Genomic DNA, 70,968 nt, shown 5'->3' on the forward strand with positions numbered 1-70,968 from the left:
AGGGAAACACGTCTTAATAGCTTCCCCTTTTACTTACATTTACCCACACTTGCAGTGTTTTTGGATTTCATTACTTCTAACTAGGTGTAATAGGTGTGAAATAGGTTAACTATGTTTATGTTTTTTTAGCTTATTTTCCTCTTATTGCTCTTTTGATTGATTAAAATCAAGCAATAATAATTTGGTTACACTTCAGGCATTCCCCATACAACTTAACTTTTACACATTCATCTATCAATAAGAAAACAACAACATTGCAAAACATAATACAAATCAACATAATGAACAATTATGAAATATGAAATGTGAAAAATGTTGGAACAGTAAAAAACATTTCAAAACATCACATCACAACAGACTACAAACACAGTTGTAATCATTAAAGAAAGAGTCCATTAAGAAATCATTTGGAAAAGTCCATGTTTTAAAATAGTTCGTTGGAAAAGTTCAAAGTAATGCTCCAGAGGACATTAACTGTTTTAGTAATCCTTCTTTCCAAACAAAGTCACAAAGTCCATTTCATTTTTTTCCTGTGTGCAGGTAGTGGTTCATTCTAAATGGATAGTTCCCACGCTTCATGATTACTTCCTCAAACATAAGCACTTGGTTTACCTAAAAAAGAATAAGCTCTATACAAATTAACAAGGTATCAAAGACAGAAAACATTTCACTTTTTTTTTTTTTTTGTATGGCTTTGCAGGCTTCAGTTTAAACTCTGAAACAAAAAGGAACTCATTTTTTTTTTTTCTTTGAACGATCTTGGCCAACTACCCAGAAACTTTTGGCTTATTTCCTAGAACTTCAGCACAGAACTCAGAACATAAAAAACTTCGTTTTACATACAAGCCTCTGTTATTGTGAGCATACAAATGAACTTATAAGAAATAAAACAGACAGATTAAAACAAACTCACCTAAACTTATTCTTTTTGTACTTTGTGAATGTATAGTGCTGCTTGTTTGAACTTGGAACGTTGAGGTTCTTTTTTTTTTCTCATTATTTTAAGGATTATTCACTCAAATCACCTTGCTCCTGCATTTGCAAATTTTCTTCAACCTTCTTTTACATATACTTGATAAGCATGTTATTATACATGGTAGATAATAAAAGAAAATACTAACAAAAACACACATATGCCAAATGGCAAAACACAGCACAATTAATTACTTCATTTAATACTTAATCAACTTTATACTGCCAGCAGAAGCGTCCTTCTGATGGCAGCATCATAAACAATATAACAGCACAGTGGCACACTAATAGAATAGGCCACCCAGGTACCAGAAGAGAACTGGAAGGGGTTACCATTTGAACTTTAACTAAGATGACAATAAAGTAGCATAGTAAGGAAATTTTTTTCTTCAAGAGATTATCACCTTTCCAATTATTATTTCAATTCTTTTACTAAGAATGAATAAGTTGATCACGCTCACTCATTCTTAATTTATATCACAATTTGAATGTGCTCCTAAAAAAAATTTCCTGTAGTTAGCTTACACAGACACTGTTAACACATATTTATACTGTTGTACACTTTTAACACAAAGGTAACTTTTGATAGAAATTGCAAAAGGGATTTAAAACCTTAGGAATAGACCTCAACACATGGGAAACCCTGGCCTCCAAGTGGCCCGCTTGGAGACAGGCTACACAGCATGGCCTCTCTCAGTTTGAAGAGACACTTTGCCAACAGACTGAGGCAAAAAGGCAAAGAAGGAAGACCCATAACTAGGGAGACAGACCAGGGACAGACTACACCCTTCAGAGTGCGATACCATAGTTTTTTAAGACTGAAGGTAGCTATAATAGTAGCTAAACATACAAACTATTTGAGCCTTGCATTTTCGCAACATTAGCTTTCTACATTCAAATGCACACAAATTAATTCACCCTTTCCCAAAATCAGCACCTGAGCAACTGGCAAAGACTAGATGTGGGGCTGATTTAACAAGGATGCACACAACAGAGACACAGCCTAGAAATCAAGAGATAACAATTTCAAGGGATAAGAAAGGAAATAGGACTGGCTTTGGGGACTGGGGTATGAGGGGACAGTTCTGGGACTCAGGCACAGAAATAATAGGGCAGAGGTTGGGACTGAGAAACATCAGCTGAGCTAGCCAAGCCAACGAACTTTAGGGGACTAGCGTTTTTTTTTCTTCTTTCTATTAAAATGTGGATACTTCATTGCAGAGAGGTGTGCAATTGCACATCAGACTCTCTCAGAATACAGACTCACTGGCATGTACTGCAGCTTTAAATCCTATCAGTAACTAGGTCAGGTACAAAGATGCATCTAGGAAGAAAGAAAACCAGTGCCATCACCCACCTAGCAACATAGCTCACCCACACTGACACTTCCCACCCAAGATCACGGTTGTAGGTAAGCTAGAAGAGATGCAGCCACTTGCAAGGCAGGCAGGGCTACAACAGTCTGTGTTACAGGGTAAAGACAAAGCAGATTTTACTGCAGCACTGCAAACAACTATGAGATTCATTTAGGTTCAGTCAGCAGAGGAGAGTGTCATGAATATGTATGGTTTAGACTTAGTAGCATTGCAAAGCCTGAACCAAAGTAACCTAGCAACCCAGAGAGGCTTGCATTCCTAGCTGCAAGGAACCTACAACCCACAGAAGGTGACAAGGTGGCACTTCCGTAGACTGCCAGGAACCTACCAGAGTGGAATGCAACTGTAGACCTCCAATGGGAAGGGGAAACCAAGGGGATAGCTTTGCAAATTGCTTTTAGCCCTACTGAGGGAAGACTCTGCCCTTAAGGGTTTCTGACACCCCCCTCTTCTGCTGCCCTTGCAACTTCTTGCAACCTAGGTACTCAACAAGTAAAAATCTCTTTACCATGTTGGTTCATTGTCTATTGGGAACAAAAGTTTAGAATCTTGCCTTGCTGTTCAGCAAGCTACTAAAATCCTCTTTGTGGACTAGTAACTTGAGGTGCAGCCTTTAAAAAATCATTTTAAGCATTATTTTACTTGCAAGTAAAATCCTTTCAATTTTTTTTTCAGTACAAAGTTATGGCTGGACAGCATTACTTATGACACACACACTGGCACATATTTAAGATTAAACACTGACTGCGCAGAAAGGAAAAATTCTTACTCGAACCAAGCAGATTCATAGTTAAAAATAGCTGCAACAGGGAGCTTACGCAACCAGTCTGGGAAATTGCCAAACAACTGGTGAACACCCAGACAGACAATTTCAGCTTAACTTTTGCTAAAAGCACAAGCAGGAATTTCTTTCTTTTAGCATTTAAACTGAAAAAACTCAGGGCTTTCTAAAGTCCAAAAAAATAAACATACATTTATAAACTAGGGAAATTAACTCAGATTTCCCTCACCTGGCCAGGCTGAAAACTGGAGTGACTTCACTCACTGTTAAAAAAATCACTGCCGTTCACTTAGCTGACTTTACTTAGAAGTCAACTAGAAGCACTAATTGCAACCAGAGGAATTAGAGAAGTTTACATACCCTATTTAGACAATAGGAGATAAGGCACATGTGATAGACAACATGAAACAAAGAAACATGAAATAAACAGGCAGCATAAAATCAAAATCATAATGAGTTCATTACTTAAGTTCACAGTCACTTTGGAAGTGACGCTTATTAACGTTTGCATACCAATTAGCAATTCCTGTGAGAGAAGAACTTTGACAAGAGCACTTCATAATACTACAGCATATATTATATTTACTTATCACTCTCATTCTCACACCTCACACATGTCCATGGACTTCAAACACTCCAAACACACCACTCACTTTATACACATCTGTACCTATAAATAGCATATTTCACATTACACATGCTTATAATTTACAGCTCTAATGTACATGCATAAGAATTAAACATGTCATACTTACTTCAGACTTTCCTCCATTCCAAGGTTTCCAACACTGAAAGCACACTCACAATACAATCTTACCTCTCTTCTCTTCAGATGCCACGACAGCCTTACTACTTCAGGTACTAACTTCTGTTAGATCTCATTGTTGAATCAACAATGGGCACATTGTCTTTTTAAACTTAACTTTCTGCGTATTCGCTCCTCCTAAATTCTTACTTTGCCCCATTTTCTTTTTAAACCAGCACACAAAAGCACACAGCTCTGTTATAACTATTAACTCACTTTAGCTTAAAACAACACAGCCTTAGACAGGAAGCAGATTCACTGACTATTTTTAGGAGAACTGCCAAGTTGCTCAGCTGCTAAGGCGAACTTTTAACTACAGAAACTGTTTGAGTACTAAAACATCACTCTAATATTTACAAATTTAAACTCTTTCTCTGTCTCTAAAAAGACAGTGAGCGCTAATTAAAGATTGCTTACTAACTTTCCCACAGGTATGTCTACCACACACAAGGGTCCAGACAATTTTTTTTACCTGTTTCACCATAGTTCTGGCCACCCAGAACTGGAACCTGTCTTACCCAGACAGTAAAATCACTGGGGATACACACAATATTCCCCGAGGGCCCTTATTTACCCAACAAGGTTTACTTAAGGTACCAGACTAGCAGGTTTCCCAATCTCCTGCTCCTACTGTACCCAGTACTTACCTTGTGCTAGGGTACCTTGTACATTACTGTACTTCTGTACCCTGTACTTACTTTGAGGTCCACACCCTCATGCAGCAACTCCACTGCAGCAGCTCCACTGCAACAACCCCACTGCAGCTCCACTGCAGCAACCTCTGGTCGACCAGACAGACAGACACTTAGACAACACTTACCTGCTTGCACCACTCACACCATTAGACATCATGTGCAATCAGGGGAGAAATCATCATGTACAGGGAGAACCTGTATCCCATGTCTTTTCCAATTTAACTTGCTTGGTTTTTTTCCCCTAACTGCTTAGCAGAGAACAACCAGAGTCCCATCTGGGTCAGCCAACTGATAGAGAGATTTCTGGGACTTGGTCTCTGGGTCAAAATGCTAAGCAGACATAGACTTCTTTAAAAGCATATAGAAAAATTTATTTACATACTATTTACAGATTAAGAATAGATTAGGATGGATACAGGTTCTAAGTTACCCCATGGTGGATCTTTGATTTTCTCCGAACCACACCCAAAACTCCTGTACTTGTACTCTATGAAAAACAAGTGACCTATGTGATATACACGTCATTTTCCTCTCCTTATTTGGCATGCTGGTGCATGGTTCTAGCCCTAATTGGGAAGTCCGTTATCCATGTTTGGAGAAGTTCTGGCTTGCACTTTGATTTCACAATTCCCTGGAATGTTCCTTTTGGGAAAGCTATGACACACATGTTTTTCTCTCTCTGCAGGTCATCTTGACATTTTCTACTTTGTTTTTAACAGAAAAATACTAGTCATGCTTTTCTTAATGTACCTCTTCTGAGAGAAGTTAGGTTAACCCCTAAAATCTCTATCAATAATAAATAAATAAATAAATAAATAAATAAATAAATAAATAAATAAATAAATAAAGGCAGTGTGTGTGAAGTGTTTCTCTAAAGACTTTGAGGACTATCCTATGTATGTCTACTTAAAAATAAGTTCCATTATAGTTAATGGGACTTACTCCCAGGTAAGTGTGGATAGGATTGCAGGCATAGTGTTTAATTACCCCTTCCCATGTTATAAGATCTGCTTTCTAGGCACGTTTAACATGGGATCCTTGTAGTTGCCAATGGTGCAGCTCTGTGGTTTAGTGGGGAAGAAAGGTGTGTGTGTGTGTGTGTGTGTGTGTGTGAGAGAGAGAGAGAGAGAGGTTCAACAAGGCACATTTATAGTGGAGATAGTTACCAATAAAGGGGAAGGTGGGATTTTTTTAAAAACTGCCTACCTAAACTTTTCCACTCATTCATTGTTAGTTAGACAAGGCAAAATTTTGAACTACAATGAAAGCTTCATGCAGTGGCGAACCTCCCCAGCCCAGGACAAATGTCCGAGATGGCACCCCCTCCACGGGATGCTGCTGCCCCCTGCACCCAAATCCAACCCACTAAGCCTTGCACCTAAGCCTTGCGTGACTGCAGACTGTATCAGGGAAGCTTCCTGAGGATTCCTCAAGGCTTTAAACTGTGCTTCCGTTTTTCTGGAAGCACAGTTCACAACCCCGTTGGGAGCCTCAGAGAGGCTTCTGCGGGGTCCTAATGGCTCGTGCCTGGGGCATTTGCCCCATTGTCCTTAATGGGAGGCCCACCACGGGTTTCATGGTGTATTTATGATATCTTCCTCAAGGGCAGCCAGTAAGCAGACACTGAAGGCAAAAATACATGTCAAATAGACAGCCCAATCCCATCCCTTGCCCAAACTGTAGTGTACAGGCACACTATGGAGGCATGTGCTGCATCCTGTGATTGTGGAGAGGTGATCAGGAATCTTGTGAGAGGTAAGGGGAAATATTTTTCTCCTACCTCTGCAAAGGCCCTCTGATGGCCTATGGCAGTGGTTCCCAAACTTACTGGTGCCACAGCACCACCTCACCCTTTTCTTCCAAGCTCAGGTGGGCAGTACCATCTTGGATATTGCGAAATCTCACAATATTCAAGATGGGGAAGCCCACATCTCATAAGATTTCATTAGATTCAGCACCCGGGACAGCCAGCAGGAGAGGCGACCAGAGATGTCCTACTGCACTCCTTTGAGTGTGCCACAGCACCCTAAGGTGCCACAGCATTCCGTTTGGGAACCACTGGCCTTGGAGTTACTCTAGTTATGAGTATATATCTGGCATAAGTTCAAAAAGAGCCGGGCACAGGACAGGCCAAAAATGGGAGATAGGATCTGGCATGCGTGACTGCTGCCGGATCCATCCCTTCCTCCCACAGCACAACCCACTGGTTCTGCCCCCAGATGCTCCATTACTCCTCCTCCCCAACTACTTCCCACCCCTGCCTCCAACTTTCCTTTGTCATTGATGTCTGGGCGCTTCAGTGCACACACACATGAACACCAGACATTTGGCTCCATTGCATGTATCATTGCTGTGTCTGCAGCACCGATGGAGAGGGCCTTCTGCTGGCAGAAAGCACCTAAGGTGATGTAGTGGTTCAGGAGGTGGACCTAGACCTGGAACAAACAAGTTCTCTATGGGTCCATCACTGTCTTTCAGCCTCACCTACCTCACAAGCTTGTTGTTAGGACAAAAGGAGGGGGAGGAACTGTGTTTACTACTCTGAGCTCCTTGAAGGAAGGGTGATATAAAAGTGGAAAAAAAATAAAATTGGGATGTGAATGTACAGTATAGTCATGTATTTGATTTTTGGACTTTCAATACAGGGCTTGGGGTGGAATTTTTCAGATTGCAATGAGTGGGCAGAGGCAATAAACTTCTGACAACAATAACAGTGTTTTTGCCCATGCACATTTCAATAAATCAGTGGGACAGAGGACTAATTTATTAGTCCACTTTATTGAAAGCTAATCAAAACATAGAAAACCTGCAGTGGGCCAAGCCACACATCTCCTTCTCCTTTATGCAGACATCTAATTTAGGGGAGATTACAAATTACATTCCCCTTTTGGGCATCCCTGCCCTGACTCAAAACTGTGGGCTGTCAATAAACTGCCTAAGCACCTCCAAGTCAACCTCAGAGACTCAAGGCTGCTCGATTGCAGTGCCTCTCCCAAGTCTGATGACCTTTGAGATCAGTGTTGCAATCCACTCACAGATGTTCACCACCCAGCTTCCCTGAGTCAGACGGACTCTAAGGATTGGTAGTGGCTCACCCACTGTCTTTTGCTTACTTCAGGTACACACTGAAATCCCTGCTCCTGCCTCCTTCATACTGAATGAAACCTGTCATGGGTGCCCATGACTATGAAAGAAACCACCGAACCCAAATGAACAATTGTGGTAGGGGAAAAAAACTGCCCACTAAGGCCATTTCTGTTGACAGCAAAAAATAAAAAAAATAAATAAATCCCTACCTAGCTACAAAAGCAACCAGCTAATTTCAGGCAGGGTAACCAGGCATAATCTTTTTTCCAGGACACGTCCTCTTTTTTAGCCTCTTGTCCAGGAAAAGAACTTAAGCCATTTCTACCCAACAATATGCAACAGGGGCCAAATGTACACACTTGTGGGCTGTACAAATGTCCTCCTTTTCCCTGTTAGCAGACCCCTGCAGGAAGCACATAGCCTTCTTGTAATAAATTACATGTAATAAATTATATGTAATATATTTTTGAATATAATAATAAGTAATATAGTGTTTAAATTAGCCACATGAAATCGATATACGAGTGTTTTTAGCTTTTCTTTTGTCACGTCCCACATTTTTCTTGGATGTTCTACATTTTGGGGTACCCTGTCCTCTTCTGTGGTTAGGACATCTGGTCAGTCTGATGTCAGGCTATGCAAATGGTGGAACAACGAAACACACTGAAGCACACTGAGGCACAAGTTCTCAGAACACTAACAGTTGGCTAAGCTCCATCTCAGAAGCCAGTCCATTGCCTAGCATTTCCCACCTATCTCTTGTGCAATGGAGGGCACAAGGCAAGATCGCACCCCCATGTGTAGAAGCAGTGGCAAACTGGGATGAGGGCAACTAGCAATGCTGCGAGTCATTTGTCCGGACCATAGAACAATGGAAGAGGGTTTGCCTGGAATTAAGGGCCAATCCTATTCAACTTTTCAGTGCTGATGCAGCCACAATGCAAAAGGGATCAAACAGTCCCTTACCTTGAGGAGGCCTCCGTGACTGACCCCCCACCACAGGATGTGGCACATGCCCTATTGGCATGGCTGTGTCAGCACTGGAAAGTTGAGTAGGATTGGGCCCCCAATGTCTGTTTTGGTTTGTTTGCTTTTTTAAAAATGAAAGGGGGGGAGCTTTGTTCAATGTCACATCTAATTTGACCTAAACACATGCAGGGAGTTGTATCACTCTTTAAGCATGACATCAGCCTTCTTCAAACATGTGTAAGCAACACAGGATTTCAGGACACATAAACAAATTGAATCAATATGTTATTAGTTTAAACCAGCAATTTTCAACCTTTTCCATCTTATGTCACACTACAAGGCACTAAAACTGTCAAGGCACACAATCAGGTTTTTGACAATTGACAAAGCACACCATGCTGCCAGTGGGGGGGCTCAACCCCCCCCCAATGGCCCTACTAATAAATGAACTTCCCCCCAAATTCCTGTGGCACACCTGTGGACCACTCATGGCACACCAATGTGCCACGGCACAGTGGTTGAAAATGGTTAGTTTAAACTAATACGTTTAAACGAAACTAGTTTAAACTAAACATGTCATTGGGGAAAATAAGAATCATGAACAACTATTACTTAGGACTTTATTTGCCACTCATCTGAAAAGGACCATCATTTATTCTGATAAATATTGTATTATCAAAGATTGAACCCAAAAGTGAAATGAGATCATTTCCTTATCATTCTGTATGCATGTTTTCTATCTATCTATCTATCTATCTATGTGTCACAAGTTACACCCACCTTCCCTACTTACCCCCCCTCCCCCACTATTAGTAATAATAGCTAAGTGGAATCTCCGTTTTCAGAGAAAGGCTTGTTTCTTTTTCCCAAATTTTCCCCCTCTAAAACTTCACTCTCCACAAATTCTCTGTCAGTTGATTGTCCCCTCTGCTTCTCTCTTTCCTTTAGTCTTATTTAATCCCTGCATCTGATTTCCTGCCTCTACCTCCATACCTTCAGTTTCAACAGAAGAGAGAAAAAACAAATGAACATTTAAAAAATTACAAAAAATTTAATGCAAATTAAATAATTTAGGCCCAAATCCGAACCAATTTTCCATAACACAGCTGTGCCAATGGGGCATGTGCCTCATCCTGCAGTTGGGTGACAGTCACAGAGGCCTCTTCAAGGTAACGGCATGTTTGTTCCCTTATCTCAGAGCTGCATTGCCCTTATGTCAGTGTTGGAAATCAGTGCTGGAAAGCTGGTCAGGATTATGCCCTTACTTATTTAATTTCAATCTATGCATGACAGTGTTGAAAACAATACACATTTCACATCCATGCACAATGATTTAGGGAGGCCTTAAAATGACTGATAATATGGATGGTGTAGTGCTTTGGTTGACGAACTTAGATTTGGAAGGTCCTGGTCCAAATCCCTGCTCAGCCATGAATCTTCTGGATGACCTTGGGCCAATCACCCTCACCTACCTCAAAGGGTTGTTGTGAGGACAAAAGGACATAAGAAACTACATACATCAGCCTGAGCTCTTATGCCAGATCCCAACCCCCATTCCCAAGTAGCTTGAAGCCGTTCTGCTCTCCTTGAACTTGTGCCACCTCAGGAGGTGGCACAAGTCCAAGGAGACTCATTAGGGCTGCAGTGGTTTACCCAGGGATAAGGGGTAAGTGTTTCCACCTCCCTTCAGCTGAGCCACTATGAACCCCTATCTCGCGTTGGATCCTATTCTTCCCCCAGCCACCATGAGTAATAATAGCTAAATGGAACCTCGGTTTTCAGAGAATGGCTTGATTTCTTTTCCCCAGATACTCCCCTTCTAAAACTTCAGCTTCCACAGATTATTTATCAGTTGATTGTCCCCTCTGTTTCCTTTAGCCTTATTTAATCCCTGCAACTGATTTTCTGGCTCTACATACCTTCAGCTTCAACAGAAGAGAGAAAGAAGGAATGAACTTTTGAAAAATTACAAAAAATTAATGCAAATAAAATAATTTACTTTTTAAATTCCAGTCTATGCATGACAATGTTTAAAACAATACTCATTTCACATTTCTGCACAATGATTGCGGGGGTGACCTTAAAAGAATAAATAAATAAATATGGGAGGCTTGATGGTTGTTTTTAAGTTGACAGTTTTCAGTGTTGCAAATTCTGCGTGAAGTGTTGAACCTCATGTCATTTCAGGAACTGACCCTTCCCAAACATTTTACCCAGAGCCATTTTGATGTCTTTGTTTTTCAGGCTGTAAATGATAGGGTTTAACATTGGGGTCAAGATGCTGTACTGGATAGAAACCACTTTGTCCAGGTCCATGTGTGATGGTGAACTGGGTTTCACGTACCGGAAAAAAGCTGCTATGTAAAACAGGCCAACCACAATGAGGTGGGAGCTGCAAGTAGAGAAGGCTTTTTTCCTACCTTCGGCTGATGAAATCTTCAAGATGGTGGAAATAATGTAAATATAAGAGACCAGGGTGAGCAAGAAGGAGCCAAAGCCAAATATTAACACAGAGATAAGGAGAACAATGTGATTGATGAGAGTCGGAGTGCAAGACAAGGCCAAGACTGAGGGGAGCTCACAGCTATAGTGGTTGATGGTATTATTCTGACAAACATCCAGATTTGCCAATGGTATTACATTCACCACAGCATACAAGAAGCCCATTGCCCAGGCTCCACCCACTAACTGCCTGCAGATATTCTTTGTCATGGTTGTGGTATAATGCAATGGGTCACATATAGCAACGTATCGGTCATAAGCCGTTGCAGAGAGGATGAATACCTCGGCACAACCAGCCTGTAAAAAGAAGAATATCTGTGTGATGCATCCTTCTCGGGAAATGGTTTTGTTCACCCCTACCATGTTTTCCAACATTTTTGGGACAGTGACCGATGAGTAGCAGATGTCCACAAAGGCCAGATGACTGAGAAAGAAGAACATGGGGGTCTGAAGGGTAGCCTCGACCCTGATCACCAGCAGGATGGCACCGTTTCCTAATAATGTCACACTGTATATTATCAGAAATACCAGAAAGAGGAAAATCTGTAGGTGTGAATCACTGGAGAGGCCCAAGAGGATGAACTCCGGGAGTACCGTTTGATTTTCCATATAGAGATATTCAAGAGACCCAACATCTGTAGAAATGGAAAACAATGAGAAACAAGTATAATTCCTTTTGAGAAACAAGTATATGAGAACCAAGTATAATTCCCACACCCATGCGTACACAGAAATGCTATTTAAGAAACTATAACTTCCAGATGGGTAGCACTGCTAAGGTGTAGCAGCAAAAAACAACAAAAAGTTTTATGGCACCTTAAACTCTTCAATGAGAACGAATATAAGTAGCCAGACAGATGCATTCTCTCTCTCTTTCTCTCTCTCTCTCTCTCTCACACACACACACACACACACACACACACACACACACACACACACACACACACACACACACACACACACACACACACACACACAGAGCTTAAAAAACAGCAGTCAACTATTAACACTTATAACCAGGGCTTTTTTTCTAATGGACCGCGGGGGGGGGGGCAGAGTTCCGGCATCTTTTTGCAGGGGCCCCTCCCCTTCAGGGGCATTCCAGGAGGGGGGGGAGCAAAACAGAGGCATTTTCTGGGTGGGTGCTGGGGGGTGCAGGGTGGGCAGGCAACTGGCCCCTGCCTGACCGCACAACGACCCCCTCCTGCCCCCATCTCCAAGCTCTTGCCTGAGCCCAGCCTGACTCCCCTCCCCCTGTGCTCTGCTTTCCCACACAGCTTCCAAGCTGGGGTGCGGGGGACACGCGCTGATGCCGAGGAGGAGGAGGAGGAGGAGGAGGAGGAGGACGGACGGACAGCCAGCCAGCCAGCCAGGGAGACATGCTGCAGCACCAACGGAATGCCCAGGTACTGGCTTGGCGGAGGAGGAGGGGAAGGAGGCTGGCTGGTGCAGCCCTTGTGCTAATCTGCAGCATGAGCCTAGGCGTGTCTACTCAGAAGTAAGTCTCATTGTGCTCAATGGGGCTTGCTCCTGGGAAAGGGTGCATAGCCTTGCAGCCTGAGAGCCCAAGCCTATGCATGTCTACTCAGAAGTAAGTTCCATTGTGTTCAATGGGGCTTACTCCCTGGAAAGTGTCATAGCCTTGCAGCCTGAGTAGACAGCCATAGGCTTTGGCTCTGAGGCTGCAGTCCTCTCCACACTTTCCTGGGAGGAAGCCCCACTGCCTCTAGTGGGACTGACTTCTGAGGAGACAGGCAGAGGAGGGGCTCTGAGGCTGCAGTCCTGTCCACACTTTCCTGGGAGAAAGCCCCATTGACTCTAATGGGACTGACATCTGAGTAGATAGACACAGGATTGGGCCCTGAGGCTGCAATCCTATCCACAGTAAGCCCCATTCACTATAATGGAACTTACTTCTGAGTAGACATGCATAGGATTGGGCTCTTAGGCTGCAATCCTAGACACTTTCCTGGGAGTAAGCTCCATTGACTAGAATGAGACTTACTTCAGAGTAGACATACCTAGGATTGGGCTCTTAATCCTGGCAGAGATATATATCTGCACCCATTTTCACATGCTAAGGGCAGGTGAAAAGGGATTCTACGTGTGTACAACGCGCTGTCCAGCCTTGCCAGAGATCCTCCTCATCCTTCCCCCACAAACATGCCAGCGTTTGCAGCTCCTCTCCAGCAATGCACAGCAGCTGCTCAGGGCAGCAGAGAACATACAATTGCATGCCAAGCGCCTTCCCAAAGACACAGAGTATTCTGATACCTGAATTAAACCATATTTAATTGCTTGTTTGCAAACGTAGCTGTTTCTGTGTGCACCTAAGGACCCCTCTGGTGTAAGAATTCCTTTTTTGTTCTCACTCCCAGTTGCTTAGAGTAATTTTACTACATGGAACTCATGTAAGCCATTTTTCAGAATCCATTCACTGCTTCCTCTCCTTGAAGTAGTGTCACACTACATACTACATGCTACAAGTGCACCTGTACAGTATTTTTCCCCCTGTGTAGAAAAAGTAGCTAGAAGGAAGGGGATGTGGAGATTGACAGCCCAATCCTATGCATGTCTACTCAGAAGTAAGTTCATCTTTAGGGGGGAAGCACATAAAAAATATTTTATTTCTCCAATAAAAAATGGCTTAAAAATAAATAAATAAATAAATAAATAAATAAAAGATTAACAAGTTGTGAGTTCCTGCACCTTTTTTTTTTTTTTTTTTTTTACACAAAAAAAGCACTGATTATAACACTTATGGTACAATCTTATCCAGGGCTTATAGCAGTGGATGTTGCAAGCTGCTGCCATAAGTCCTGATTCGGTGCAACAAAAGCAGTGCTATTGCTATGTGATTCAGACCCACCAGCGCAAATGGTTGGAGGCACCATGTACACATCAGTGGCTCAGCCACACTGCACCAGAGCAGGTAAGGTAGCTGCAGGGGCAGTCTGGGGATCAGGGCAGGGAGTGGACCAAACCGGGGCAGGAGGGGGAGAATCTCAGTGGCAGTTCTGCATGTCAAGAGCTTATCCCCTGTTTCCTTGCCCGACACAACTCTTGAAGCTCCTTGAACTTACACCAATGTTATGGCAGTGCTGCAAAGCTGAATGTTTCTACAGAATTAACTCCCTAGGATTCAGCTCCTGAAAATCAATGCTCTTCCTGGCTCTACCCCCATTGAATTCTTACCTTCTGAATTAAATAAGAAAGACCGCACTCCTATACTAGGCTTACCTAGGAGGAAGTCACATTGAATGCAGTGGATCTTATTTCTGAGTAGACATGTATAGGATTGTGCTGAAAGTTAATAAATAAATCTAATACTTACGAGCTCCTTGTGCAGATGTTTAACTGACTTGTTTGCTTCCCATTTGCCTGAATGGTTTATCACCAGTTTTCTTCATCACTCGGGCTTTCTCATGTGTAGAGATCATGTCTGGAGGGAACTCTGCATTGAGGACAATCCTCTGATGTCTGCTTCTTGTGTGAATTTTTCCCCAAGATGGAGTGAGTGTTTGTACATCCTTAAGCTACTGTCAAATGCTGCATTAAGCCAAAACCAAGCTGCATTTTGAGGTTCATGCTTGGGCAAAATATGTTAAAATCATAACCAAGAGACCATCACAATTGCTAAAAGGAGTATCTCTTCAGGAGTCTCCCCTTCCATAGTCACTAACTTTGAATAGCCTACTACCTTGTTTTGAGAAAGACATACAAATGCGCAATTCCTTATTCTAAATTGTACAATCTCCTTGCATTCCAAAAACCAGAGAGTCTTGTCTCCAATAATATAGAATAAAAAGTTGATGATGTGATGTCATATCTCCTTCAGGAATCCATCCCGTGACATTTCAATTGCTTTGGTGTTTGCAATCAAAACTATCCAACACATGACTTTGGCTTGCCTACCCAAAAATAACATGTATATGTTTAGATTGGTGTGTGTTAAAGGTAAGTGTCTTATGGCCCAATCCTATCTTCCACCAGCCCATAGCATGTTGCACTGATGGAGTGCATGTTGCATGATACTGTGGGTGCTGCAAGATATTGTGGGGAGGGAGGTGACAAGATGGCTCAGGAGATGGAAGTTAAAAAAAGCAACAAAAACTTTTTGTACTTTCTCCACCATAGGTCACCTGGCCTCCAACTGGTAAACCTGGAATTACACTTGCTCTTGAGCTGGCTCGAGTCCAAAGAGACTCAGAAGGCAGATACAGGCAAGGAAAGAGGGATAAGATCTCAACACACATGACTGCTGCTGGAGGAAATTCAGTGCATGGCTTCTAGCCATGCGTGAGCTCGTCCTGCAGAATGACAGAGCAACATTTGTACCATCCAGGACTTATGATGGCATACAGGATAGGAATGGGCAGCATGGCTGAAGTTCTATTATCAGGGGTCGGCAACCTTAAACACTCAAAGAGCCAGTTGGACCCGTTTTCTGGAGGGAAAAAAAAATCAGGAGCCACAAAACCCTTTTGACATCTAAAATTAAGATAACACTGCATATATAGTTTTTTTTTTTTTACCTTTATGCTCTTATAGGTACCATTTTTGGGGAGAATCTTGAAGAGGCCGTCTCTGCTGACCAGGTCGAAAGCCTTTGTGAGATCTATGAAGGCTATAAAGAGTGGCTGTCGTTGTTCCCTGCATTTCTCCTGCAGTTGTCTAAGGGACAACATCCTCGGCATCACCTGGCAGGACAAAGTTCCAAACAACACAGTCCTGGAACGTGCTGGAATCCCTAGCATGTATTCACTGCTGAAACAGAGACGCCTGCGTTGGCTTGGTCATGTCGTGAGAATGGATGATGGCCGGATCCCAAAGGATCTCCTCTATGGAGAACTCATGCAAGGAAAGCGCCCTACAGGTAGACCACAGCTGCGATACAAGGACATCTGCAAGAGGGATCTGAAGGCCTTAGGGATGGACCTCAACAAGTGGGAAACCCTGGCCTCTGAGCGGCCCACTTGGAGGCAGGCTGTGCAGCATGGCCTTTCCCAGTTTGAAGAGACACTTTGCCAACAGTCTGAGGCAAAGAGGCAAAGAAGGAAGGCCCATAGCCAGGGAGACAGACCAGGGACAGACTGCACTTGCTCCTGGTGTGGAAGGGATTGTCACTCCCGGATTGGCCTTTTCAGCCACACTAGACGCTGTGCCAGAACCACCTTTCAGAGCGTGATACCATAGTCTTTCGAGACTGAAGGTTGCCAATACAAGGTACCATTTTTATAATGTAGCCCCCCCTTGTAGCTTTTAGTTAGTTTTGTCATACATTATTGTCCTGTGTTTTCAGACGCCTGGTCCTCTATGGTGTTTTGCCTGATTCCAAGGCCATTCTCTGCCTGGAGAACTATGGCCACTTTAAGCAAATTAGCTCCTCTTCTTTCCCCCAACAAATGACCCTGGTTCTGCCCTGCACTCCTGCTGGACCCCACCTCCAGGGTAGCTCACCTGTTCAACCTGCAGAGGTCTTCTCTCCTGCCAGCAGCCTCCCACCACTACAGCAGCCCCTTGGTCCTCAGCAGGTCTTGGGCACAGCAGCCACACACCAAACTCCAGTGTTTCCAGCAGTCCATTAGTCACAACGTCAGTCAGAGTATCCAGGCAAAATCAATAAGCCAAGTCACAGTCCAAGGTCAGATTCCAAAGTAAGTCAGTCAAATCAGTCAGAGTATCAAAGTCAATAAGGCAAGTCAATCTCCTCTCCAACCCACACACCCCTTCCTGCCTCAGGTACTCCTTATATTCCTGAGGGCCCTATTGCCTTCAAGTGGCTGCAGCTGTGCAGCACACTCTGCTGGATGCCCAGGCCTTACCCTTAAAGGGGCCACTGCTGACACCACATCTACCTCCTCACCAGATCTTCCAGGATTCCAATACATATGATGGTTATGACATCTGCATATCTTACATGGAAACTAAAGAACTCCCCCCACCTTCCAGAGGCACCCTGCTGGAAGGAAAAAAGGACACACACTCCAGAGGTGGGGAAGAGAAGAAGCCAGAGCTGGGGGGGCAGGTGGGGGGGCAGCCACAGGCCAGCTTCTGCCCTGCCTGCCCTCCCTCACTCAGGCTGCAACCCTCTCCACACTATCCTGGGAATAAGCCCCATTGACTACAATGGGACTTCTGAGTAGACAAGTTGGTTGGAGCTCTCAGGTTGCAGTCCTCTCCACACTTTCCTGGGAGGAAGTCTCACTGACTACTTGTGAGTAGACCTGCATAGGAGGGGGCTGAGGCTGCAGCCCTCCACACCTTCCTGGGAGGAAGCCCCACTGACTACAGTGGGGCTTACTTGTGAGTAGACCTGCACAGGAGGGGGCTGAGGCTGCAGCCCTCCACACCTTCCTGGGAGGAAGCCCCACTGACTACAGCTTACTTGTGAGTAGACCTGCACAGGAGGGGGCTGAGGTGACAGCCCTCCACACCTTCCTGGGAGTAGCCCAGGGACTACATTGGGGCTTGCTCTCAAACAGACCTGCGCAGGCTCCCACACACCTGTCCTTGCGCTTGGCCTTGAGCAGGCTCCAAGGCTGCCATCCCAGGCACCCTTTCCTGGGAGTAAGCTTCATCCACTGTAATGGGGCTTACTACTGAGTAGACACACAGGATGTCTCCTCTGCTGTGGAGGAAAAGTCTCTCCTTGCAATGAGTGGGGACCTGCTCAGGGAAAGGCGGGCTGCAAGGGCTCGCAACAGCTGAGGAGGAGGGCGTCCTGCTGGAGAGTTGGGGAAGGGAAAAAGAGGGAGCTTAAGCCTGCAGAGCGGGCAAAATTGAAAAGGGAAACCAATGTGGGGCAGGTGGGGGTGAAGGGAGAGGAGGGCAGTGAGCTCAAGAGGCGGAGGGAAGCAGCATGTCCTCCCAGCACAGGTGCCTCCTGTTACCCCCTTTGCCACTTTCACCGGGAGGAGCTGCAGCAGACAGCTGAAAGAGCCGCATGCGGCTCTAGAGTCGCAGGTTGCCGACCCCTGATCTAGATTGAGAACGAGGCCATAGGTTATGCAAATGGGCCTCACTTTGCTCTGCAGTACTGTTGCTGCTTATGTGTGCTAAAGGAGGTTGTTAGCTCACAGATCTAATGGCATAGTAAGACTTCAAAGATCGAGAATACACTGAAATGATGGTGGTTTTCTGAAGTTTTATCTGAAAATCCAAATATTTTTGATGCATTTTGAGCATCTTTTGTGACTAGGCAATTGGACCCACAGCAGAGAGGTGTGGGTTCCAAATACCATGTGCCCATGAAACTCCCTTGCCACATGAATTTTCCAGGTCATGTAGAAAATTGGTGATCAGTGACTGATGCCTCCAGGATCATCTGATGCTGTTGGTGAGCAAAATGTCTGTGAAATCAATAGGCAACACATTTGAGGAGTGACAGCAATTTGTGGAGAGCAATCTTCAGGGATGGGCGCTCATGACTTGTAAACCGACTTGAGTCACTCATTTTTCTCAACTCGTGGGGACACGAATTGCACGTATCAAAGACTCGGGCACTGGCTTGGGACTCGGGGGTTTTACCCTAAAAGAGTAAAGACTCAAATAGACCTGAGTCATGCAGACTCAGCATTTTTACCCAAAGAAAATGTTCTGCGTGCTTGCTTGCTTGTTTTTCATGTGAAAACTGGAAGTAACTACTGATAGGAGATAAGGACTGTCTACACAGCCACAGAGGACATCAGAGGGGGATGCGAGCCTCCAGGAGCCTGCAAGAGGCCAGCTCAGCCCTTCAAGTAAAAAAAAACAACAAGCCCATTGGTAGCGATGGGACTGCAATTGCTGCAGTTCCGTCACTGCCCCCCTCTCCTCCCTTCCCTGCCCATGCAATCACTTACCTGGTTCCTGACTCCCCTGTAGGGGTTTGGGGACCACTGCTCTAAAACAAATCTCTTCAAACATTTGAGCTTGGTGGTTGGACTTAGGCAAATATGAGTCTACTGTGAAATGTTACTGAAAACATAACTGAGATAATGTACACAAAATGATTATAAGAATGTAAGAAGAGTCCTGCTGGATCATGCCAAGGGCCTAGCTAGACTAGTTTCCTGAACCTCACGGTGGTCCACCAGAGACTCTGGGAGCACACAAGACAACAAGATACCTGTATCCTCTCCCTTGCATCTGGCATTCAGTGATAGCCTTCTAAAACCAGGAGGTTGCATATACATGGTCTGGGCCTTTATGGCATGAACACATATAAAAAATAATAATAGTGGAATCATTACAGTATAGGTGTAGTTCATGTCAGTAGTCATTGTGGCTGATGCTATTCAGGTATTTGTTCAGATAGGAAACCAAAAGCTGAAGCCTTCCAGGTAATTCCAGGTAATTATGAGGTCTTTCTTGGCTATAAATTAGAGTGACCTGTTACCATTTGTGCTTGAAGACATATGAGCTAACGTGTATATGCTGTGGCAACAATCTGTAAGTGGGACTCTGGACATGCGCTGCCTACTCTTGAACTGAAAGATGTCAATGAAGGAGTAGATATAGGTGCAAACAAAATACTATTTATTGAAGGGATAAGTCTGCAATAGGAGAAAGTATCAAGAAAGAGAGTGAAATCAAATAAATGAGTGGTGAATCGAGCCGTTACAGTCACAGTTCAGATACCTACGAAAAAATGCTAAATAAGGCATGCGCCCATTCCTGGGGGAGTGAGTGAATGGGACATGAGAAAAGGGAAGGGGTACAACACCTGCCAGGGGAACTAGTGGAGGGACACTGGACCCTCAACCCTGCACAGTTGTAAAGCCTGATTCTTTTCAGCAAACCCCCAGCTGGTGTGGACGAAACAGGCTTAAAAATGAGCAGGAGACAGACAGAAAAGCCCTTAGAATCCGAATGGAGATACCGGCAGTGTTGAGAAAGGGAAATGTGACTGTGGCTAGGGTCACAACAATAAAAGAGCAGGTTTCAAAACATGATGTAAACTTTCTAATAAACTGACCAGCAATTCACTTTTCAGCTGAGTGGACTGGGACTGCTTCCCACTTTACAGAACTCTTAACCGATATTCTAATACTTCCAAATTAGATGAATGTGCAGCGCAATCCTAACTTGCTCTAGAGCAGGCACGCCAGCGAGATTGCGCTGCATCCAGTGCAAGTTTGGGGCCAGAAGAGGTGCAACCTGAGGCAAGGGGAAAACTTACCCCTTACCTTGTGTTGTGCTGCACTGGGCCCAATGGGATCTGTACCACAAGATGGTGCCAATTCGAGCAGAATGAAGCAGCCAGGGGCCACTCCGCCTCGCCCAGGAATGAAGTTAGGATGTGACATAACCACAGGTTCCTGGCCCCATCTCCTTCTTCCCACCCTGCCTTCCACCCACCCCTAAAACACCTCATCCCCATCTCCTCCCTGCCCTCCCCACAGACCCCTGCATTGGCTGAGCTCAGCTGATGCAAGCTTACCCCACTGGGCCTGGATTCGGTATGGGGAGGCCAGCGCAACTCTTTGTGCTGGCCTCCCTGACTCCTAAGTGAGTGCAAACTTGCCTTACAGCATGTTAGTGACACTTCTGGGTCAACAAAAGTGACTTGTACTGGCCTAGCCTGGGGGTTATGATTGCACCCCACGTTATACAAACATTCAAAAGCAAGGTATCAAAAGTCAGGGTAAGATAGAACAGTTTAGGTAAGAAAAAAACAAATAGCAAACACTCCAAGGTATCTTCCCATCAAGGTAACGATCTGATCTGGCAGGACCATAGCAAAGTAAGAGAGCATAAATGCACACAAGATTATTCTTTGCTGAATCCAATACCCATGCAATACCCTATGTATACTGTATGTTTCCCCTTATTGACATAATTGAAGATCAATGTAAACAGCCAACCTAAGTGGTTCATCAAGTCTCAAGGAGGCTACCATATGTGGCTGATGGGCTGTTTGTTAACTTGGTGGTTTGCATGTTGTGAAAGTCTGCTCCATGATATGGTTTATGTGATTCAAAATCCCCTAGAGAAGGGGCTTATGCGTAAACAGAACAGGGCTTTGTGTGTGTCCAAGATCTGGAAGTTTTGAGGCAGTCGTCAAAAAATTGTGACAGTCCAAAAATGAGGATGGATGAAAGGATACATGTGGCTAATTCTTATAGTTCTCTTGTCCTTGTCCATCCAAAGAGTTTTAACTGAAACAGAATCTCAAGATTTTAGTCTCAGCATCTTTTTAAATGCTGCTTTCATTTCTTTGTTCTGTAAACTGTATATGATGGGGTTGAGCAAGGGGGTGAGGATGCTGTACTGTATGGAAAGGATTTTATCTAAAATGACTGACGTTGCTGAGCTTGGCCGGAGATAACGAAAGTAACCTGTTCCGTAGAAGAGAATCACTACAGCGAGGTGAGAGCTGCAGGTAGAGAAAGCTTTATATCGGCCCTCTGTGGAGTTAATCTTCAGAATGGTGGAGATAATGTAAATATAGGACAGCACAGTGAGGAAGAGGGAGATCAACCCGACAGCCCCTCCAGAAAGGAAAAATAACATTTGATTGGTGAATGTGTCATTGCAGGATAGAGAGATGATTGAAGGGAGCTCACAACTGAAATGTCTGATAACATTGGAGCCACAGAATTGTAGCCTTAAGAGCGGTAATGTGTTTGTAAGTGCATAAAAGAATCCAATTATCCATGCAGTGGCCACGAGCTTGCAACAGAATGAGATATTCATTAATTCCATGTAATGCAATGGTTGGCATATGGCAGAGTGTCTGTCATAAGCCATGGATGAGAGGATAAAGACTTCTGTAGTGGCTGAAAGCAAGATAAAGAATGACTGAGTGAAGCATTCACCAGCAGATATGGTCTTCTGCTTCTCAATGATGGTCTCCAGCATGCTTGGGACAGTGACTGATGAATAACACATATCCAGGAAAGAGAGGTGGCTCAAGAAGAAGTACATGGGACTCTGGAGATGAGGGCTGGTTCTTACAGCCAGCATGATCATTCCATTCCCTACCAGGGTGAACAGATAAATCAACAAGAATAAGGAAAAGAGGAAAATCTGGAAGTGTAGATAATTTGAGAGTCCATGGAGAGAAAAGTAGTACTGAGCAGAGTGGTTCTCCATTGACAATCTTCAATATCTGTGAAATGATAACAGACAGGTGGGACATCAGTATCCACTGATTTGGTATCCACTGATTTGACTTACCACTGATACTGAGGTCTACCTTTAAATGCCATGTAACAAGGAATAAAAGCACCAAAATCCAATTTGCTACCTTCACGCTGATAAATAATTATACTTTCATTCCATTAGATGTCATTATTTACTGCATTTGTGGCTGAATGCAGTATAATGTCTATACCAAAGCATTCTGGGGTGACCTGAAAGTGGGTCTTTAAAGCTATTTTTCCACTGATTTAGTATCCATTGATTTTTTTTTTTTAATCCACTAGGAGTTCCAAAATGAGGCAGTGGATAACAAGGATAAAGAGTGGATTACGAGACGCAGCCTGTAGATATAGCTGGAAAAAATCTTAGGAAGAAACAAAGATGACTCATTCATGCAGGTTGAGATTTCTGTTTGAATTTGACCAGCCAAATTTCACCAAACTGAAATTTTGTGATGGATATGGAAGTTCCTGCACTGGCAAACACCCAAGAAAAACAAAGAGAACAAGAAATATCAATAAGACTACCCACATTTCTGAGTGGGTCCTTCTGGCTTTTCATAAAGCCAGAAGGACATAAAGGACATTTATGAACTTTCTGCTCTGGTGAAACAGCAGGCATTTATGAACTTTCTGCTCTGGTGAAACAGCGGGCAGCCCAATGCTATCCAACGCTGGCACAGTGGGGCTGCTGGGCCCATTCTGTATCCAGCATTGGATTAAAAGCAGGTGGGAGGTCTCCTCGGGGTAAGGGAACATTTGTTCCCTTAACCCATGTAGCCCCCAGCCTGCTCAATAGGATTTGGATCCGTGCCAGATATTTCGCTGGTGCAGAACTGAGCAGCCCTGTGTAATACCGGCAGGCCCGAGACAGGGGTTGGGGGGTGGCAGAGGCCTGCTCCACTCCTGGGCCTGAACCGCCCCTTCCCTGCCCCCAAACTGAATTTACTGCCACTTACTTCCCAGTAAACACATATAAGAACAGGCTTCATGAATACAGGCTACAATCCTATCCAGACATTCCTGGATAGGAACTATAGTCCCATTGACTATAATGAGACTTATTTCTTAGTAGACACGCATTGGATTGGGCTCTGAAAGCACACCTTGTGAAGAACAAGGTACCAGTTTTGCTCATCAGCATCTCCAGTACTAATACTTTTGGTTGCACATCTAAGGAAGACCTCTCCCTGGAGCTGTGGAGATTACTCAAAGAGTTGACAGCACTGGGTTAGACAAACTAGTCTGACTCACTGTAAGTTAGTTTCATATATTGCCATATATTCATATGAGGAGAGCTGACTCAGCTCCTGTTCTGTATCCTGCCCCTACTCAGTTATCCAGTTGTTCTTGGTCCCTTGTTGGGAATGTTCCTTGTGATTTTGCAACTGCTGAATAAGACAGTTTTAACATACAAAGGTGACTGTTTTGCCTTTTCATAATTATATGCAAAAGTGTATGTAAATTAAGATTCCAAATTAGAATCATAACATCTGAAAAACATTGCCTTATGGCTCATATAATTTCAGGGCTCCTTCTCCTCTGCCTTTTGCTAACAGTTAGGAGTGCAACTTTATTCAATATCACTGCAGACAACTCACTTCTTTCCTACTTAAAGCATACTGGAAAAGAAAAGTACCATTTTTTAAAATATGATGGTTTTTAACAACACCAGTTAAATTCCTGGTGCAAACTAGGCCATTCTACCCAAGCTTTAGCTTTCTGAGAATGCGAGCTATATCTTTCTGTACAAGCTTGTACAATTTAAAATGATTCTCAGAGTTCTAAAAGTCATTCCGAGCTATATTTTATCATTAGAGAAAACAAGTCTGACTCACCTACTGTGAAATCACAAACTTGAAATGTAATATGTCGATCTTAGAATTCAGAATTTTGCCATATAATTTGACAAAGGAAAATATGCCATTCACCCCAGTCTTCCTTCTTGGTCTGCACAATTTCATATCAATCAGTGTCTCTTCTTTTAAATAAAGGGAAAGAACCTTAAAGACTCTAAAAATACTGCTGACTGCTAGATCTGAAGTCCTGAAGACTTGCCTCCGATCATTGTGAATGTGTTTTATTATATGTGATTAAGAGTCAGGTCTGTTTTGCAAAAGTATTTCAGCATGCTGGAAATTCTTAATTGCTCCTTTTAGGCTAACACTGAATAACGTAGTCAGAAGGGACATAAAAGCAGACATTCCAACCCTCCTGGTACCAAAGAAGAAACATTCACCCAAGGACTTCTCCCTAGCCCAGGGGTGGCCAACCATTCAACTTTAGGGCTCCTGGACCTCTAACAATTGTGTAGAGCAGGGGTGCCCAAACCCCGGCTCTGGGGCCACTTGTGGTCCTCGAGGCCTCTCAATGCGGCTCTCAGGGAGCTCCCAGTCTCCAATGAGCTTCTGGCCCTCCTGAGATTTGTTGGAGCTCACTCTGGCTTGATGCAACTGCTCTCAGGGTGAGGGTGACTGTTTGACCTCTCATGTGAGCTGTGGGATGAGGGCTCCCTCCACTGCTTGCTGTTTCATATCTGTGATGCAGCAGCGGCAGCAAAGGAAAGGCCAGCCTTGCTTTGTGCAAGGCCTTTTATAGGCCTTGAGCTATCACAAGACCTTCATTCATTCATTCATATAAGTTCATCTTTAATATATTCATTTATGTAAACCTATGTAAATTTATTCAAATTTTAAATGTAAATTTATTCTTTTTTTTCCCAGGCCCCCGACACAGTGTCAGAGAGCTGATGTGGCCCTCCTGCCAAAAACTTTGAACACCCCTGGTGTAGAGGAGGGAATTTCAGCAGCTGCAGTTTGTCACCTGCTGGAATTCCTACCTCTTCACAATTGTCAAAGGTCCAGGAGCCCACAGAAAACCCTTGGCTCTGCAAGTTTGAAATAGGCTGTGGGTGGCGTTGACTGGCTGAAACTTCAAACCCAATCCTATCCATCAGTCCCCCACTGATGTAGTGGCCAAAAGAGTGACCACTGGATCCTATGGTGGGGGGGAGGGAGTCCAGGAGGTCTCCTCTAGGTAAGGAACAATTTGTTCCCTTACCTAGAGGAGACCTCCTAGACTCCCTCCCCCCCCCACTATAGGATCCAGTGGTCACCCTTTTGGCCACTACATCAGTGGGGGAGTAGTGACCATCAGGGGTGAACCTCAGTGGCACAGATGGGTGTACTTGAATATGTACTAGCTAAATAGCTGGAGCAGGTCCGAGTGGACCCACACCATGGGATCAGATTCATGAAGGGGGATTTTATATTGGTGTTGCTGGCAGTGCTGAGCCTGCCCCCTCTACACCCCCATTCCACCCTCCTGCCACCCCTCCCTCCTCTCCTGCTGACTTACCTTCATTGGCGAGCAGTGGGAGAAGCACTGGAGTGTGTGGGGGGGAAGGCCTCATGGATGGGCCAGCCCTGTGTCCAGTGGCCATGGCCATGGATGGGCCAGCCCTGTGTCAGTCAGTCAGGCTCCATGTTTCCATACTGTGCCTCAGTTTTTTTCAGTTTGACATCAAGTTGGGAGATAAAACATTCAAGGCAGAAATTCAACAGGTGAAATGTTTCTCTATTGCACAGCTTAGAGTTGCACCTGATGAAAGTCTGCCTAATGCCTCTGTGGATGGCACTGTGCTTCTCCAAGTGCCACATACTATAAGTATATAAATGTCCAGCCATATTCCAGTGGTACCTATTAAGGCCATTCAGGCCTAAACAGGCACATCTTGCACTACAAATGTATAATGTACTTCAAATGTATAATGTACTTCAAGAAATGACATGATGACTCACACCAAGTTCCCACTTAGCATTGGCAACACATGGGTTTGAGTCCCCTGGTGCAGGAAGTCAGCACGTCACCCCCGTGATGGACCTCCTCCCATGTAGTGGGCAGAAAAATACCATGGGTAGTGGGCGTGATGATGAACCATTGCCCCATCCCTACTGGTTTTTTGGCTATAAATTCTGAAAGAATAGAGATATTTCAACATGGTTCTTTTAATTGAATTCTGCATGAAATTACGCACTGACTGATATATAACATGATGGTATTATTCAAAAATACGAAGATTTAAAAAATTTGGGTGAGTAGTGGTGTCATCCTCCTCCCATGTCCGTCATCTGGTGCAGCCCGCAACCTCTAGCGATGCCACTTCTGCTTCGATCAGCATCGTACATGTCTTCTCAAGGGAACATCTGCATCCTGTTCATGAGAAATTCAGGCCACAATCCTAACCAATTTTCCAACACTGACATAAGGGCAGTGCAACTCCGAGGTAAGGGGACAAACATTGCCCTACCTTGAGGAGGCCTCCATGATTGCCCCCAACTAGGGGATGCAGCACATGCCCCACTCGCACAGCTATGCCAGTGCTGGAAATTTGGTTAGGATTGCACCCTCACTCTTATTATTGCCTTTCACCCAGCACTTAGTCCTCCCATTGTGAGCCAGTCTTGACTGACCCTTAGCAAAGAGATCTTAGTGACAGTCAGGTATGGCAAGATGAAGAGTGTGAATAAAGAGGACAACTACTTCCTTTAGTAGCTAGTTGTTCCCACTACTGAAGGCCCAATCCTACCGAAACCCCCGCATGGTGATGCAGAGACGCTAACTCAGGCAACGTTGTATCCTGATAGGATTTTTGGCTGCTAGAGGTCAACCCAGTTAACTCAAGACTTTGTCTTGCATGCATATTGGGGGGGGGGGAGGGTAAATATCCTATGAGTTTCCTTCCATAGTGTTTATTCATGCTGTGTTTCCTCTAGGACACTGGTTCCCAACCTGGGGTAAGTGTACCCCAGGGGTACACACCATGACCTTTTGGGTGTACAAAAAAAAAATAAAATCCAATAATGACAAGAAAAGGCAGGTAGCATTCCAAAATGCCTTGCAGGGGTGGCAAGGTAGGGAGGATGGCAGTTAGCTGATTGCAAAAGCCCCACAAACTGCTAGTTTTTGTTCATCAATTTGTGTGTTATTATCAGATATGGATCAGTGTTTGAAAGCCGGCACAGTTAAAAAACAAACAAACCCTGAAACATAATGAGGAAAGTGATCAATCTTCAATAATTTCTCAGGACACATCTAACACTTTGGAGCAAAAGAGTGAAAATGCAGTCTCCAGTTCTTCAAACAGGTAAAGAGAAAATACTGCGATGAATACATGAAGTATGGATTTTTGTATACAGGAGATGAGGATTATCCTAAGCCCAAATAAATTAAAAGTTTACAATAAGTATAAGTATAAGTATAAGTATAAGTATAAGTATAAGTATATATATATATATATATATATATATATATATATATATATATATATATATATATATATATAAAATAAAGAAAAATCCTCTTAACCCTCCCGAGCAGTAGCTCATTTCTCAATTCCCCAATCATCCTAAAGGCTACAATCCTATTCATAATCACTCAGGTGTAAACCCCATAGGCTATCATTGTTAAAAGCATATGCATAGTAGCCTGCTAAAAGTACAGATATGTAACATTTCTCCAAATGCAGTCACATACTATGAGAGCATCACATCTAATATATTAAAAATAAAATACATGTTGAAATGAATGGGAACCTGCCTGAAATTAGTTTGTGACTGTGACGTCCATGGCTGGCAGAGACCCCGCCCCTTTGGGTGTGCCCAAGCACGGGGGGCTTACCCGGACGATGCGTGTTGGTCGTCGGCGAAAAGAAGAACGTGAGGCAGATATAGTGGATTTATACAGCCGGTTTACTCGTGTTAAGTTCTTCACACTCATGGGGCCTGTTACGTCACAGGCCCCTTTGTTTTACATAGACCGGTGGCGTTGGCGCATACCCGGCCCGTTCCCCACACCGGCCTGACCCCTTGGGGCTTCAGGCCTGGCTCTCCCGCTGCTGTCTGTCGGCCAGGGGTATGGGTTCCCGAGAACTGCAGTACCTTGGCTGGGGGTCTGCTCAGCTGTCCTCAGGAGGGCCCCTTGTACCTCCGGTCTTGCCCCTCGAATCCCTGGCCTCCAATGAGGTTTGTTGAGAGGGGGTCCTGGCTGTTGTAGACTCGCCTCTCTGATTTCTACCCCAGGACCCCAGGCATGACTAGGGTCTGGAGGCTCCCAGCCCCTGGCCCTTCTCTCCAGGGCTGAGGTCAGCCGGGTTCCCTGAGGAGCCTCAGTTGTCTGGATGAGGCCGGGGTGGCTACCCCCTTTCGCCTCCTCTGGGATCCCTCTCCCGACTGGAGAGGAGCGACCTCTCCCTTGGCCTCCCAGCCTCCTTATGAGGCTCCCCTTGTTCTGCTCCAGCCCCGCCCTTTCCACCCACGTGCCTGCTGACTGCTCCCAGGAGGCACCAGGGCCTGCTCCCTGGGAAGGGACTTGGCTGGGGTCCCAGTCCTGATAGTAGTCCTGTTTTACTCCAGAGGAGGCCCTTACCCCTGAGGAGGACCCTGCTCCAGGTTGATTCCAAGCCACCTGGGCTGGGCCTAGGTGACAGTGACCCACAATTTGAGAAACGCTGGGTTAACCCAATGCCCATCCATTAATTGATAATTTTTACATAGCGTGAGACATCAATGGTTTATGCCGAAGCAATTTCTTGATGACTTCCTTCACTTCTCTGGTTTTCAAGCTGTAGATAATGGGGTTCAACAAAGAGGTTGCGATGCTGTATTGGATGGAGAAGAGTTCATCCAGAATGACTGAGGAAGCGATGCTGGAGGAAAAGTACCTAAAGGCACTACTAGTGTAGTACAAAACTACAACAATGAGGTGGGAACTACAAGTGGAAAAGGTTTTTCTTTTGGCTTCTGCTGAATGCATCTTCAGGACTGTACGGATGGTGTGGATGTATGACAGTACAATAACAAGGAACGAAAAGCCTCCAACCGTATTAGCAGCCATAAAGAACATAACCCTATTCAGGAAGGTGTCTGTGCAAGATAAGGCAACTAGAGATGGGAATTCACAGCTGAAATTCCTGATAACATTTGAACGACAGAACGTAAGTTTCAAAAGAGGCAACGTATTTGCCAATGAATATATGAAGCCCTTTGCCCACGACCCTCCCACCAGCCCACTGCAGAACTCTCTGTTCATGATCTGTGCATAATACAAGGGCTTGCATATGGCAGCATATCGGTCGTAAGCCATGGCTGAAAGAAGGAAGACTTCAGTGCATCCTGTCAAAAAGATGAAAAAAGTCTGGGCAATGCAGTCGTAGTAGGAGATGGTCCGGCTTGAGCACAAACTCATTAGCACCCTAGGCACAGTCACTGAAGAAAAGCAGACATCCAGGAAAGATAGATGACTCAGGAAGAAGTACATGGGACTGTGGAGGTGAGTGTTGGTCCTTATTACCATCAAGATGACCATATTTCCCATCAAGGTGGCTGCATATATGCACAAAAACATTAGGAAGAGGAAGATTTGGACTAGTGGGTTGTCTGAGAATCCCAAGAGGACAAAATAAGTTGCTGACGTCTGATTTTCCATTTCCTTTTCCAGCAAAAATATATGCTGCCATTGTAAAAAAAGTAAAATTACAGTTAAGTGAAACAAAATTCATAAATAGATCTGTATAAGTTCTCCCTCACCCCCCTCCTGATTCTTTTGATATGAGAAAATGAAGCAAATCTGTATGTCAGGCTTCAACATTTCACCATGAAGTCGACCTCACTGCTCTTAGAATAACACCATACCAGGAAAATACTAAATATAACCCTCTCCCCAGCATGTCGGATTTTTTTTTCTTCCCCTTTGTTCAGGGATCCTTCAATCAGTGTGGAGAAGCATTGACACATTATTGCAAGACCAGTTCAAGACTTCCTGATGCCCAAGGCATTGTGACAATGCTGCTCCCATACTTCGTGATATACCAGCATTGGCTCTTCCCAGTCTCTAATTGGAAAGGGAAGAGGGGAATGGGAGAAGAATGGTGGAGTAGACCATGTCTCCCTGACATTTCCTCTCTGGTTCCATCCCCAGCATACCTTTCCAATCCAGGGAGTGGGAGGAGAAAGAGCAGCAGTGAAGGTCCTCCAATATTCCAAGTCAATATTCCAATGGCTATGTACTCTGCCCTGCATAAGTAATTACCCAAGCTAGAAGACTGTACAGTTCCTCACGCTAAATATAACCCAGTAACTTTCCAATGCCTTGCACCACAAATGGATGCTTAATTTTCTTCCTCCTGAAACAGCCTGCATTACCAGGCAATGTGCCTGAAACCATGCTCATTGCTGATTCCCAGCTTAAAATGCTCCATGCAACATATTCTGAGAAGGCAACCTACACCATGGTGAGGCAGAAGGTAACTGGACTTCGGAAATAATTCCTTCACTTTTATAATGGTCTTCTGCACTCAACCGCAAAGAGTCTGTAGAATCTCATTGAAAAAAAATAAATCTGTATTTTAGGATTGTCTCTCAAATCTCTAATGGTTTCCTCTGGGACAGATTCTCTGATGTTTAATCATCCATTCACTCAGGGGACAGGCATTGTCTGTGCAGGAACAAATCTATATTGTACTTTTTCCGTGCACTTTGTCCCATAAAATTGAAGGGGGAAAAGAGGGAATTTTAAAAATGTGCCTCCAGCTCTTGGAATAATGTGCAAAGACTCATTGACTCTGGTCACTTCACCCTTTCTCCCCACTTAAACTATCTTCTCCTCCTTTAACACTTCCATTACTCACGCTCCAATTCTTGGATTATTTTGTCTGGAAATAAACTCATCTTCCTATGAAAAGCCTTGTTCTCCTCAGTGTTTCTCAAAATGTGGGTCGGGACCCATTAGGTGTGTCACAAGCCAATTTCAGGTGGGTCATGTAGCACCTAGCTCAGCCACCACTGAGAAGACAGAGCTGAAAATGCAGGGTAAAGAGTTGCGGGACAGGGCAGGCTCTCAGTGGGAGAAAAGGATGGTGCTTTGGCCTGAATAGGATGGGACACTGGGAAGATGGGAGAAGATGGGACACTGGGAAGAGGGGAGAGGGCAAGGTGGTTGGAGAAGGATCCAAATCTGCATTCTGCTTCCACTTTTGAGCTGGAATGTTTGAATTCTGAGCTATGCCAAACAACAGCACAAGCACACTGTGTAATGTGATGTTTGGCTGATTTGGGTTTAGGTTTGATACCGAGATGATGTCACTTCCAGCCATGACATCACCTCCAGGTCAATGACATCACTTTGGTGTGTCCCAAAAGATTGTCATTCTAAAAAGCAGGGATGGGAAACTCCAGCGTGGCTTGACTCGAGTCAAGAGTCACTGCCTCCCTGTGACTCCAATAGAAAGCAATTCATAACAGGGGCACTTTCTGAGTTCCCAAGTCACCCTTTAGTGACTGTACAGGACTCGAGTTGAGTCCCCCCCTTTAAAAAGCCCACTGTGGGGAAAAAAGGGGCTGTGTTTGTATGTGTATGTGTGGGAGGTCACTTTAAAGACTCCTCTGCTGCCCATCTGTAAAGAGGGCAGGAGAAATGGGTGGTACTGCAAGAGAACAGGGACAGAAGCAGCAAGAGGGAGGAGGGAGCATCAGCTGCAAGGTGTACCAGGACGAACTGAACCTTTGCAGCCCTACTCAGAAGCAGTCCCACCGCAGCTGGTCATTCAGTGAAGCTCCTTACTTCCCACCAGCCATGTGGTGCAAATCATGATTGCTATGAACTCCTTCCCACCTTCCCTGTCTCCTCCCCCTCCCTGGGCTTCTCAAGCCAACTGTAAGGCAAGAACCCTCTTGGCTCATCCTCCTGCTGTCCCTCAGCCAATGAAAATATCAGAATGCCCATCCTGTGTCCAATGATCATCCATTCCTTCCTTCCTATCAGAGAAGCAAAAAGAAAGCCCAGTCCCAACTCCCCCATTCATTACAAGGGAAAATTATTAACCCCTTCTTGCCTCCCTGCTGGAACCTCCTTGCTGCTCACCCTGTTGGAAAGCTTGCCCCACAAGGTTTTTCATGCAGCACACCCAAACACAGCACACCCAGACACAGGCAGACTCGAGTCTGCATGCTTGAGGATGAGTGCTGAGTCAGGAAGGCCCTGACTCGAGTCTTTTTCAGAGCCTTTCATGCACGTGACTCACAAGTCGCTGAGTCACCCAAAATCACACATTTTTGCAACTCAAGTCTGAGTCACTGACTCAGGTTCCCAACCCTGTGACTCCCAAAAATGGGTCCTGGGGTCCTGGTGCTAAAACTTTTGAGAAAAACCATCCTACTGTGTTTATAAAATACTTCACTGACTATGATCCAGTTTTACTCATGCATGCTGGTGTCAGTGAGTGCATGTTTTTATCAAGCTCTTTATTCTCCAGTGTTCTTAGCTGTGGTTATAGAGCTTAAATAATTTGATTACGACAAGAGTATTCATACAGTACATAGCAGTGCATTTAGTGGTGGCTCAGATTAATAAACTGTGAATGAAGCCACTGATATCTATGAGCCCATGTGCTGGAGAGTCAGTGGTTGATACTGCCATGCAGAGATGGAGCATTGTATTAATGAAAAAAGGAATTCACCTTCATATCAGTGAGTCATGTTAACTGTGATGAACTTAAAACCAGTTATAGCCCAGTCCTATTCCCTGACCCAGTGCAAGCACACCAGAAAGGTATGTGCTGCATCTACTGGAGGGGCTGACAAGGAAGCATGGGATGGGAAAGGGGAATTATTTCCCCTTACCCTCCCCCAAACCCTTTACTTGCTAATGTGTCTCCTTGGTTCTACCAACATAAACAGCCAATAGGATTGGGCAGTAGGTCTAAATATTTGAAGTGCAGTTATAATCAAACACAAAGACACAACTTTTAAGAAAACTGAAGGTCAGTGTATTTATTTAACTTTATGCCAGTGTATTAATTGATTGGTCTAATATTTAAGTATATGACATATAATGAGAAATCAATGGTTTGTGCCCCAGCAGGTTCTTGATGGCTTCTTTCACTGTCCTGGTTTTCAGGCTGTAGATAATGGGGTTCAACAAAGGGGTTGCAATGCTGTATTGGATGGAGAGAAGTTCATCCAGGACCACTGAGGAAGCAAGGTTGGAACCAAAGTACCTAAAGCAGCCACTGCTGTAGTACAAAACCACAACAATGAAGTGGGAACTGCATGTAGAAAATGTTTTTCTTTTGGCTTCTGCTGAATGCATCTTCAGAACTGTGGAGATAATGTAGATGTAGGACACCAGAATGATGGAAAAGGAAAGAAGGCCTAATGTAGTAAAAGTAATATAGAATGTTACCCAAATTGTGAAGGTGTTTGTGCAAGATAAGGCCACTAAAGATGGGAATTCACAGCTGAAGTGTCTGATAATGTTTGAATGACAGAACACCAGTTTCAAAAGAGGCGACGTATTTATCAATGAATACGTGAAGCCCATTGCCCACGACCCTCCCACCAGCCCTCTACAAAACTCTCTGTTCATGATCTGTGCATAATACAAGGGCTTGCATATGGCAGCATATCGGTCGTAAGCCATGGCTGAAAGAAGGAAGACTTCAGTGCACCCTGTCAAAGCGATGAAAAGAATCTGGGCAATGCAGCCGTAGTAGGAGATGGTCCGGCTTGAGCACAAACTCATTAGGGCCCTAGGCACAGTGACTGAAGAAAAGCAGACATCCAGGAAAGAGAGGTGACTCAGCAAGAAGTACATGGGACTGTGGAGGTGAGCGTCTCCCCTTATGACCATCAAGATGACCACATTTCCCATCAAGGTTGCTGCATATATGCACAAAAATATAAGGAAGAGGAAGATTCGGATCACTGGGTTTTCTGAGAATCCCAAGAGAACAAAATAAGTTGCTGATGTCTGATTTTCCATTTCCTCTTCCAGCACTAGCGTATACTGCCACAAAAAAGCAGAATTCAAGTTAAGTGAAACAAAATTCATAAATAGATCTGTATATGTCTTCCCACTCCTGCCCCTAATTAACATGTACCCTGATGCTATTATGCTGACCGTTCCTTCCACTGGTGTAGCTGGGGGGGGCGGTGCACTAAGTTTTGCAGGGAGCGTCCCTGCAGCATTCAAGTGGCTCCTCTCCTCCCCTTTAGAGCCATGTGGGCGGGGTGGGGGAAACTGAGCCGAATGGCTGGCAAGGGGAGGGGGAGGAACCACTTGCATGCTCCAGGGAGGCTTCCTGCAAAACTTAGTGCACTGCCCCCCCAGCTACATCAGTGGTTCCTTCACCCCCACCAGTGGCAATCAGTGAGCAAAGAATATACAGTAATGACTCCAGCAATCCATGCAAAGTTGTTTACAACACTTCAATCAGTGCGGAAAAAATTGACATGTTATTGTAGGACTTGCTCAAGACTTCCTGAGGCTTAATGCAGCATGACAAATTCTGCCCCCCCCCCCGATATCCAGTGATATTCCAGCACTAGCTCTTGCCACTCTCTAACCTGAAAAGGAAGAGGGGAAAGGAAGAGGAAATGTGGAGGAGGAGACTAGACCTCTCCTTCACATACCCTCTTTAGCTCCATCCCCAGTGTACTTTTCCTATCCGGTGAGTGGGAGGAGAAGGAGCAGCTGTGAAGGTCCTCCAATATTCCAAGTGAATATTCTTATGGTTACATGCAGTGGTGGGATTCCGCCGGTTCTCACGGGTTCTGTAGAACCCCTAGCTGTCATAGGATGCAGTTCTAAGAACCGTTTGCTATTGTGCGGGACTGCTGCCTGCTCTGTCCTTGCAAGTGCTCAGAGGAGGGCTGGAGCAGCAGCTGCTTGTGGATTGGTGGCCGGTCCAAGCCCTGCAGCAGGAATCACAGCCCAGCCTGCTTGCGCAGCCTTGTCCCTTTCCCCTCCAGCCGCCTTGGCACCCGGGAAACAGGCAGCGGCTTAGTCTTGGCCCCAGACCACCTGGGGGTCCATGATCCGTGGGGGAGCCTTTTGCTCTTGCCCTCCCCCTGCTGCCCCGTGCGGAATGAATGGACCAGAAGCAGCAGCAGGTGGGGGCATCCTGACATCTCCCCTTTCAGGCTGCAATCTGTGCCACACTTTCCTGGGAGTAAGCTCCATGAACTAGCATGGCACTTACTTCTGAGTAGGCAGACAAGCAGGCGCTCACTGCATTGGTAGGCAGCTTCAGTCTGTCTGTGCAGCAGCAGGAGGAGGAGGAAGAGGCACGAAAGCCTCTGAGATGGACGCAGCAGCGAGGGAATTGGCTGGGCTACTCACCCCACAGTTGGTGATGTGAGGCTGGCTAGAGAAAACACTGCCCTCTCCCAGGCTGCAGTCCTGGCCACACTTTCCTGGGAGGAAGCCCCATGGACTCTGGTGGGACTTACTTCTGAGTAGGCAGGCAGAGGATGGGGCTCTGAATCCTTCATTGTGGCAGGTGGCCCCTAAGCCATGCCAGATGTTTGTGGGATGCTGTCCCATAATTAGTTTGCTGCACCCCACTGTATAGTTTTGCTTGACTGCTACACTAGAGTGAAGAGCTTGGCTGGTCTTACTCCCTGGACTGTAACTTAAGTGGGATGGGATGATATGGGATGGGAGATTGTGGAGAGGGTATGTGATGTGTATTTTGCAGCATGCTGTGCCAGTGATTTTCAGTCTTTTTCATCTCATGGCACACTGCAAGACTCTAAAATTGTCAAGGCACACCATTAGTTGTTGTTTTGTTGTTTTTTTAAATTGACAAGGCACACCGTACTGCTGGTGGGGGCTCACATTCCCTACTGGCCCTACTAATAAATGATCACCCCCCAAATTCCCACGGCACACCTGTAGACCATTCACAGCACACCAGTGTTCCATGGCATATTGGTTGAAAATCACTGTGGTATACCAAGTTGAACTTCTGCTGCAAGCCTCCATCTCATCAATGAGACAATAAGTGCTAAGTCCGTAAGGGCAGGTTTTACTTGCAGCCCTAGTTCGGATGTCACTTATGAAGTAGTACTAGTAATACTATTTCTTAAACACCTCAAATAACATAGAAGTAGTCCATAATAAGTAAAAGCAGAACCATGCCTGCAGGAGAATGTAAACAGACACCTGAAGCAAAGGAACCTGTGGCAAGTGGCTGTATATGTTATGCCAACTTTATGATTTTTTATTGCTATTTCTGGACACATACCTCTTAACAAACAACTAATTATCAGTGGTGTTGATTTTCTTCTTATATATCAATATACATATTCATGACTATTGCTCTAATTATAACTGGTAGCAGGCCAGTGATGAAAATTTTAGGGCGCTTCCTAACCCACTTTCCAGCACTGACATAAGAACAATGCAGCTCCAAGGTGAGGAAATAAACATTCCCTTACCTTGAGGAAGCCTCTGTGACTGCCACCCTACTGCGGGATGCAGCACATGTCCCATTAGAAAGTTGGTTAGAATTTGGGCCTTACCCTTCTGTGCCTGATGAAATTACTGATATATAGTTCTGGGAAACTGGACTGTATATACATTTCACCTGGCACAGAAGAGTACATAAGAACATAAGAACAGCCCCACTGGATCAGGCCATAGGCCCATCTAGTCCAGCTTCCTGTATCTCACAGTGGCCCGCCAAATGCCCCAGGGAGCAAACCAGATAACAAGAGACCTCATTCTGGTGTCCTCCCCTGCATCTAGCATTCTGACAGCCCATTTCTAACATCAGGAGGTTGTACATTCACATCATGGTTTGTAACCCATAATGGATTTTTCCTCCAGAAACTTGTCCAATCCCCTTTTAAAGGCATCCAGGCCAGATGCCATCACCACATCCTGTGGCAAGGAGTTCCACAGACCAACCACACGCTGAGTGAAGAAATATTTTCTTTTGTCTGTTCTAACTCTCCCAACACTCAATTTTAGCAGATGTCCCCTGGTTCTGGAGTTGTGAGAGTGTAAAGAGCATCTCTCTATCCACTCAGTCCATCCCCTGCATAATTTTGTATGTCTCAATCATGTCCCCCCTCAGGCGCCTCTTTTCTAGGCTGAAGAGGCCCAAATGCTGTAGCCTTTCCTCATAAGGAAGGTGCCCCAGCCCAGTAATCATCTTAGTCACTCTCTTTTGCACCTTTTCCATTTCCACTATGTCTTTTTTGAGATGCGGCAACCAGAACTGTTCACAATTCTCCAGGTGTGGCCTTACCATCGATTTGTACAACAGCATTATAATATTAGCTGTTTTGTTCTCAATACCTTTTCTAATGATCCCAAGCATAGAATTGGCCTTCTTCACTGCCGCCACACATTGGGTCGACACTTTCATCGACCTGTCCACCACCACCCCAAGATCTCTCTCCTGATCTGTCACAGACAGCTCAGAACCCATCAGCCTATATGTGAAGTTTTGATTTTTTGCCCCAATGTGCATGACTTTACACTTACTGACATTGAAGCACATCTGCCATTTCGCTGCCCATTCTGTCAGTTTGGAGAGATCCTTCTGGAGCTCCTCACAATCACTTCTGGTCTTCACCACTCGGAAAAGTTTGGTGTCGTCTGTAAACTTAGCCACCTCACTGCACAACCCTGTCTCCAGGTCATTTATGAAGACGTTGAAAAGCACCGGTCCTAGGACAGATCCTTGGGGCACACCGCTTTTCACTTCTCTCCATTGTGAAAATTGCCCATTGACACCCACTCTCTGTTTCCTGGCTTTCAACCAGTTCTCAATCCATGAGAGGACCTGTCCTCTAATTCCCTGACTGTGGAGTTTTTTAGTAGCCTTTGGTGAGGGACCACATTGAATGCCTTCTGAAAGTCCAGATATATAATGTCTATGGGTTCTCCCACATCCACATGACTGTTGACCTTTTCAAAGAATTCTATAAGGTTCGTGAGGCAAGACTTACCCTTACAGAAGCCATGCTGATTCTCCCTCAGCAAGGCCTGTTCTTCTATGTGTTTTGAGATCCTATCTTTGATGAGGCATTCCACCATCTTACCCAGTATAGATGTTAGGCTGACCAGCCTATAGTTTCCCGGGTCCCCCCTCTTTCCCTTTTTAAAGATAGGCGTGACATTTGCTATCCTCCAATCTTCTGGCACCGTGGCCATTTTAAGGGACAAGTTGCATATCTTAGTCAAGAGATCAGCAACTTCATTCTTCAATTCCTTAATAACTCTTGGGTGGATGCCATCAGGGCCCGGTGACTTATTGATCTTTAATTTATCAATGAGGTCTGAAAGATCTTCTCTTTTAATCTCTATCTGACTTAATTCCTTCGTCAGGATGGGCCATTCGGGCAGCAGTATCTGCCCCAGGTCCTCTGCCGTGAAGACAGATGCAAAGAACTCATTTAATTTCTCTGCCATCTCTTAAGTCTCCTTTTATCTCCCCTTTCCCTCCCTCACCATCCAGAGGGCCAACCGCTTCTCTGGCGGGTTTCCTGCTTCTAACATATTTGAAGAAGCTTTTAGTATTCCCCTTAATGTTGCTGGCCATGCGTTCTTCATAGTCTTGCTTGGCCTCCCATATCGCCTTCTTACATTTCTTTGCAGTAAGATTATCATCTATAACATACCACCAGTTACAACAGAACAATGGTCATGAATATTGTTCTCTACCAACTTCCATCTCTGCAAGTTTGTTGTTTAATAAAAATGAATGTGGAAGGGCATTATTTTGCCTTTTTGCTGCAAGTGTAAAAAAACCAAGGCAAGCACTGCCTTCTGCACATGTTCAGAAGCATGGTTCACAGCACACCCCCTTTTATGATCATCATCTGCTACTTATACTGCACCTATCACTATATCTGATGCAGTAACATAACTCAAAAAGATTTTGTGGAAAACGTTTTTAAAAATTCCCAGAACTATCCAATTCCTGAAAGTGTTCAAAGAGCTAAAAATATTGTCAGAACAATTGCTGTAAGTTCAGCAGAAGTGGAAAGGTGGTTTTCAAAGATGAACATTATATGTTCAGAGAAGAGAAGTCGCCTAACTGTTTTAATATATCAAACATAATGATTATCAGTCTAATCGGCCTACTACTAAAGGAATGGAATCCTACTCCATTGGTTAGGATGGTTAAGGATAAATCACACAGCCGATGATGCTTGTATAAAAGCAAAGAAAATTGCAAGTGAGGACACCAATCAAACAGCAATATGGAAATATCTTCAATAACAGTTTGTCAGGTATTTAATATTTTTTCATTAATATTTTAAAACTTTCTTAAAACATAATCTAGTTTTGTGTACCTCTTTTATTGTTCTTATTTGAGTATTTAATAATAAACTTAATAAACTTTATTTATATCCCACCCTTCTCCCTAAAGGGACCCATGCATGAATTAAACTACCTTTCGGTATATCTTTTGGTCATTAGGACATAGAACCTGTTGTTAAGTTATTTGAATCCCATCACTGGTTACATGCATCCATGTTCCAAATCGAGAGACACTCTGCCATGCATACGTAACTACCCAAGCCAGAGAACTGTACAGCTGCTTGCACCAAAGACCTCCCAGTAACTTTGCAATACCTTGCACAGCAAATTGATATTTTTAAGAAATAATTTACTGGAAACCACCTGCATTATCAGGAAATGTACCTGAGACTGTGCTCACTGCTGATTCATAGACAGCAAACTACACCACGACGAGGAGAAAGGTAACTGGGCTTCTGAGATCATTCATTCAGTTTTATAATGGTATTTTGTCCTTAGTTGCAAAGAGTGGGTAGAATTGCATTTAAAGTATGACTTTTTTTTTTTTAATGATGGTCTCTCACATCCCTAATGGGATCACATCCCTCTGGGACAGATTCTCTGAAGTTTAATCATCCATTCACTCAGGGGATAGGCATAGTACTTGAGTAGGAAAAAAAAAATCTACATCTCTACATTTTTTCCATGCACTTTGCCAAAAAGAACTGGTGTGAAAAGAGGGAATTTGAAGATTTCCCGTAAAGATGTGCCTATGAAGTGTGCGGCAATAATAAGTGTATTGGTTCATGTCCCTTGTAAAATGTGCAAAGCCTCACTGACTCTTCATTTCCCCCTTCTGCCCCAATTAAACCACCTTCTTCTGCTTTAACTGGTCTATTACTCTGCAGTTGCTGGATAATAATAATAATAATAATTATTATTTTTATTATATTATATAGTATATATTATATTATATAATTATAATATTATTTTTATTATATTATATAATATATATTATATTATATAATTATAATATATAATAATATTATTATATATTATTTTTATTATCATTATTATTATTTATTATTTATTAATTATTATAATAATTAATTAATTATTAATTATTATTATTTGCTTTGGAAATAAAATCCCCTTCCTGAGAAAAGCCCTGTCCTACTCTGATAATGTTTCACTGACCATAATCCAGTTATAATCATGCATGCTGGTGACAGTGAATCTGAGCCTTCACCCTTTCCTGAACAGATAGTTTTATACCTTTTTGGGTTCTTAATAGATGTTAAGAGGAATAGAATATGCTTGTGTATGTGTGCATCAAAGACTGATACAGAACAGTGGGCAAGTCTCACTGCTGGGGATTCTCCAGCTACTTGCAAGATTGTGGCCTAGAATGGATTGCAGACTGGTAAGCTCAGATACTGATTTTTTGTTTTCAAAGGAAAACATTCAAACTATGAAATTAAAATTAGCGCACAATAAAAAATATGGTACAATTGTGCCATAAATGTCCTGCTGGCATAAACAAACTCTTGGCCAGACAGACAATGTGATGGCTGTTCAGGATAGAACTAATGGAAGGCCATTGCATGACACCAAGGAAAGGAACTAAGAAATAACTTTGAGTAGCAATGATCAAGGAGGGAGTGATACAAGCTGCCAAGGAGTAGGAGGTCATACCAAAGTGGGTTAAAAGCTGGACCAGGAACTGAAGAGGAAGACACACATGAAGAAAGTCTACCCAAAAACATAGGATTCAGTATGTCACACTATCTTAAGTAGTATGATAGTGAGTAGGATCAAGATAGGGTTTCACTGTCACAAATGATTGGGCAATTAATAAAAATAAATTTGTTGTAATACTTTGTAATCAAAATAAAGATTCCATTATGTTCTCTGGGCCTTGCATATCTACATGCAAGAAGTGACCAACCACCAAATGGAAGATCGTCTGGGGTAGGCAAAAAATACCCTTCACTATTGACCGATCAGGTGGAAGGCAAACAGTACCTACCTAACCACAAAGTTGAGCAAATAATCTCAGAGTAGTCCAAGGATGATTGGGGATGGGTGCTGCATCGTTGAGCCCAGGATGGCGAAGATCTCAGTTAGAACCTGAAAATGCAGAGGAAAGTGAGCCTCTAAATCACACACCAATCAGATGCTATTCTGCTCCATCTTGCCTCATGAAGAGGTCAGAATCATACAAGTCCCCTGCTTGTGAAGTGCTATAGCTGCATTTTGGTGCTAATAATTCCTAGACACTAAAGTCCATACAGATATTTTGGCTTAATTGTAATATTTCTGTTGAAGAAAAGATCAAGAAAAAAAGAAATGACCAAGAAAAAAATACAAAATTTTGTGATATATTCTCCATATTTTTATTAAGCTCTTATCTCTTAAGTGGTTATGGCTGCAGTTATAGAGGTTTAATGATTACTACAAAAGTATACACAAACCTCATAGAAATGCATTCAGTGCTTGCTCGAATAACTTTAATAGGCTGTGAATGGAGCCACTGCTATCTCTGAGCAATGTGCTGGAGACTCAATTGTCGGCACTACCATGCACAGTGGAAGCAAAAGAAACCTGCATGAGTCTTGTTTAGCTACACGAAATGACTCATTCTTCCTTTATCTCTTTGATTATATATTTATCAAATGTACATCATTAGTCTAACACAGAATTCCTTGAAAGAAAGGGCATTCACCTTCATATCAGTGGGAAATATTGAAAAATCTGAAAGGGGAATTATTTCCGCTTACCCCTCCCCCAACCCTCTTACTTGACACTGTGTCTCCTTAGTTCCACCAACATAAGCCAATAGGACAGGGCAATAGCTCTAAAAAATTGAAGTGTACTTATAATCAAACATGAAGATACAACTTTCAAGAAAAATGAATGTCAGCGTATTTATTGTATTACATTATGCCAGTGTAATAACTGATCTGTCCAATATTTAAGCATTTGACATATGATGAGAAATCAATGGTTTGTACCCCAATAGGTTCTTGATGGCTTCTTTCACTGTCTTGGTTTTCAGGCTGTAGATAATGGGATTCAACAAAGGCGTTGCAATGCTGTATTGGATTGAGAGGAGTTCATTCAGAACAACTGAGGAAGCAACGCTGGACCCAAGGTACCTAAAGCAGCCACTGCTATAATACAAGATCACAACAATGAGGTGGGAACTGCATGTAGAAAATGTTCTTTTTTTGGCTTCTACTGAATGCATCTTCACGACTGTGGAGATAATATGGATATAGGACACCAGAATAACTGCAAAGGAAAGAAGGCCTACTGTAGTAAAAGTAATATAGAACGTTACCCAAATTGTGAAGGTGTCTGTGCAAGATAAAGGAACTAAAGATGGGAATTCACAGCTGAAATGTCTGATAACACTCGAACTGCAGAACATCAGTTTTAAAAGAGGCAAAGTATTAACCAGTGAATGCATGAAGCCCATTGCCCATGCGCCTCCCACCAGCCCTCTACAAAACTCTCTGTTCATGATCTGTGCATAATACAAGGGCTTGCATATGGCAGCATATCGGTCATAAGCCATGACTGAAAGAAGGAAGACTTCAGTGGATCCTGTCAAAAAGATGAAAAATGTCTGGGCAATGCAGCCATAATATGAGATGGTCTGGCTTGAACACAAATTCATTAAGGCCCTAGGCACAGTCACTGAAGAAAAGCAGACATCAAGGACTGCTAGATGACTCAGGAAGAAATACATGGGGCTATGGAGGTGAGCATTGGTCCTTATTGCTTCGAAGATGACCACATTCCCCATCAAGGTGGCTGCATAAACGCACAAAAACATCACAAAGAGGAAGATTTGGACTAGTGGGTCATCTGAAAATCCCAAGAGAACAAAATATGTTGCCGACGTCTGATTTTCCATTTTCTTTTCCAGCCAAACTATGTGCTGCCAGTAAAAAAGTAAAACTGCAGTTAAGTGAAACAAAATTCATAAATAGATCTGTACAATTTCTCCCCCTGCTGCCATCACTTAACTGGTATCCTAATAACAACCTGTATACTAATGTGATTATGCAGAGAGTTCCTCAATGGCAGCTTGTGTGCCTAGGATGTACAGTAAGGATGCAAAGAACCCAAGCAGTGTACTTTATGACAAGTTTGACCTTGAAGTCAATTCAAGTCAATTGCACTGCTCTTAGAATAACCTATCAGGAAAAAAAGACTATATATAACTCCCTGACAAGAACAATGGATTCTGTGGATTTTGTCTCTATATACCAAGCAATTCCAATCTATGTGGAAAAGCATTGAAACATTTTTGCAGGACCATCTCCAGACTTCCCGGTGCCGAAGGCAGCATGACAATGCTGCCCCCCTTACCGAGTGGTATACCAGCATTAGCTCTTTCCATTCTCTAACTGGAAAGGCAAGAGGGCAATATAAGCATGGAGGAGAGGGCCATCTCTCCCCCATACTACCTCTTTAGCCCCACCCTTGATATTTTTCCAATCCAACAAATGGGAAGAGAAGGAGCAGCAGTGACAGCCCACCAATATTCCAAGTCAATATTCATGATTATATACATCCACATTCCAAATTGCGAGACACTCTGCCATGTATAAGTACCCAGACCAGAAAACTGCAAACTGCTTGCACCATGGATCACCCAGTACCTTTGAAATATCTTGCACAGTAAATTGATGCTTTAAATATTTTTTTTTAATTTTCCAGAAAACACCTGCATTACCAAGGAACATACCTGAGGCTTTGCTCATTGCTGATTCCCAGCCTAAGATGTGCCATGTGCCATTCATTCAGAGAGGCTAAACCAAACCATGATGATGCAATAAGTAACTGGACTTCCGAGACAATTCCTTCAGTTTGGTCATGGTGTTCTGCCCTCAGCTGCAAAGAGTCTGAAGCATCTCATTTAAACTACAAGTTTATATTTGAGGATTATATCTCAAATCTCTAACTGTTTCCTCTGGGGTACATTCTCTGAAGTTTAATCATCTCCCCACTCAGAGGACTGTGCTCATTGCTGATTCATAGACAGCAAACTGCACCACGATGAGGCGAAAGGTAACTGGGCTTTTTTCCAGGACACGTCCTCTCTTTTAGCCTCTAGTCCTGGAAAAGAACTTAAGCCATTTCTGCCCAACATTACATATATGCAACAGGGGCCAAATGTGCACACTTGTGGGCTGTGCAAATGTCCTCCTTTTCCCTGTTAGCAGACTCCTGCAGGAAGCACATAGCCTTCTTGTAATAAATTACATGTAATAAATTATATGTAATATATTTTTGAATTTAACAATAAGTAATATAGTGCTTAAATTAGCCACATGAAATCGATATACAAGTGTTTTTAGCTTTTCTTTTGTCACGTCCCACATTTTTCTTGGATGTCCTACATTTTGGGGTGCCCTGTCCTGTGGTTAGGACATCTGGCATAAGTTCTCAGAACACTAACAGTTGGCTAAGCTCCATCTCAGAAGCCAGTCCATTGCCTAGCATTTCCCACCTATCTCTTGTGCAATGGAGGGCACAAGGCAAGTTCGCCCCCCATGTGTAGAAGCAGTGGCAAACTGGGATTCCAAGGGCAAATAGCAATGCTGTGAGTAATTTGTCAGAACCATAGAACAATGGAAAAGGGTTTGCCTGGAATTAAGGGGCCAGGGCCAATCCTATTCAACTTTTCAGCACTGATGCAGCCACAATGCAAAAGGGATCAAACAGTCCCTTACCTTGAGGAGGCCTCCGTGACTGACCCCCCACCAGAGGATGTGGGACATGCCCTATTGGCATGGCTGTGTCAGTACTGGAAAGTTGGATAGGATTGGGCCCCCAATGTCTGTTTTGGTTTGTTTGCTTTTTTAAAATGAAAGGGGGGGGGGGCTTTGTTCAATGTCACATCTAATTTGACCTAAACAAATGCAGGGAGTTGTATCACTCACTAAGCATGAGATCAACCTTCTTCAAACATGTGTAAGCAACACAGGATTTCAGGACACACAAACAAATTGAATCAATATTTTATTAGTTTAAACCAGCACTTTTCAACCTTTTCCATCTTCTGTCACACTACAAGGCACTAAAATTGTCAAGGCACACCATCAGGTTTTTGACAATTGACAAAGCACACCATGCTGCCAGTGGGGGAGCTCACATCTCCCAATGGCCCTACTAATAAATGAACTTACCCCAAATTCCTGTGGCACACCTGTGGACCACTCATGGCACACCAATGTGCAATGGCATAGTGGTTGAAAATGGTTAGTTTAACCAGTGCTTTTTTGTAAAAAAAAAAAAAAAAAAAGTGCTGGAACTCACAACTTGTTAATCATTTATTTATTTATTTATTTATTTATTTATTTATTTATTTATAAACTGAACTTTGAGGAGTTTTGCAGCCTCAACCGGCCCCACTTTTGGCAACTGGCAACCAACCTTTATATTTTGGAGCCATTTAGCCTCCCCTCCTAAAAAAAAAAAATCTTCCTCATAGGGATTTGAACCCCTTGCCGCTGGCTCCACAAACCAGCACTTTAACAATTGAGCCACAGGAACTCTTAGACTCAAAGTGTTTGGAACTAATACTTGAAGCGCTGATGGCCACCAGCTGGGCTCAAGACCTTATATATTAGTTCTGAGCACTTTGACTACAAGCTTTCCTATAGCCCAATGGAGAGAGTGCTGGGCTGTGGAGCACGAGGTCAGAGGTTTGAATCCCTCCCCAGCCTGCAGTTTTAAAAAAAAGGTGGAGCACAAGGTCAGAGCCTGGGTGCCCAAAAAGCAAAAGGTGGAGCATGCGGTCAGAGGTTCGAATCCCTCCCTCAGAGAAAGGGGAGGGGAAATGTGCCGGAACACCGTTCCGGTGTGTTTTATTACAAAACAAGCCCAGGTTTAAACTAACATGTTTAAACTAAACTAGTTTAAACTAAACATGTCATTGGGGAAAATAAGAATCATGAACAACTATTACCTAGCACTTTATTTGCCACTCATTTGAAAAGGATCATCATTTATTCTGATATTGTATTATCAAAGATTGAACCCAAAAGTGAAATGAGATCATTTCCTTATCATTCTGTATGCATGTTTTCTATCTATCTATCTATCTATCTATCTATCTATCTATCTATCTATCTATCTATCTATCTATCTATCTATCTATCTATCTATCTGTGTCACAAGTTACACCCACCTTTCCTACTTACCCCCCCCCCCCACTAATAGTAATAATAGCTAAGTAGAATCTCTGTTTTCAGAGAAAGGCTTGGTTCTTTTTCCCAGATTTCCCCCCTTAAAACTTCACTCTCCACAAATTCTCTGTCAGTTGATTGTCCCCTATGCTCCTTTAGTCTTATTTAATCCCTGCAACTGATTTCCTGCCTCTACCTTCATACCTTCAGCTTCAACAGAAGAGAGAAAAAACAAATGAACATTTAAAAAATTACCAAAAATTTAATGCAAATTAAATAATTTAGGGCCAAATCCGAACCAATTTTCCAAAACACAGCTGTGCCAATGGGGCATGTGCCTCATCCTGCAGTTGGGTGACAGTCACAGAGGCCTCTTCAAGGTAACGGAATGTTTGTTCCCTTACCTCGGGGCTGCATTGCCCTTAACACAGTGCTGAAAAGTTGGCCAGGATTATGTCCTTACTTATTTAATTTCAATCTATGCATGACTGTTGAAAACAATACACATTTCACATCCATGCACAATGATTTAGGGAGGCCTTAAAATGACTGATAATATGGATGGTGTAGTGCTTTGGCTGGCCTTAGATTTGGAAGATCCTGGTTCAAATCCCTGCTCAGCCATGAATCTTCTGGATGACCTTGGGCCAATCACCCTCACCTACCTCACAGGGTTGTTGTGAGGACAAAAGGACGTAAGGAACTACATACATCAGCCTGAGCTCTTATGCCAGATCCCAACCCCCATTCCCAAGCTGCTTGAAGCCATTCTGCTCTCCTTGAACTTGTGCCACCTCAGGAGGTGGCACAAGTCCAAGGAGACTCATTAGGGCTGCAGTGGTTTACCCAGGGATAAGGGGTAAGTGTTTCCACCTCCCTTCAGCTGAGCAACTGTGAACCCCTATCTCGCGCTGGATCCTATTCTTCCCCCAGCCACCATGAGTAATAATAGCTAAATGGAATCTCGGTTTTCAGAGAATGGCTTGATTTCTTTTCCCCAGATACTCCCCTTCTAAAACTTCAGCTTCCACAGATTATTTATCAGTTGATTGTCCCCTCTGTTTCTCTCTTTCCTTTAGCCTTATTTAATCCCTGCAACTGATTTTCTGGCTCTACATACCTTCAGCTTCAACAGAAGAGAGAAAGAAGGAATGAACTTTTGAAAAATTACAAAAAATTAATGCAAATAAAATAATTTACTTTTTTAATTCCAGTCTATGCATGACAATGTTTAAAACAATACTCATTTCACATTTCTGCACAATGATTGCGGGGGTGACCTTAAAAGAATAAATAAATAAATATGGGAGGCTTGATGGTTGTTTTTAAGTTGACAGTTTTCAGTGTTGCAAATTCTACGTGAAGTGTTGAACCTCATGTCATTTCAGGAACTGACCCTTCCCAAACATTTTACCCAGAGCCATTTTGATGTCTTTGTTTTTCAGGCTGTAAATGATAGGGTTTAACATTGGGGTCAAGATGCTGTACTGGATAGAAACCACTTTGTCCAGGTCCATGTGTGATGGTGAACTGGGTTTCATGTACCGGAAAAAAGCTGCTATGTAAAACAGGCCAACCACAATGAGGTGGGAGCTGCAAGTAGAGAAAGCTTTTTTCCTACCTTCAGCTGATGAAATCTTCAAGATGGTGGAAATAATGTAAATATAAGAGACCAGGGTGAGAAAGAAGGAGCCAAAGCCAAATATTAACACAGAGATAAGGAGAACAATGTGATTGATGAGAGTCGGAGTGCAAGACAAGGCCAAGACTGAGGGGAGCTCACAGCTATAGTGGTTGATGGTATTATTCTGACAAACATCTAGATGTGCCAATGGTATTACATTCACCACAGCATACAAGAAGCCCATTGCCCAGGCTCCACCCACTAACTGCCTGCAGATATTCTTTGTCATGGTTGTGGTATAATGCAATGGGTCACATATAGCAACGTATCGGTCATAAGCCATTGCAGAGAGGATGAATACCTCGGCACAAGCAGCCTGGAAAAAGAAGAATATCTGTGTGATGCATCCTTCCCGGGAAATGGTTTTGTTCACCCCTACCATGTTTTCCAACATTTTTGGGACAGTGACCGATGAGTAGCAGATGTCCACAAAGGCCAGATGACTGAGAAAGAAGAACATGGGGGTCTGAAGGGTAGCCTCGACCCTGATCACCAGCACGATGGCACCGTTCCCTAATAATGTCACACTGTATATTATCAGAAACACCAGAAAGAGGAAAATCTGCAGGTGTGAATCACTGGAGAGGCCCAAGAGGATGAACTCCGGGAGTACCGTTTGATTTTCCATATAGAGATATTCAAGAAACCCAACATCTGTAGAAATGGAAAACACAATGAGAAACAAGTATAATTCCTTTTGAGAAACAAGTATATGAGAACCAAGTATAATTCCCACACCCATGCGTACACAGAAATGCTATTTAAGAAACTAAAACTTCCAGATGGGTAGCACTGCTAAGGTGTAGCAGCAAAAAACAACAAAAAGTTTTATGGCACCTTAAACTCTTCAATGAGAACGAATATAAGTAGCCAGACAGATGCATTCTCTCTCTCTCTCTCTCTCTCTCTCTCTCTCTCTCTCTCACACACACACACACACACACACACAGAGAGAGAGAGAGAGAGAGAGAGAGAGAGAGAGAGAGAGAGAGCTTAAAAAACAACAATCAACTATTAACACTTATAACCAGGGCTTTTTTTCTAATGGAATGTGGGGGGACGGAGTTCCGGCATCTTTTCTTCAGGGGCATTCCAGGAGGGGGGAGCAAAACAGAGGCATTTTCTGGGTGGGTGCTGGGGGGTGCAGGGTGGGCGGGCGCCTGGCTCCTGCCTGACCGCACAACGACCCCCTCCTGCCCCCATCTCCAAGCTCTTGCCTGAGCCCAGCCTGACTCCCCTCCCCCTGTGCTCTGCTTTTCCGCGCAGCTTCCAAGCTGGTGGAGGGTGCGGGGGACACGCGCTGACGCCGAGGAGGAGGACGGACAGCCAGCCTGCCAGCCAGAGAGACATGCTGTGGCACCAATGGAATGCCCAGGTACTGGCTTGGTGGAGGAGGAGGGGAAGGAGGCTGGCTGGTGCAGTCCGCATGCTAATCTGCAGCATGAGCCTAGGCGTGTCTACTCAGAAGTAAGTCTCATTGTGCTCAATGGGGCTTGCTCCTGGGAAAGGGTGCATTGACTTGCAGCCTGAGAGCCCAAGCCTATGCATGTCTACTCAGAAGTAAGTTCCATTGTGTTCAATGGGGCTTACTCCCGGGAAAGTGTCATAACCTTGCAGCCTGAGTAGGCAGGCAGAGGAAGGGCTCTGAGGCTGCAGTCCTCTCCACACTTTCCTGGGAGGAAGCCCCACTGCCTCTGTTGGGACTGACTTCTGAGGAGACAGGCAGAGGAGGGGCTCTGAGGCTGCAGTCCTGTCCACACTTTCCTGGGAGGAAGCCCCACTGACTCTAATGGGACTGACTTCTGAGTAGACAGGCACAGGATTGGGCCCTGAGGCTACCATCCTATCCACAGTAAGCCCCATTCACTATAATGGAACTTACTTCTGAGTAGACAGGCACAGGATTGGGCTCTTAGGCTGCAATCCTAGACACTTTCCTGGGAGTAAGCTCCATTGACTAGAACGAGACTTACTTCAGAGTAGACATACCTAGGATTGGGCTCTTAATCCTGGCAGAGATAGATATCTGCACCCATTTTCACATGCTAAGGACAGGTGAAAAGGGATTCTACATGTGTACAACGTGCTGTCCAGCCTTGCCAGAGATCCTCCTCATCCTTCCCCCACAAGCATGCCCTCCACCAGCCAGCATTTGCAGCTCCTCTCCAGCAATGCACAGCAGCTGCTCAGGGCAGCAGAGATCATACAATTGCATGCCAAGCACCTTCCCAAAGACAGAGTATTCTGATACCTGAATTAAACCATATTTAATTGCTTGTTTGCAAACGTAGCTGTTTCTGTGTGCACCTAAGGACCCCTCTGGTGTAAGAATTCCTTTTTTGTTCTTACTCCCACAGTTGCTTAGAGTAATTTTACTACATGGAACTCATGTAAGCCATTTTTTGGAATCCATTCACTGCTTCCTCTCCTCGAAGTAGTGCCACACTACATACTACATGCTACAAGTGCACCTGTACAGTATTTTTCCAATCTGTAAGTGGGACTCTGGACATGCGCTTCCTACTCTTGAACTGAAAGATGTCAATGAAGGAGTAGATATAGGTGCAAACAAAATACTATTTATTGAAGGGATAAGTCTGCAATAGGAGAAGGTATCAAGAAAGAGAGTGAAATCAAATAAATGAGTGGTGAATCGAGCCGTTACAGTCACAGTTAAGATACCTACGAAAAAATGCTAAATAAGGCATGCGCCCATTCCTGGGGGAGTGAGTGAATGGGACATGAGAAAAGGGAAGGGGTACAACACCTGCCAGGGGAACTAGTGGAGGGACACTGGACCCTCAACCCTGCACAGTTGTAAAGCCTGATTCTTTGCAGCAAACCCCCAGCTGGTGTGGACCAAACAGGCTTAAAAATGAGCAGGAGACAAACAGAAAAGCCCTTAGAATCAGAATGGAGATACCGGCAGTGTTGAGATATGGAAATGTGACTGTGGCTAGGGTCACAACAATAAAAGAGCAGGTTTCAAAACATGATGCAAGCTTTCTAATAAACTCTTAACCGATATTCTAATACTTCCAAATTAGATGAATGTGCAGCACAATCCTAACTTGCTCTGGAGCAGGCACGCCAGCGGGATTGCGGTGCATCCAGTGTAAGTTTGGGGCCAGAAGAGGTGCAACCTGAGGCAAGGGAAAAACTTACCCCTTACCCTGTGTTGTGCTGCACTGGGCCCAATGGGATCTGCACCATGAGGTGGCGCCGATTCGAGCAGAATGGAGAAGCCAGGGGCCTGGATTCGTTATGGGGAGGCCAGCACAACTCTTTGTGCTGGCCTCCCTGACTCCTAAGTGAGTGCAAACTTGCCTTACAGCATGTTAGTGACACCCCTGGGTCAACACAAGTGACTTGTACTGGCCTAACCTGGGGGTTATGATTGAGCCCCAAGTTACACAAACATTCAAAACCAAGGTATCAAAAGTCAGGGTAAGATAGAACAGTTTAGGTAAGAAAAAAACAAATAGCAAACATTCCAAGGTATCTTCCCATCCTGGTAACGATCTGATCTGGCAGGACTGTAGCAAAGTAAGAGAGCATAAATGCACACAAGATTATTCATTGCTGAATCCAATACCCATGCAATACCCTATGTATACTGTACATTTCCCCTTATTGACATAATTGAAGTTCAATGTAAACAGCCAACCTAAGTGGTTCATCAAGTCTCAAGGAGGCTACCATATGTGGCTGATGGGCTGTTTGTTAACTTGGTGGTTTGCATGTTGTGAAAGTCTGCTCCATGATATGGTTTGTGTGATTCAAAATCCCCTAGAGAAGGGGCTTGTGCGTAATCAGAACAGGGCTTTGTGTGTGTCCAAAATCTGGAAGTTTTGAGGCAGTCCTCAAAAAATTGTGACAGTCCAACAATGAGGATTGGTGAAAGGATACATGTGGCTAATTCTTATAGTTCTCTTGTCTTTGTCCATCCAAAGAGTTTTAACTGAAACAGAATCTCAAGATTTTAGTCTCAGCATCTTTCTAAACGCTGCTTTCATTTCTTTGTTCTGTAAACTGTATATGATGGGGTTGAGCAAGGGGGTGAGGATGCTGTACTGTATGGAAAGGATTGTATCTAAAATGACTGACGTCGCTGAGCTTGGCCGGAGATAACAAAAGTAACCTGTTCCGTAGAAGAGAATCACTACAGTGAGGTGAGAGCTGCAGGTAGAGAAAGCTTTATATCGGCCCTCTGTGGAGTTAATCTTCAGAATGGTGGAGATAATGTAAATATAGGACAGCACAGTGAGGAAGAGGGAGATCAACCCGACAGCCCCTCCAGAAAGGAAAAATAACATTTGATTGGTGAGCGTGTCATTGCAGGATAGAGAGATGATTGAAGGGAGCTCACAACTGAAATGTCTGATAACATTGGAGCCACAAAATTGTAGCCTTAAGAGTGGTAATGTGTTTGTAAGTGCATAAAAGAATCCAATTATCCATGCAGTGGCCACAAGCTTGCGACAGAATGAGATATTCATTAATTCCATGTAATGCAATGGTTGGCATACGGCAGAATGTCTGTCATAAGCCATGGATGAGAGGATAAAGACTTCTGTAGTGGCTGAAAGCAAGATAAAGAATGACTGAGTGAAGCATTCACCAGCAGATATGGTCTTCTGCTTCTCAATGATGGTCTCCAGCATGCTTGGGACAGTGACCGATGAATAACACATATCCAGGAAAGAGAGGTGGCTCAAGAAGAAGTACATGGGACTCTGGAGATGAGGGCTGGTTCTTACAGCCAGCATGATCATTCCATTCCCTACCAGGGTGAACAGATAAATCAACAAGAATAAGGAAAAGAGGAAAATCTGGAAGTGTAGATAATTTGAGAGTCCATGGAGAGAAAAGTAGTACTGAGCAGAGTGGTTCTCCACTGACAATCTTCAATATCTGTGAAATAATAACAGACAGGTGGGACATCAATATCCTCTGATTTGGTATCCACTGATTTGACTTACCACTGATACTGAGGTCTACCTTTAAATGCCATGTAACAAGGAATAAAAGCACCAAAATCCAATTTGCTACCTTCACGCTGTTAAATAATTATACTTTCATTCCATTAGATTCCATTATTTACTGCATTTGTGACTGAATGCAGTATAATGTCTATACCAAAGCATTCTGCGGTGACCTGAAAGTGGGTCTTTAAAGCTATTTTTCCACTGATTTAGTATCCATTGATTTTTTTTTAATCCACCAGGGGTTCCAAAACGAGGCAGTGGATAACAAGGATAAAGAGTGGATTACGAGACGTAGCCTGTAGATATAGCTGAAAAAAATCTTAGGAAGAAACAAAGATGACTCATTTATGCAGGTTGAGATTTCTGTTTGAATTTGACCAGCCAAATTTCACCAAACTGAAATTTTGTGATGGATATGGAAGTTCCTGCACTGGCAAACACCCAAGAAAAACAAAGAGAACAAGAAATATCAATAAGACTACCCACATTTCTGAGTGGGTTCTTCTGGCTTAGACTGACAGAAAATGCCAACACAGTTAAACTTCCTTTGCCTCAACAAATGAAATACTGGTTGGTTTGTTGAGGATCCAAGCCTGGTAGCAATAACAAAACAATGCTCAACCTAGTGGGCTTGAAAAACTGGAATTTTAAAGGACATTTATGAACTTTCTGCTCTGGTGAAACAGCGGGCAGCCCAATGCTATCCAACGCTGGCACAGTGGGGCTGCTGGGCCCATGCTGTATCCAGCATTGGATTAAAAGCAGGTGGGAGGTCTCCTCGGGGTAAGGGAACATTTGTTCCCTTAACCCATGTAGCCCCCAGCCTGCTCAATAGGATTTGGATCCGTGCCAGATATTTCGCTGGTGCAGAACTGAGCAGCCCTGTGTAATACCGGCAGGCCTGAGATAGGGGTTGGCATGTGGCGGAGGCCTGCTCCACTCCTGGGCCTGAACCGCCCCTTCCCTGCCCCCAAACTGAATTTACTGCCACTTACTTCCCAGTAAACACATATAAGAACAGGCTTCATGGATGCAGGCTACAATCCTATCCAGACATTCCTGGATAGGAACTATAGTCCCATTGACTATAATGGGACTTATTTCTTAGTAGACATGCATTGGACTGGGCTCTGAAAGCATGCCTTGTGAAGAAAAAGGTACCAGTTTTGCTCATCAGCATCTCCAGTACTAATACTTTTGGTTGCACATCTAAGGAAGACCTCTCCCTGGAGCTGTGGAGATTGCTCAAAGAGTTGACAGCACTGGGTTAGACGAACTAGTCTGACGAAGTAGACTAACTAGTAAGTTAGTTTCATATATTGCCATATATTCATATGAGGAGAGCTGACTCAGCTCCTGTTCTGTATCCTGCCCCTATTCAGTTATCCAGTTGTCCTTGGTCCCTTGTTGGGAATGTTCCTTGTGATTTTCCAACTGCTGAATAAGACAGTTTTAACATACAAAGCTGACTGTTTTGCCTCTTCATAATTATATGCAAAAGTGTATGTAAATTAAAATTCCAAATTAAAATCATAACATCTGAAAAACATTGCCTTATGGCTCATATAATTTCAGGGCTCCTTCTCCTCTGCCTTTTGCTAATGGTTAGAGTGCGACTTTATTCAATATCAGCATAATTAAACAGCAGTCAACTCACTTCTTTCCTACTTAAAGCATACGGGAAAAGAAAAGTGTCATTTTTTAATAATAGAATGGTTTTTAACAACACCAGTTAAATTCCTGGTGCAAACTAGGCCATTCTACCCAAGCTTTAGCTTTCTGAGAATGCGAGCTATATCTTTCTGTACAAGCTTGTACAATTTAAAATGATTCTCAGAGTTCTGAAAGTCATTCCGAGCTATATTTTACCGTTAGAGAAGACAAATCTGACTCACCTACCATGAAATCACTAACTTGAAATGTAATACGTCGATCTTAGAATTCAGAATTTTGCCATATAATTTGACAAAGGAAAATATGCCATTCACCCCAGTCTTCCTTCTTGGTCTGCAAAATTTCATATCAATCAGTGTCTCTTCTTTTAAATAAAGGGAAAGAACCTTAAAGACTCTAAAAATACTTAATTCTTGCTGACTGCTAGATCTGAAGTTCTGAAGACTTGCCTCCGATCATTGTGAATGTGTTTTATTATATATAATTAAGAGTCAGGTCTGTTTTGCAAAAGTATTTCAGCATGCTGGAAATTCTTAATTGCTCCTTTTAGGTTAACACTGAATAACATAGTCAGAAGGGACATAAAAGCAGACATTCCAACCCTCCTGGTACCAAAGAAGAAGCATTCACCCAGGGACTTCTCCCTAGCCCAGGGGTGGCCAACCATTCAACTTTAGGGCTCCTGGACCTCTAACAATTGTGTAGAGCAGGGGTGCCTAAACCCCAGCCCTGGGGCCACTTGTGGTCCTCGAGGCCTCTCAATGCGGCCCTCCGGGAGCTCCCAGTCTCCAATGAGCTTCTGGCCCTCCTGAGATTTGTTGGAGCCCACTCTCACCTGACGCAACTGATCTCAGCATGAGGGTGACTGTTTGACCTCTCATGTGAGCTGTGAGATGTACCTCCACTGCTTGCTGTTTCATGTCTGTGATGCAGCAGCGGCAGCAAAGGAAAGGCCAGCCTTGCTTTGTGCAAGGCCATTTATAGGCCTTGAGCTATCGCAAGACCTTCATTCATTCATTCATATAAGTTCATCTTTAATATATTCATTTATGTAAACCTATGTAAATTTATTCCAATTTTAAATGTAAATTGATTCTTTTTTTCCACGGCCCCCGACACAGTGTCAGAGAGCTGATGTGGCCCTCCTGCCAAAAACTTTGAACACCCCTGGTGTAGAGGAGGGAATTTCAGTAGGTGCAGTTTGTCACCTGCTGGAATTCCTACCTCTTCACAATTGTCAAAGGTCCAGGAGCCCACAGAAAACCCTTGGCTCTGCAAGTTTGAAATAGGCTGTGGGTGGTGTTGACTGGCTGAAACTTCAAACCCAATCCTATCCATCAGTCCCCCACTGATGTAGTGGCCAAAAGAGTGATCACTGGATCCTATGGTGGGGGGGAGGGAGTCCAGGAGGTCTCCTCTAGGTAAGGAACAATTTGTTCCCTTACCTAGAGGAGACCTCCTAGACTCCCCCCCCCCACTATAGGATCCAGTGGTCACCCTTTTGGCCACTACATCAGTGGGGGAGTAGTGACCATCAGGGGTGAACCTCAGTGGCACAGATGGGTGTACTTGAATATGTACTAGCTAAATAGCTGGAGCAGGTCCTAGTGGACCCACACCATGGGATCAGATTCATGAAGGGGGATTTTATATTGGTGTTGCTGGCAGTGCTGAGCCTGCCCCCTCTACACCCCCATTCCACCCTCCTGCCACCCCTCCCTCCTCTCCTGCTGACTTACCTTCATTGGCGAGCAGTGGGAGAAGCACTGGGGTGTGTGGGGGGGAAGGCCTCATGGATGGGCCAGCCCTGTGTCCAGTGGCCATGGCCATGGATGGGCCAGCCCTGTGTCAGTCAGTCAGGCTCCATGTTTCCATACTGTGCCTCAGTTTTTTTCAGTTTGACATCAAGTTGGGAGATAAAACATTCAAGGCAGAAATTCAACAGGTGAAATGTTCCTCTATTGCACAGCTTAGAGTTGCACCTGATGAAAGTCTGCCTAATGCCTCTGTGGATGGCACTGTGCTTCTCCAAGTGCCAAATACTATAAGTATATAAATGTCCAGCCATATTCCAGTGGTACCTATTAAGGCACTATTGCCATTGTGATTGAATATACATTCAAAACCATTCAGGCCTAAACAGGCACATCTTGCACTACAAATTTATAATGTACTTCAAGAAATGACACGATGTCTCACACCAAGTCCCCACTTAGCATTGGCAACACATGGGTTTGAGTCCCCTGGTGCAGGAAGTCAGCACGTCACCCCCATGATGGACCTCCTCCCATGTAGTGGGCAGAAAAATACCATGGGTAATGGGCGTGAAGATGTACCATTGCCCCATCCCTACTGGTTTTTTGGCTATAAATTCTGAAAGAATAGAGATATTTCAACATGGTTCATTTCATTGAATTCTGCATGAAATTACGCACTGACTGATATATAACATGATGGTATTATTCAAAAATACGAAGATTTAAAAAATTTGGGTGAGTAGTGGTGTCATCCTCCTCCCGTGTCCGTCATCTGGTAAAGCCCACACCCTCTAGCGATGCCACTTCTGCTTCGGTCAGCATCGTACATGTCTTCTCAAGGAAACATCTGCATCCTGTTCATGAGAAATTCAGGCCACAATCCTAACTAATTTTCCAACACTGACATAAGGGCAGTGCAACTCCGAGGTAAGGGGACAAACATTGCCCTACCTTGAGGAGGCCTCCATGATTGCCCCCAACTAGGGGATGCAGCACATGCCCCACTGGCACAGCTATGCCAGTGCTGGAAATTTGGTTAGGATTGCACCCTCACTCATTATTGCCTTTCACCCAGCACTTAGTCCTCCCATTGTGAGCCAGTCCTGACTGACCCTTAGCAAAGAGATCTTAGTGACAGTCAGGTATGGCAAGATGAAGAGTGTGAATAAAGAGGACAACTACTTCCTTTAGTAGCTAGTTGTTCCCATTACTGAAGGCCCAATCCTACCGAAACCCACACATGGTGATGCAGAGACGCTAACTCAGGCAATGTTGTATCCTGATAGGATTTTTGGCTGCTAGAGGTGAACCCGGTTAACTCAAAACTTTGTCTTGCATGCATATTTGGGGGGGGGGGGAGGGTAAATATCCTATGAGTTTCCTTCCATAGTGTTTATTCATGCTGTGTTTCCTCTAGGACAGTGGTTCCCAACCTCGGGTAAGTGTACCCCAGGGGTACACACCATGACCTTTTGGGTGTACAAAAAAAAAAAAAAAATCCAATAATGACAAGAAAAGGCAGGTAGCATTCCAAAATGCCTTGCAGGGGTGGCAAGGTAGGGAGGATGGCAGTTAGCTGATTGCAAAAGCCCCACAAACTGCTAGTTTTTGTTCATCAATTTGTGTGTTATTATCAGATATGGATCAGTGTTTGAAAGCCGGCACAGTTAAAAAAAACAAACAAACCCTGAAACATAATGAGGAAAGTGATCAATCTTCAATAATTTCTCAGGACACATCTAACACTTTGGTGCAAAAGAGTGAAAATGCAGTCTCCAGTTCTTCAAACAGGTAAAGAGAAAATACTGCGATGAATACATGAAGTATGGATTTTTGTATACAGGAGATGAGGATTATCCTAAGCCCAAATAAATTAAAAGTTTACAATAAGTATAAATTTATAGTATAAGTATAAGTATAAATTTATAGTATATAGTATAGTATAGTATTTATAGTATAGTATAGTATAAATTTATGTATATAATTTAAAGTATAAATTATATAGTATAAGTATAAGTATAAATTTATAGTATAAATAACGGTGTAAACCCCATAAGCTATCACTGTTAAAAGCATATGCATAGTAGCCTGCTAAAAGTACAGATATGTAACATTTCTCCAAATGCAGTCACATACTATGAGAGCATCACATCTAATATATTAAAAATAAAATACATGTTGAAATGAATGGGAACCTGCCTGAAATTAGTTTGTGACCCACAGTTTGAGAAATGCTGGGTTAACCCAGTGCCCATCCATTAATTGATAATTTTTACATAGCATGAGACATCAATGGTTTATACCAAAGCAATTTCTTGATGACTTCCTTCACTTCTCTGGTTTTCAAGCTGTAGATAATGGGGTTCAACAAAGGGGTTGCGATGCTGTATTGGATGGAGAAGAGTTCATCCAGAATGACTGAGGAAGCGATGTTGGAGGAAAAGTACCTAAAGGCACTACTAGTGTAGTACAAAACCACAACAATGAGGTGGGAACTACAAGTGGAAAAGGTTTTTCTTTTGGCTTCTGCTGAATGCATTTTCAGGACTGTACGGATGGCGTGGATGTATGACAGTACAATAACAAGGAACGAAAAGCCTCCAACCGTATTAGCAGCCATAAAGAACATAACCCTATTCAGGAAGGTGTCTGTGCAAGATAAGGCAACTAGAGAAGGGAATTCACAGCTGAAATTCCTGATAACATTTGAACGACAGAACGTAAGTTTCAAAAGAGGCAATGTATTTAGCAATGAATATATGAAGCCCATTGCCCACGACCCTCCCACCAGCCCTCTGCAGAACTCTCTGTTCATGATCTGTGCATAATACAAGGGCTTGCATATGGCAGCATATCGGTCATAAGCCATGGCTGAAAGAAGGAAGACTTCAGTGCATCCTGTCAAAAAGATGAAAAAAGTCTGGGCAATGCAGTCGTAGTAGGAGATGGTCCGGCTTGAGCACAAACTCATTAGGGCCCTAGGCACAGTCACTGAAGAAAAGCAGACATCCAGGAAAGATAGATGACTCAGGAAGAAGTACATGGGACTGTGGAGGTGAGTGTTGGTCCTTATTACCATCAAGATGACCATATTTCCCATCAAGGTTGCTGCATATATGCACAAAAACATCAGGAAGAGGAAGATTTGGACTAGTGGGTTGTCTGAGAATCCCAAGAGGACAAAATAAGTTGCTGACGTCTGATTTTCCATTTCCTTTTCCAGCAAAAATATATGCTGCCATTGTAAAAAAAGTAAAATTACAGTTAAGTGAAACAAAATTCATAAGTAGATCTGTATAAGTTCTCCCTCACCCCCCTCCTGATTCTTTCTGATATGAAGAAATCAAGCAAATCTGTATGTCAGGCTTCAACATTTCACCATGAAGTCGACCTCACTGCTCTTAGAATAACATCATATCAGGAAAATACTAAATATAACCCTCTCCCCAGCATGTTAGATTTTTTTTTTCTTCCCCTCTGTTCAGGGATCCTTCAATCACTGTAGAGAAGCATTGACACATTATTGCAAGACCAAGACTTCCTTATGCCCAAGGTATCGTGACAATGCTGCCCCCATACTTCGTGATATACCAGCATTGGCTCTTCCCAGTCTCTAATTGGAAAGGGAAGAGGGGAATGGGAGAAGAATGGTGGAGTAGACCATGTCTCCCTGACATTTCCTCTCTGGTTCCATCCCCAGCATACCTTTCCAATCCAAGGAGTGGGAGGAGAAAGAGCAGCAGTGAAGGTCCTCCAATATTCCAAGTCAATATTCCAATGGCTATGTACTCTGCCCTGCATATGTAATTACCCAAGCCAGAAAACTGTACAGTTCCTTACGCTAAATATAAACCAGTAACTTTCCAATGCCTTGCACCACAAATGGATGCTTAATTTTCTTTCTCCTGAAACAGCCTGCATTACCAGGGAATGTGCCTGAAACTGTGCTCATTGCTGATTCCCAGCTTAAGATGTTCCATGCAACATATTCTGAGAGAGCAACCTACACCATGGTGAGGCAAAAGGTAACTGACTTTGGAAATAATTCCTTCACTTTTATAATGGTCTTCTGCCCTCAACCGCAAAGAGTCTGTAGAATCTCATTGAAAAAAATAAATCTGTATTTTAGGATTGTCTCTCAAATCTCTAATGGTTTCCTCTGGGACAGATACTCTGAAGTTTAATCATCCATTCACTCAGGGGACAGGCATTGTCTTTGCGCAGGAACAAAACTATATTGTACTTTTCCCGTGCACTTTGTCCCATAAAATTGAAGGGGGAAAAGAGGGAATTTTAAAAATATGCCTCCAGCTCTTGGAATAATGTGCAAAGACTCATTGACTCTGGTCACTTCACCCTTTCTCCCGACTTAAACTATCTTCTCCACCTTTAACACTTCCATTACTCGTGCTCCAATTCTTGGATTATTTTGTTTGGAAATAAACTCATCTTCCTATGAAAAGCCTTGTTCTCCTCAGTGTTTCTCAAAATGTGGGTCGGGACCCATTAGGTGTGTCACAAGCCAATTTCAGGTGGGTCATGTAGCACCTAGCACAGCCACCATTGAGAAGACAGAGCTGAAAATGCAGGGTACAGAGTTGCTGGACAGGGCGGGCTCTCAGTGGGAGAAAAACATGGTGCTTTGACCTGAATAGGATGGGACACTGGGAAGATGGGAGAAGATGGCCTGCAGATGGCCTGCAGACGCGTGTGGCCTCTGGGAACCAAGTGCCTCGGGAACTAAGTGCCAGGTAAGGCACAAGAGTTTAGCATCTGGGCGAGGAGAAGGCAAGGAGACCTCTGAGTTTTAGAGAGGAGTTTTGGAGAAGGAGAGGAGGAGGAGCAGGAAGAGGAGGTAAGTGTACTCATTATAACGCTTTGTCTTTCTAACTCCCTGTCTTCTGACCTTAACCTTACCTTTAAAGCAACCTTAAATCAAAATTGAAAGTTAGCACCTAAGGGAGGTACATAGGGCTACTCTGAGTAAGAGCAGAGTCCTACTCGTGAGTAAGAGCAGAGTCCTACTCGTGAGTAAGAGCCCAAGGGTCAGGCATTTAAATCAAAGTTGAAAGTTAGCTGCACCTAAGGTAGCACTTAATCGAAGGAAGGGAGGAGGATAAAGTGGAAAGCAGGTTTTTCTACTTGTTTAAATTAAACCTATACTTAACCCAGGTTAAACCTAATCTAAGTTAGAACAAAACCTAAACAGGTCAGTAAATTGGGACACAGGATCTAGAGAGCAATAAATAATTAAACAAACACAAATAAAAACTAGCTTGAGGTTACAAAAACAGTCCAGCCTAAGAGAACAGAACTAGGAGGGAAAGGACCTAGGAAGGGCCAATTCCCAACCCATTAAGAGCCCCATTAGGCTAATCCAAGCAGTCCATCCAGGAGCCTGCAGAGTAGGTCATGCCCATCAGCAGCCATTTGCCTTCCTGAGCTTTTGTAAACTCACCTGGGAAGGCCAGCCCCCTTTCAATCAGGAAGGAAGGAGGGGGGAGGAGCCAGCCAGGAGTATAAAGCTAGGCAGGCCCTCGCGTGAGGCTCTCTGCAGATGCGTGTGGCCTCTGGGAACCCAGTGCCTCGGGAACTAAGTGCCAGGTAAGGCACAAGAGTTTAGCATCTGGGCGAGTTCAGCAGCAGGGTGAGGAGGCCAGGGCCCCATACACTGCCCTTCCTCTTCCCTAGAGAAAAGGGCTGCTATCCAGTGTACGGTTTTTAAAAGGACCCCTAAATAAAACAACAACAACAAAAAAAAAGCTATGCAGTCAGACAGCCAGCAGCAGGGTGGGGGCTATCCAGTGTTCTGCATTGAGTGCCACATGTATGATTATATGCCTCTGGGGCATAAGTCATGGGTGTGTCCTCGGTGCAAGGAGCTCCAGGTTCTCAGGGAAAGCGTCCGCTCCCTTGAAGCCTTGGTGGCCAACCTGGAGAAGCGCAGGCAGGCAGAGGAGGACCGTGGAGAGACTTCCGGGGACAATCAGGCTTCGTCCCAACCTCAGGCGTGCAGCTCCTCGGCTGCCCGGGTGGGAAGTCTCGGGACTGGAGGACGTCATCCTGGAGAGGAGGGAAACAATCCCCTAGTGGGGACCCCTTCTCCAGGGGATGGGCCCGTATCCGAGCGCACTCGGGATACTCCTCGGCGGGAGGGGGGTCGGGGGCTTCTTGTAGTGGGGGATTTGATTATTAGAAACATAGAGAGGGGGGTTTGCGACGGATGTGAGGACCGCATGGTGACTTGCCTGCCTGGTGCGAAGGTTGCGGACATCACTTCTCGTCTAGACAGGCTAGTAGACAGTGCTGGGGGAGAGGTAGCGGCTGTGGTGCATGTCGGCACCAACGATGTGGGCAAGTGTAGCTGGGAGGTCCTGAAGGCCAAATTTAGGCTTTTAGGCAGGAAGCTGAAAGCCAGGACCTCAAAGGTAGCGTTCTCTGAAGTGCTACCTGTTCCACGCGCAGGGCCAGCTAGGCAGGCGGAGATCAGGGGTCTCAATGCGTGGATGAGATGGTGGTGTAGGGAGGAGGGGTTTAGATTCGTTAGGCACTGGGGAACGTTTTGGGACAAGCGGGGCCTGTACAAGAGGGACGGGCTCCATTTGAACCAGAATGGAACCAGACTGCTGGCGCATAACATTAAAAAGGTGGCAGAGCAGCTTTTAAACTGATCCCTGGGGGAAGGCCGACAGGAGCCGAGGGGCATCCGGTTCGGGACTCCTCATCCCTATGGGATGAGGATGGGGAGGTTAGAGAACAACAAGACAAAGGCAGAGTAGGAGAAGAAATTGGGAAAGGTAGCATGATGGGATGTGATAGACGGTTTGGCACAATGAGAGGATGCGGGGACAAAGGAGCAAATAAGCAGCCCATCCTGGGGCATTCCGTGTATAAATGCTTTTATGCAAATGCCCGAAGTCTACGAGCAAAGGTGGGAGAACTGGAATGTCTGGTGACAAGGGAAAATATTGACATAGTGGGCATAACGGAAACCTGGTGGAATGCGAAGAATCAGTGGGATACCGCAATCCCGGGCTATAAACTCTACAGGAGGGACAGGCAGGGGCGTGTTGGAGGTGGGGTGGCCCTTTATGTTAAGGAAGGGATAGAATCCAGCAAAGTAGAGATTGAAGGTGGGTCCGACTCCACCATAGAATCTCTGTGGGTTAAATTACCAGGCTTGTGCAGCGATGTAATACTGGGGGCGTGCTATCGTCCTCCAGAACAGAAATCTGATGGGGACCTTGAAATGAGGAAACAGATCAGGGAGGTGACAAGGAAGGACAGGGTTGTAATCATGGGGGACTTCAATTATCCTCATATTGACTGGGTCAATTTGTGTTCTGGTCACGATAAGGAAACCGGATTTCTTGACGTGCTAAATGACTGTGGCTTAGATCAGCTAGTCACGGAGCCCACCAGAGGACAGGTGACTCTGGATTTAATTTTGTGTGGTACGCAGGACCTGGTTAGAGATGTAAACGTTACTGAGCCATTGGGGAACAGTGATCATGCTGCGATTCGTTTTGACGTGCACGTTAGGGGAAGAATACCAGGCAAATCTCTAACAAAAACCCTTGACTTCCGACGGGCGGACTTCCCTCAAATGAGGAGGCTGGTTAGAAGGAGGTTGAAAGGGAGGGTAAAAAGAGTCCAGTCTCTCCAGAGTGCATGGAGGCTGCTTAAAACAACAGTAATAGAGGCCCAGCAGAGGTGTATACCGCAAAGAAAGAAGGGTTCCACTAAATCCAGGAGGGTGCCCACATGGCTAACCAGCCAAGTTAGAGAGGCTGTGAAGGGCAAGGAAGCTTCCTTCCGTAAATGGAAGTCTTGCCCTAATGAAGAGGATAAAAAGGAACATAAACTGTGGCAAAAGAAATGTAAGAAGGTGATAGGGGAGGCCAAGCGAGACTATGAGGAACGCATGGCCAGCAACAATAAGGGGAATAATAAAAGCTTCTTCAAATATGTTAGAAGCAGGAAACCCGCCAGAGAAGCGGTTGGCCCTCTGGATGGTGAGGGAGGGAAAGGGGAGATAAAAGGAGACTTAGAGATGGCAGAGAAATTAAATGAGTTCTTTGCATCTGTCTTCACGGCAGAAGACCTCGGGCAGATACCGCTGCCCGAACGGCCCCTCCTAACCGAGGAGTTAAGTCAGATAGAGGTTAAAAGAGAAGATGTTTCAGACCTCATTGATAAATTAAAGATCAATAAGTCACCGGGCCCTGATGGCATACACCCAAGGGTTATTAAGGAATTGAAAAATGAAGTTGCAGATCTCTTGGCTAAGGTATGCAACTTGTCCCTCAAAACGGCCACGGTACCAGAAGATTGGAGGATAGCAAATGTCACGCCTATTTTTAAAAAGGGAAAGAGGGGGGACCCGGGAAACTATAGGCCGGTCAGCCTAACATCCATACCGGGTAAGATGGTGGAATGCCTCATCAAAGATAGGATCTCAAAACACATAGACGAACAGGCCTTGCTGAGGGAGAGTCAGCATGGCTTCTGTAAGGGTAAGTCTTGCCTCACAAACCTTATAGAATTCTTTGAAAAGGTCAACAGGCATGTGGATGCGGGAGAACCCGTGGACATTATATATCTGGACTTTCAGAAGGTGTTTGACACGGTCGCTCACCAAAGGCTACTGAAAAAACTCCACAGTCAGGGAATTAGAGGACAGGTCCTCTCGTGGATTGAGAACTGGTTGGAGGCCAGGAAGCAGAGAGTGGGTGTCAATGGGCAATTTTCACAATGGAGAGAGGTGAAAAGCGGTGTGCCGCAAGGATCTGTCCTGGGACCGGTGCTTTTCAACCTCTTCATAAATGACCTGGAGACAGGGTTGAGCAGTGAAGTGGCTAAGTTTGCAGACGACACCAAACTTTTCCGAGTGGTAAAGACCAGAAGTGATTGTGAGGAGCTCCAGAAGGATCTCTCCAGACTGGCAGAATGGGCAGCAAAATGGCAGATGCGCTTCAATGTCAGTAAGTGTAAAGTCATGCACATTGGGGCAAAAAATCAAAACTTCACATATAGGCTGATGGGTTCTGAGCTGTCTGTGACAGATCAGGAGAGAGATCTTGGGGTGGTGGTGGACAGGTCGATGAAAGTGTCGACCCAATGTGCGGCGGCAGTGAAGAAGGCCAATTCTATGCTTGGGATCATTAGGAAGGGTATTGAGAACAAAACGGTTAGTATTATAATGCCGTTGTACAAATCGATGGTAAGGCCACACCTGGAGTATTGTGTCCAGTTCTGGTCGCCGCATCTCAAAAAAGACATAGTGGGAATGGAAAAGGTGCAAAAGAGAGCGACTAAGATGATTACGGGGCTGGGGCACCTTCCTTATGAGGAAAGGCTACGGCGTTTGGGCCTCTTCAGCCTAGAAAAGAGACGCTTGAGGGGGGACATGATTGAGACATACAAAATTATGCAGGGGATGGACAGAGTGGATAGGGAGATGCTCTTTACACTCTCACATAATACCAGAACCAGGGGACATCCACTAAAATTGAGTGTTGGGCGGGTTAGGACAGACAAAAGAAAATATTTCTTTACTCAGCGCGTGGTCGGTCTGTGGAACTCCTTGCCACAGGATGTGGTGCTGGCGTCTAGCTTAGATGCCTTTAAAAGGGGATTGGATGAGTTTCTGGAGGAAAAATCCATTATGGGGTACAAGCCATGATGTGTATGCGCAACCTCCTGATTTTAGGAATGGGTTAAGTCAGAATGCCAGATGTAGGGGAGAGCACCAGGATGAGGTCTCTTGTTATCTGGTGTGCTCCCTGGGGCATTTGGTAGGCCGCTGTGAGTTACAGGAAGCTGGACTAGATGGGCCTATGGCCTGATCCAGTGGGGCTGTTCTTATGTTCTTATGTTCTTATCCCCTGTCTCCAAAGGGCTTACAAAAATTCTTCAGCAAACTTTAACAGCAGGCAGGAAGCACGTTCACTGAGTCTTCCTCTCTAGCTGCAGGCTGCCTGCCTGCTTGTCTTGCTATAAGCTTTCTGCTTATAGCGCCTGGTTAAAACATGTACATGACTCCTTTGCATGACTATAAACAACATAAACAGAGGTAATAGGTGTGGGGGCTGCAGGGGCTGCAGTGATGGGGTCCTCCCGTATCCATAGTTTCTTGCATCTGTGATGGGGTCAAGAACGCATCCTCTCTCGATATGGGGGAATGCCTGTATGTTACAAGTCTGAGTTACTAGGTCTTGGGTTTTTATGTGGGGAGTGGATTACTTAATAAAGACATGACAACACCTGTATAGGTATATCAAAAAGAGTCAAAAAGGAGGGTGTTATTTGCCGTAACTTCAAAAGGAACAGAGTAATTATTGAGGTCATGTACAGGAGCAGTAGCTTCTCCTCTGTGCTTAAGCAACCTGAGTTGGTCCTTGCAGAAAACACACTGGGAATCTAATGTATTTCTCTACATAGGAGCTCTGGACCAGATACCATGGAGAATGAGCCTTGTCTAACTAACAATGAATGAGTGGAAAAGCTTAGGTAGGCAGTTTTTTAAAAAAAATCCCACCTTCCCCTTTATTGGTAACTATCTCCACTATAAATGTGCCTTGTTGAACCTCTCTCTCTCTCTCTCTCTCTCTCTCTCTCTCTCTCACACACACACACACACACACACACACACACACACACACACACCTTTCTTCCCCACTAAACCACAGAGCTGCACCATTGGCAACTACAAGGATCCCATGTTAAACGTGCCTAGACATAAGGAGCCTAGACATACAAAATTATGCAGGGGATGGACAGGGAGATGCTCTTTACACTCTCACATAACACCAGAACCAGGGGACATCCACTCAAATTGAGTGTTGGGAGAGTTAGAACAGACAAGAGAAAATACTCGTATTTCTTTACTCAGCGTGTGGTTGGTCTGTGGAACTCCTTGCCACAGGATGTGGTGATGGCGACTGGCCTGGACGCCTTTAAAAGGGGATTGGACAAGTCTCTGGAGGAAAAATTCATTACGGGTTACAAGCCATGATGTGTATGTGCAACCTCCTGATTTTAGAAATGGGCTGTGTTAGAATGGCAGATGCAAGGGAGGGCACCAGGATGAGGTCTCTTGTTATCTGGTGTGCTCCCTGGGGCATTTGGTGGGCCGCTGTGAGATACAGGAAGCTGGACTAGATGGGCCTATGGCCTGATCCAGTGGGGCTGTTCTTATGTTCTTATGTTCTTATGGGACACTGGGAAGAGGGGAGAGGGCAAGGTGGCTGGAGGAGGATCCAAATCTGCATTCTGCTTCCACTTTTGAGCTGGAATGTTTGAATTCTGAGCTATGCCAAACAACAGCACAAGCACACTGTGCAATGGAATGTTTGGCTGATTTGGGTTTAGGTTTGATACCGAGATGATGTCACTTCCAGCCATGACATCACTTCCAGGTCAATGACATCATTTTGGTGTGTCCCAAAAGATTGTCATTCTAAAAAGCAGGGATGGGAAAGTCCAGCGTGGCTTGACTCGAGTCAAGAGTCACTGCCCCCCTGTGACTCCACTAGAAAGCAATTCCTAACAGAGGCACTTTCCGAGTTCCCAAGTCACCCTTTAGTGACTGTACAGGACTCGAGTCGAGTCCCCCCCCTTTAAAAAGCCCACTGCGAGGAAAAAAGTGGCTGTGTTTGTGTGTGTATGTGTGGGAGGTCACTTTAAAGACTCTGCTGCCCATCTGTAGAGGGCAGGAGAAATGGGTGGTACTGCAAGAGAACAGGGACAGAAGCGGCAAGAAGGAGGAGGGTCAAGAGCAGCAGCTGCGAGGTGTACCAGGACGAACTGAAACTTTGCAGCCCTACTCAGAAGTAGTCCCACCACAGCCAGTCATTCAATGAAGTTCCTTACTTCCCACCAGCCATGTGGTGCAAATCATGATTGCTAGGAACTCCCTCCTACCTTCCCTGTCTCCTCCCCCTCCCTGGGCTTCTCAAGCCAACTGTAAGGCAAGAACCCTCTTGGCTCATCCTCCTGCTGACCCTCAGCCAATGAAAATATCAGAATGCCCATCCTGTGTCCAATGATAATCCGTTCCTTCCTTCCTATCAGAGATGTAAAAAGAAAGCCCAGTCCCAACTCCCCATTCATTACAAGAGGAAATCATTAGCCCCTTCTTGCCTCCCTACTGGAACCTCCTTGCTGCTCACCCTGTCAGAATGCTTGCCCCACAAGGTTTTTCATGCAGCACACCCAGACACAGGCAGACTCGAGTCTGCATGCTTGAGGACGAGTGCTGAGTCAGGAAGGCCCTGACTCTAGTCTTTTTCAGAGTCTTTCATGCACGTGACTTATAAGTCGCTGAGTCACCCAAAATCACGCATTTTCGCAACTCAAGTCTGAGTCACTGACTCGGGTTCTCAACCTGTGACCCCCCAAAATGGGTCCTGGGGTCCTGGTGCTAAAACATTTGAGAAAAACCATCCTACTATGTTTGTAAAATACTTCACTGACCATGATCCAGTTTTACTCATGCATGCTGGTGTCAGTGAGTGCGTGTTTTTATCAAGCTCTTTATTCTCCAGTGTTCTTATCTGTGGTTATAGAGCTTAAATTTGATTACGACAAGAGTATTCATACAGTACATAGCAGTGCATTTAGTGGTGGCTCAGATTAATAAACTGTGAATGAAGCTAGTCTCTCAAAGTAAACAAGGGAAAGCTCCTGGGCCAGATTTGGTATTGTCAGAGATCCTGAAAGTGGACCCCGAATGGTGGGCCCCTATTCTATCCTCATTATTCACAGTAGTGGACCAAACAGGTATAATACCAGCTGAATGGACAAATGCTACTATAGTGCCTATTTACAAAAAAGGCGACCATCGTGATCCCTCCAATTTTAGACCTATAAGCCTTTTATCAGTGGGGGGAAAACTTTATGCAAAACATCTTTTAAACAAGCTGCTATCCTGGATGGAAGATCTGGGCCTTCCAGGGTGGGATCAGATAGGATTTCGAAAAGGATCGTCACCAGTTGATCACTGTGCTGTTTTAGCTCATCTAATTGACAAGTACACAAGGCTATAAAATCAAAAATTATATGTTGCTTTTCTGGATCTTAAAGGAGCCTTTGACTCCGTTAATAGATTGCTGCTATGGGACAAACTAGTTAAACTCAATATAGACCCTAGACTTCTAACTCTTATTCAGAAACTTTATACAGGCACCACCTGCCAAATTAAATTTACATCTTTGGGGAAATTGACCCCCAAAATTCAGGTCGAAATGGGAGTGAAACAGGGGTGCATTTTAGCACCCACTCTTTTTAATCTTTTTCTACACGATTTTACCCCCTTTTTGCTTCAGATAGATGGACATTTTTCCAAACTAGGTTCAATGCATATTCCAGCATTGCTTTATGCAGATGATGCAGTGCTAGTATCCTGTACACCTATTGGACTTAAGTGACTTTTAAATAGAACTTCTGACTATCTGAAATGTAACAAACTTGAACTGAACTCTCAGAAAACCAAAGTTATGGTCTTTTCAAAATCATGGAGCCCAGGTACTTGGTCTATTGGAGGGGAGAAATTGGAACAGGTCAAAAGCTTTAAATACCTTGGAATTCACTTCCACTACAATCTTTGCTGGGGTACTCACCAAAAATTGGTTACCAACTTGGCCCGTGTCACTTTGCAGAGCACCAATCAATTCTTTTTTAGTCAGGGAAATCGTTATATACCAGCTGCTCTCAAGGTATTTAATGCCAAGGTATCGGCAGAGCTCCTGTACAGGTGCCCTATCTGGATTAGCTCTATAAATCACACCCTTGAGAGTATCCAAGCTAAATTTTTGAGGGCTATCCTGGGTTTACCTAAATCTGTACCATACTCTGCATTATGTTTGGAGACCAGACAATCGCTCTTAGTATCAAGAGCATGGCTTTTAACCATACGCTATTGGCTCCAATTACATTATAACGTGAAACCAGGCAGTCTCCTATCCAGAATGCTATCTGAGTCTGGTTCTTCTAAATGGTATAGCCAAATTAAATCAAAAATTGAATCAATTGGTTTTTCATTGGATTTTTTAAGTTTCTATCCATTCCCTGGAATTTATCAAAGGGTAAAGCAAAGAATGCTAGACATTGAGGCACAAAACCTCTTTGAACTTGCTTCTAGAATTTGCTCCCCTCTTAATTTCTCTATCCCGCTAAAGTATGGGCAAATGGCTCCTTATCTGAGTATTCTGATCAACCCTTCTGAACGCTGTGCAATCTCCTTGGCAAGAT

General features: G+C 44.2%; 8 protein-coding genes across 8 annotated transcripts; all 8 read right to left on the reverse strand.

The window, feature by feature from the left end:
- Window positions 1-10,863: 10,863 nt before the first annotated feature.
- Window positions 10,864-11,796, reverse strand: LOC136654287 (olfactory receptor 5B21-like). The gene has a single exon (XM_066631239.1). It carries the CDS (start codon window positions 11,794-11,796, stop codon window positions 10,864-10,866), a length of 933 nt encoding a protein of 310 aa, XP_066487336.1.
- A 9,546-nt stretch (window positions 11,797-21,342) lies between these two features.
- On the reverse strand, window positions 21,343-22,266 carry LOC136652819 (olfactory receptor 5A2-like). The gene has a single exon (XM_066629741.1). It carries the CDS (start codon window positions 22,264-22,266, stop codon window positions 21,343-21,345), a length of 924 nt encoding a protein of 307 aa, XP_066485838.1.
- A 6,593-nt stretch (window positions 22,267-28,859) lies between these two features.
- On the reverse strand, window positions 28,860-29,804 carry LOC136652820 (olfactory receptor 5A1-like). The gene has a single exon (XM_066629742.1). The coding sequence runs from the start codon at window positions 29,796-29,798 to the stop codon at window positions 28,860-28,862; it is 939 nt and encodes a 312-aa protein (XP_066485839.1). The 5' UTR covers window positions 29,799-29,804.
- A 3,378-nt stretch (window positions 29,805-33,182) lies between these two features.
- LOC136652821 (olfactory receptor 5AN1-like) lies at window positions 33,183-34,130 on the reverse strand. Its single transcript, XM_066629743.1, has one exon. The coding sequence runs from the start codon at window positions 34,128-34,130 to the stop codon at window positions 33,183-33,185; it is 948 nt and encodes a 315-aa protein (XP_066485840.1).
- An 8,251-nt stretch (window positions 34,131-42,381) lies between these two features.
- LOC136652822 (olfactory receptor 8S1-like) lies at window positions 42,382-43,335 on the reverse strand. The gene has a single exon (XM_066629744.1). It carries the CDS (start codon window positions 43,327-43,329, stop codon window positions 42,382-42,384), a length of 948 nt encoding a protein of 315 aa, XP_066485841.1. The 5' UTR covers window positions 43,330-43,335.
- A 4,656-nt stretch (window positions 43,336-47,991) lies between these two features.
- LOC136652823 (olfactory receptor 5B21-like) lies at window positions 47,992-48,924 on the reverse strand. Its single transcript, XM_066629745.1, has one exon. The coding sequence runs from the start codon at window positions 48,922-48,924 to the stop codon at window positions 47,992-47,994; it is 933 nt and encodes a 310-aa protein (XP_066485842.1).
- Window positions 48,925-52,270: 3,346 nt separating this feature from the next.
- LOC136652824 (olfactory receptor 5A2-like) lies at window positions 52,271-57,544 on the reverse strand. Its single transcript, XM_066629746.1, has 2 exons — window positions 57,504-57,544; window positions 52,271-53,201 (listed from the first exon to the last, which is right to left on the reverse strand). Exons 1-2 carry the CDS (start codon window positions 57,542-57,544, stop codon window positions 52,271-52,273), a joined length of 972 nt encoding a protein of 323 aa, XP_066485843.1.
- A 1,443-nt stretch (window positions 57,545-58,987) lies between these two features.
- LOC136652825 (olfactory receptor 5A1-like) lies at window positions 58,988-59,932 on the reverse strand. Its single transcript, XM_066629747.1, has one exon. It carries the CDS (start codon window positions 59,924-59,926, stop codon window positions 58,988-58,990), a length of 939 nt encoding a protein of 312 aa, XP_066485844.1. The 5' UTR covers window positions 59,927-59,932.
- Between the last annotated feature and the right edge of the window lie 11,036 nt (window positions 59,933-70,968).

The sequence above is a fragment of the Tiliqua scincoides genome, chromosome 5 (genome assembly GCF_035046505.1).
Source record: "Tiliqua scincoides isolate rTilSci1 chromosome 5, rTilSci1.hap2, whole genome shotgun sequence".
Lineage (NCBI taxonomy): Eukaryota > Metazoa > Chordata > Lepidosauria > Squamata > Scincidae > Tiliqua > Tiliqua scincoides.

Excerpts from the sequence above, each read along its gene's own strand:
- LOC136654287 (XM_066631239.1), bottom strand. The coding sequence starts at position 11,796 with ATGGAAAATCAAACGGTACTCCCGGAGTTCATCCTCTTGGGCCTCTCC.
- LOC136652819 (XM_066629741.1), bottom strand. The coding sequence starts at position 22,266 with ATGGAGAACCACTCTGCTCAGTACTACTTTTCTCTCCATGGACTCTCA.
- LOC136652820 (XM_066629742.1), bottom strand. The coding sequence starts at position 29,798 with ATGGAAAATCAGACGTCAGCAACTTATTTTGTCCTCTTGGGATTCTCA.
- LOC136652821 (XM_066629743.1), bottom strand. The coding sequence starts at position 34,130 with ATGGAAAATCAGACATCAGCAACTTATTTTGTTCTCTTGGGATTCTCA.
- LOC136652822 (XM_066629744.1), bottom strand. The coding sequence starts at position 43,329 with ATGGAAAATCAGACGTCGGCAACATATTTTGTTCTCTTGGGATTTTCA.
- LOC136652823 (XM_066629745.1), bottom strand. The coding sequence starts at position 48,924 with ATGGAAAATCAAACGGTACTCCCGGAGTTCATCCTCTTGGGCCTCTCC.
- LOC136652824 (XM_066629746.1), bottom strand. The coding sequence starts at position 57,544 with ATGTACGATGCTGACCGAAGCAGAAGTGGCATCGCTAGAGG. Across the intron at positions 53,202-57,503 it reads AGAAGTGGCATCGCTAGAGG|ATTGTCAGTGGAGAACCACT; the intron begins GTGTGGGCTTTA and ends CAGATATTGAAG.
- LOC136652825 (XM_066629747.1), bottom strand. The coding sequence starts at position 59,926 with ATGGAAAATCAGACGTCAGCAACTTATTTTGTCCTCTTGGGATTCTCA.